The sequence below is a fragment of the Apodemus sylvaticus genome, chromosome 1 (genome assembly GCF_947179515.1).
Source record: "Apodemus sylvaticus chromosome 1, mApoSyl1.1, whole genome shotgun sequence".
Taxonomy (NCBI): Eukaryota; Metazoa; Chordata; class Mammalia; order Rodentia; family Muridae; genus Apodemus; species Apodemus sylvaticus.
Window position 1 is genome coordinate 65,141,403 of NC_067472.1, and position 72,089 is coordinate 65,213,491.

The window sequence follows — 72,089 nt, forward strand, 5'->3', positions numbered from 1 at the left end:
CACAGATCAAGGCCTTCACCTACAGGGTGAACTTGAGAGCAGGGTCTAAGCTTTTGATAATCCCCTCCCCTCCCACTGATGAATTAAGCCGACCATAGAACCATCAGGAGCCATACTTATCCCCACAAAAGCAAAGATTGATCTGTCACCATTACCTGCAGATAACCAAGGGCCTCATACAGAAGGCAGGGCTTCTCAACTTAATCTCTGAATCCTCTCTGTCTACATCTCAGCCTCAGTAACTGTCTGCTTCTATCTATTCAGGTCACAGGTGGCTCTGAGCCCTGAACTCTCTACCAGATACCCAGGAAACCACTATGCCTCTCTAGAGACCCAGATCTCACAAACCACAAGGCAAGATTTCTATTCATACTGATCAACAGCCCAGACAGGTCATAAAACAGACCTATAGAATGATGCATTTAAAGTTTCAAACTGTAACTATGAATAAAAATGATTCTGGTAACAAGATTTTTTTTTTTATTTTTACATACTAAAATAATCAGAGTAAAACCAAATCTCTTTTGAGAATCCTCACTCCCTTGCAGAAGACACAGGAAGAAAGAAAGAAAGAAAGAAAGAAAGAAAGAAAGAAAGAAAGAAAGAAAGAAAGAAAGAAAGAAAGAAAGAAAGAAAGAAAGAAAGAAAGAAAGAAAGAAAGAAAGAAAGAAAGAAAGAAAGAAAAAAGAAAGAAAGAAAAAAGAAAGAAAGAAAGAAAGAAAAAAGAAAGAGAGAGAGAGAAAGAAAGAAAGAGAGAGAGAGAGAAAGAAAGAAAGAAAGAGAGAAATAAAGAGAGAGAGAAAGAGAGAAAGAAAGAAAGAGAGAAAGAGTGAGAGAGAGGAAGAAAGGAAGGAAGGAAGGAAGGAAGGAAGGAAGGAAGGAAGGAAGGAAGAAAGGAAGGAAGGAAGGAAGGAAGGAAGGAAGGAAGGAAGGAAGGAAGGAGAGGGAGAAGATGGGTGCCCAAAAGTAAAAAGAGAATAGAGAAAGGAGCAACTCACATGGAAGGAGAAGCTGTCCATGGCTGCCCATCTAACCCCAAGATGTCTCATGTCATGAAGAATATACAGTGCGGACACAAAGTTAGGGCCCTGTGTCTCTTTTGTTTGTTGTTGACCTTAAAGTAGGATCTGCCCCATGGGGTGGACACTGAGATTGCTATGGAATGGCCCTCAGAGAGCAATTACCCACAGTGAAGTAAACAGTAGTCCCTATAGGCCACAGTCCCCAAGCTGAGACACCAGGACCCTAAGGCATGGAAAAAGCCGATGCCTGAAGTGCACAGCTCTAGGTCACTGACCCCTGTGGTGATTTCCTCCCTGGGGATGCCCTCAAGATAGCTTGGCTGAAAGCCATGTACCTTGATCCCTGTAGGAAGATGTATTTCATGTCAACAAACCATTCCTCAGCATAGTCTATGGGTTTCCTTCACCTCATTTTATCATTATATCATTATGATTATTACATCATCTTGGTGTGACATAGTCCTATCAATAAGCCAACATTGACAGTCTAGTTCATCACTGTGTGGAGATGGAAAGAGTGGGCCACTCTCACACATTGCCTGGGGAGAGCATAGTCACTGTGGTAGATCCCAGTTGAGCTTGACCCTGAATGGATGCAACTTTTCACTGAAGTTTTCAAATCTTCCCATGAGATTGTGTGAAGACTGTGGAGGTGAAGGTCAGGACCATTGTACAGGACTTGAACTCTACCATGGTCTGTAGCATGAGCCCTTAGCAGCAGATTGGCTTCGCTACATAGCCAGAAGATGACAGCAGGGGTAAACCATCTCTTGCAGTCACAGAACAGTTCAGAAAGTAACCCATTTAGAATCAGTCATTACAAAAACCAAAAGCAGATAAAATGATACAAATTCCACAAACCAAATGACCACCAGCTACGTTAATTTCCAAATCCTCCAAAGTCCTCAAACTCTGTCAATAGACACTTTCTCAGTCTCTCCCAAAACGTCACTCAAACATCAAAGAGATGAGCTGAGTTATAAAACTAATAAGTAATCAAAGGCTGTAAATCTGGTTTAAGGCTAATGCATGGTCCAAAATGAGTCACCATGTTTATAGCATATAAGACTCAAAACTGGGGCTAATTAGCTCATGGGAAACTGAAGGTCATCTGCCCTTCATTGACCTGGAGCATCAATCATCCACAGAGCAGGGTACCTAGAGAGCCCAGCAATGAGATGTGGTAGAGAGGCTATGGACCTAACAACTGCCCATGGTGCTGGTGAGGACTCTGTCTTCTGCCTCCGGTGGGGAAAAACATGTGGTGGTTTGACTGCTGTAATTGCCACATGCAGTGAAGGCCATTAACAGTTAAAAGCTAATCAGCAGGGAGGGCTGTAGGGTGAAGAACTTGAGTGAGGTGGATATCCTTGTACTGCTCCTTGAAGCAACCCCACCACCTTCACCTCAGGTATAACAGCACAGAATACAGTAGGCTTTGACACCTCAAGATCAGAAGGCACAGTGAGCTACATTTTTTTATTTTTACTTAGGAAGCAACTCTAGGACTATCTCCTACCCAACCCCAAATAGGAAAGAGGGCTCAGAAGAGGAAAGGTAGGGGGAGCTGGTCATGGAGGCTCTATGAAAGCAAGTCTGGTGACATTTGATGGGCTCCTGCAGAACACAAAGCAACATGTCCTTATCCATAACACACCTAGCACATTAAAAGGACTGACATTGCATGTACTAATGTAGAAGCCCCTGCTCATCATTCCTCTGGGTCATAGGAGTATAAACATCCACGCTGGAGTTAGGTAGGCCTGTCCGAGCCATGTCTAAGGAGAACAGAACTTAGAATATCTCAGTGGTTGCCTTCTCATGAGAATTAAATTAGAATTGACTTGAAGACGACCTTGGGCTCTCCTTGTTCAGTAGGATGGAATAGTCAGGCTTTGGTTTATCCATTTGCTTGTGGTTAGAGGAGCTCTACTTGTTGATGTCCTGGAGCTGCCTAGGGGCTGGTGCACATGGGGCTGTTCAATGCCAGGTTTCAGTCACTGGGGACCAATTTGTTCTCTTTGTAGTGGTGCTGTCTCTTCAAGCAGTTTGGACATAAAGAACTCCTGGGACCACATTTAGTTATGATCTCTAAAGACAAATATCAATAGTCAATAGTTTCACACACCTATACAGATCCAAAGTTACATGAGCTAGGCTCACTCCTTGAGCTCCTGAGGGGTAGGCATCAGGTCTGGACCAGAGTCACTAGTAGAAAGACAACCCCACACCCATGCATGGCTATCTCCAGAGTCCATCCTATTTTGCAATTTACTGGAGCATCCAAAGCTTGGCACCCTGTGCAGGGAAACCCACTGTGTGCTGTTCCAATAGCTTGCCAACCTGAATCACTTGCATTGATTTGGGTGGTTGTCCCACATGGAAAAAATCCCAGGCTCCCTCCCACAAGAACCCTCTCCAGGGAAGCCTTATTTCTCCCTCTGGATCTAGCCAGTTTCCACTCAGCCACAGATTTTCTCTGTGAATCTACTTGTGGACTTGCTTTTGGGTTTGTCTTCCTTTTATCGAGACAGAGCCTTACTGTGTAGTTCAGGTTGGCCTTTAACTCCAAATCCTCTCATCATAGCCTATGCAGTGACGGGATTATCAGTGTGTACCACTGTACCTGATTTATCCATAAGTTTGTATTTGTGGGAAGTTAAGGAAAACATTAACAAAGACATCACAAAAGTAAATGTGTATACCAGGGCAGGGAAGCAGGAGGGGGCTGATTGGGGAACAGGGGGAGGGAAGAGGGCTTATGGGACTTTCGGGGGAAAGGGGATCCAGGAAAGGGGAAATCATTTGAAATGTAAATAAAGAATATATCTAATAAAAAAAGTAAATGTGCTACAAAACCACTAGCTTCAGTGCAATGTGTATTTGGCTCTCATAATCATTTACTCTCAATACTTCATTCCTGTTATGGCTTTCCACCTGTGAACTGTGCTAGCTTTAGTATCTTCTCACTGGTCTGAGTGTCCAGCAAGAGCATTCAGCTTACATCACCAATGCCAAAGAGATCATCTGAATATTTCTTTGTGAGACCCTTGAGTCAGGACAGCTCAACTGTTTCTAGAAAGTAGCTGAGACCTCACCATTCCCTCATGGAGGCATGCATGCGAGTTTAGAGACTTTTTCTAATACTCAAGGAAAAGAGTGATCTTGAATCCTGCCTCCCACCTTAGAAGGATTCCCAATATAGGTTTATCATTGAATCAGAGCTGAGGTTGCAATACTCCATGCCTGAATCTCAGCTATTGTGATACTTGGTCTGTGGTACTTGAAAGAAAGGTGTGTTTGTGTGTGAGTGTGTGAGTGTGTACACATATATGTATGTGCATATATGTATATACTTATATACATATACACATATATTCATATATATACACATATACATATATGTGGAATGAAAAATAAAACAAGGGTTTTTCTAATTGCAAGGAGAGCTACTGTAGGCCTGCTAAATTTACATTATGGTAAAAAGGTATTAAGGACATGTGCATGCTTCATCTTCTGTTTTCTTTAGTACTAAGAGGACCCAGTGATAGGATGGGGTACTCTGTGAGCAAGACCTGGAACTTAGGATAGCCAATGCTGATGGCAAGACTTGCAACCAACTCAACAAGCCATGTATCTATAATTTTGCTCTAAAATATTTAGTGTTACAAAATAAAACAGTAACTTAGTCACCTGGAACTGGAAATCTAACCAGCTTCTTGGGACTAGTGAGATTATGGATCTTAGAAAAGACTATATTACTGCCACCTTGCTAGACCAGCTAATTCTCTACTACATTCAAATTCTTATCCTTATACCAAGAGGTAAGTGTAGTTATGACCCCTCATCAAAGAAACTTTTCTTTTTATAGCAAATGGAGATCATCACAGAAAGCCACAACTGGACACAATGCAGATGTCAGTGGATTGTGGGTAGTCCAGCCCCAACCGATATATGTGCATAACTGCTCCAGAATCCATAGCTCAGGGAACATGCAGGAAGAGGGAGCAGGAAGATTGTAAAAGCCAAATTAACAAAAGTCTTCTGTGAACAATCTCTCCTAGATGTGGCTTTATAAACAAGACCAAAACAATGACAATATCAATGGATATTTAAATATGACTGGGAAAAATTTTTAAAGTAGTCCATCTCTAGACAAAGAACTACAAGAAACTGTTGACTGCTGGGAGGAGAATTATGTTCATTCAGAATGTGTCCCCTTATTGGTTACCTGATGTAAAGTGATCGACCTTAAAACTATACAAACAACAAAAACAGATTAATTATTATATATATGTAAACATATACACACATGTATGTATATATAGTATTTATAAGTTATATACATACTATATATACATATGTACATATATTACCTATATACATGTGTATATATGTATAGATATTATATATATATGTATATAATATATACATGTATGTGTATATAATGTGTGTGCATATGTAGCAAATATATTTAAATTAAAAGTGGCTAACTTGAGAGTGGAGGACATGGGAGGGGTCAAGTGAGGGTAGCTGGGCGTGGCTGGATGGAGGCAGAAGCAAGGTACTTTTTTTAATTAAAAACATTTAAAAATAATAAATGAATCCATGAGTAAATCTATTGATATGTAAGTGAATGCAGCTGATAAGGCCAGCACATAGACGCTGAAGGTGAAGTGTGGGCAGTGCACACGAGGGTAGTTCTACAGAATGCTCTGACACTGTCATTTGCTTGAATTTCCACAATCAAAATTGAAGGGAAAAAGTCAACAAAAATTCTGATACATTTGAAAAGCTTTAAGTAAGGATCAACAACCCAAGAGCCAGGAAACTATCTTAGTGGGATTTTAAAAATATTTAGAACTGAATGATAACCTAGTGCTGCCTATCAGACCAGGCAGGATTCTGTGAAAATAGTTCAGTATGAGCTCATTGCTTAGACACTATTGTGAAAAGTAGCTGCTAAAAGTAAGAGAATAGGCTGAAAGTTTAATTAAAATTCAATTTAATTGAGACTTAATTTTAATTCAAAATGAATTGAAAGTTCATTTAATTGCATGATACAATAAACCCTGTAAAAGGTAAGTGATAAAAAAGAGAAGAATTTTTTTGTCTTTTTTTTTCTAAAATCTTTGTTTACATTCCAAATGCTTTCCCCTTTCCCAGTTCCCCCCACCCCATATGTCCCATAAGCCTTCTCTACACCCATTCTCCAATCACCTCCCTCCTTTTAAAAGAGAAGAATTTAATAAAGTAGAAAATACAGAAGTATAAACTTTTGGTTTGGAGGAGTCAAAACACAAACCCTTAGCAAGACTGTTCAGATAGCATTGTGTCCGATGAGGGAAAGTTCTGAAGTGACATGGAAGAGAGAGCTCTGAGTCACTTCAAGTTTGAATTGGATGACTGGACTTCTAGATAAATATAAGCCTGAATGGCCTGAATTCATCAAGGAAACTAAAGCTTTGTCTGGGTTTTGACTTCAGAAGGAGAAGCAGCCCCACACTGTTTTAAACTGGTCATTGCAAACTTTAAAAATCTCTTTAGTGACTTTTTATTGAAAAAATCTTTTTATATAATATAAATTTTTATGTACTATATCTTGATCACATTTTTTCCTTTCCCAATTGTCCCAACTTTGTGCCCCTTTTCTTTCTCATTCTTTAAAAACCAAATGTACAAAAGCAAAAACAAAAGCAAGAAACATGGCACCCACAAAAAGATCACAAAATACTACAGAATCAAATAACCAGGGCTCATAGGAGCTCACAGAGACCGAAACACCAACCAGAGTTCATGCCTGGGCTGGACCTAGGTCTTCTACACATATGTAGCATATCTGCAGTGTGGTCTTCATGTGGGACCCCTATAGCAGGAGCAGGGTCTGTCTCTGATTCTCTTGCCTGCTTGGATCCCTTTCCCTAATGGGGCTGTTTTGTCTAGCCTCTGTGTGAGATATGCCTAGTCCTACTGCAATTTGATCAGCCAAAGAGGGTTGATATCCATGGGAGACTCCACTTCTCTGAGGAGAAAGGAAAATGAGCTGGGACAAAGGGAAGAGAGAGGGAGGGACTGGAGAAGAGGAGGGAGATGAAGCTGTGGTTGGAATGTAAAGTTAATTAATTAATTAATTAATTAATTAAAAATAGCAACCAGAATATACAAGCAAAAGAGCACTAAGACAAAAAAATTTCCAAACAAAGCAACATGACAAAAAAAAAGGCTATAAAACTATCAGTAAGTTCCATTTGTGTTGGTTAACAATACTGGGTATGGGGCCTATCAGGAGAGTGGTTAATACACCCAGTGAGACTCCGTAGAAGAAAACGCCAGCAAGTAGTGATTGAAGGTAGCTTCTTGCTTAGGAGTGGGAGCCCTTGTCCACTTCCCTATCACAGCGTGGGACTTCATCTGGCTTCACCAGGAACTGTGTGTCCTGTCACAGTCTCTGAGTTCATCTGTGCTTCGAAAGTCCTGCTCTGTCTGGAAGCAATGTCTCCTCAGAGTTATCCACCACCTCTGACTCTTACAAACTGCGACAATAGTTGACTATGGTGCGGCCGCACCACATCTCCAGGTCCCTCAAGAGGCTAGCGGGGGCTTCCGGGCGGCCAGCTGGGAGAAGTCGGTGTGCTCCGGTAAATCCTGCGGGCCACAGCGGGAGCCTTCAGGTGCCTGCTTCGGGATCTGAACAGCCTGGACAGCAGCACCCTGTCTACAGGCAGTGCAGGGTGTAAGCTGTGCACCAGAGGCCAACAGGGAAGGGGCAGCTTGCACTGGTGAGTCCAGCACTGACAAGACCAAGTAACACCAGTGAGAACTAGATGGCAAAAGGCAAACGCAGGAACGTCACTAACAGAAATCAAGGCAATATGGCAACATCTGAACCCAATTCTCCTCTACCAGTATGTCCTGGATAACCCATCACACCAGTAAAACAAGAATTGGATTTAAAATCACTGGTCATGATGCTGGTACAGGAACACACGAAGGACATACTTAAAGAAATTCAGGAGAAAATGGATCAAAAGTTAGAAGCCTTTGCAAGGGAAACACAAAAATCATTGAAAGAAATACAAGAGAATATAAAAGCCAACAAGGAGGAAACGCAAAAATCACTTAAAGAAATACAGGAGAACTTTGGTAAACAGGCTGAGGTCATGAAAGAGGAAACACAAAAATCTCTTAAAGAATTACAGGAAAGCACAAACAAGCAAGTGAAGGAGCTAAGCAAAACCATCCAGGATCTAAAATCAGAAGTAGAAACAACTAAGAAAACTCAAAGGGAGACAACTTTGGAGATAGAAAGCCTTGGGAAGAAATCAGGGGACAGAGATGCAAATATCAAAAACAGAATACAAGAAATAGAAGAAAGAATCTCAGATGCTGAAGATTCCATAGAAACCATGGACTCAACAGTTAAAGAAAATGCAAAATGCAAAAAGCTTGTAACCCAAAATATCCAGGAAATCCAGGACACAATGAGAAGACCAAACCTAGGGATTATAGGCAAAGATGAGAGTGAAGATTTACAACTTAAAGGGCCAGCAAATATCTTCAATAAAATTATGGAAGAAAACTTCCCTAACCTAAAAAGAGAGATGCCCATGAATATACAAGAAGCCTACAGAACTCCAAACAGACTGGACCAGAACAGAAATACTTCCCGTCACATAATAATCAAAACACCAAATGTTCTAAACAAAGAAAGAATATTAAAGGCAGTAAGAGAAAAAGGCCAAGTAACATATAAAGGAAGACCTATCAGAATCACAGCAGACTTTTCACCTGAGACTATGAAGGCTAGAAGGTCCTGGGCAGATCTCATGCAGACTCTAAGAGAACACAAATGCCAACCAAAACTACTATATCCAGCAAAACTCTCAATCACCGTAGATGGAGAAACTAAGATATTTCACGACAAAACCAAGTTTACCCAATATCTATCCACAAACCCAGCCCTAAAAAGGATAATAGGAGGACAACACCAATACAAGGAGGGAAACTTCACCCTGGAAAAAGCAAGATAGTATCCTTTCATCAAACCCAAAAGAAGTTAAGCAATCAAATTTAAAAAATAACGTCAAAAATGATAGGAAGTAACAATCACTATTCCTTAATATCTCTTAACATCAATGGACTTAATGCCCCAATAAAAAGACACAGACTAACTGAATGGATACATAAACAGGACCCTACATTTTGCTGCTTACAGGAAACACACCTCAGGGTCAAAGACAAACACTACCTTAGAGTAAAAGGCTGGAAGACAATTTTACAAGCAAATGGTCTCAGGAAACAAGCTGGAGTAGCCATTTTAATATCAGATAAAATTGACTTTCAACCCAAAGTCATCAAAAGAGACTCTGAGGGACACTTCTTGCTGGTCAAAGGAAAAATACAACAAGAAGAACTCTCAATCCTGAACATCTATGCTCCAAATGCAAGGGCACCCTCTTTCATAAAAGAAACTTTATTAAAACTCAAAGCACACATTGCACCTAACACAATAATTGTGGGTGACTTCAACGGTGCACTTTCCTCAATGGACCGATCAGGAAAACAGAAACTACACAAGGACACAATGAAACTAATTGAAGCTTTGGACCAATTAGATTTAACAGATATATATAGAACATTCTATCCTAAAACAAAAGAATATACCTTTTTCTCAGCACCTCATGGTACCTTCTCCAAAATCGACCATATAATTGGTCACAAGACAGACCTCAACAAATATAAGAAGATAGAACTAATCCCATGCCTCCTATCTGATCACTATGGAGTAAAAGTGGTCTTCAATAGCAACAGAAACAACAGAAAACCCACATACACGTGGAAATTGAACAATACTCTACTCAATGATACCTTGGTCAAGGAAGAAATAAAGAAAGAAATTAAAGACTTTTTAGAACACAATGAAAATGAAAACACAACATACCCAAATCTATGGGACACAATGAAAGCAGTGCTAAGAGGAAAACTCATAGCCCTGAGTGCCTCCAAAAAGAAAACGGAGAGAGCATACATTACCAGCTTAATGACACACCTGAAAGCCCTAGAACAAAAAGAAGCTATTTCACCCAGGAGGAGTAGAAGGCAGGAAATCATCAAACTCAGGGCCGAAATCAATCAAGTAGAAACAAAGAGAACCATACAAAAAATCAACAAAACTAGGAGCTGGTTCTTTGAGAAAATCAACAAGATGGATAAACCCTTAGCCAGACTGACCAAAGGGCACAGAGAAAGTATCCAAATTAACAAACTTAGAAATGAAAAGGGAGATATAACAACGGAAACTGAGGAAATCCAAAAAATCATCAGATCCTACTACAAGAGCCTGTACTCAACACAACTGGAGAATCTGGAGGAAATGGACAATTTCCTTGACAGATACCAAATACCAAAATTGAATCAGGACCAACTAGACCATCTAAACAGTCCCATAAAGCCTAAAGAAATAGAAGGAGTCATAGAAAGTCTTCCAACCAAAAAAAGCACAGGACCAGATGGTTTCAGTGCAGAATTTTATCAGACCTTCAAAGAAGAGTTAACACCAATACTCTTCAAACTATTCCACAAAATAGAAACAGAAGGAACACTACCCAATTCCTTCTACGAAGCCACAATTACGCTGATACCAAAGCCACACAAAGATCCAACAAAGAAAGAGAACTTCAGACCAATTTCCCTTATGAACATCGATGCAAAAATACTCAATAAAATTCTTGCCAACCGAATCCAAGAACACATCAAAACGATCATCCACCATGATCAAGTAGGCTTTATCCCGGGAATGCAGGGTTGGTTCAATATACGGAAATCCATCAATACAATCCACTACATAAACAAACTCAAAGAACAAAACCACATGGTCATTTCATTGGATGCTGAAAAAGCATTTGACAAAATTCAGCATCCTTTCATGCTTAAAGTCTTGGAGAGAACAGGAATTCAAGGCCCATACCTAAACATAGTAAAAGCAATATACAGCAAACCGGTAGCCAGCATCAAACTAAATGGAGAGAAACTTGAAGCAATCCCACTGAAATCAGGGACCAGACAAGGCTGCCCCCTTTCTCCTTATCTTTTCAATATTGTACTTGAGGTACTAGCTCGGGCAATTCGACAACATAAGGAGGTCAAAGGGATACAAATTGGAAAGGAAGAAGTCAAACTATCATTATTTGCAGACGACATGATCGTCTAACTAAGTGACCCAAAGAACTCCACTAGAGAGCTCCTACAGCTGATAAACAACTTCAGCAAAGTGGCAGGTTATAAAATCAACTCAAGCAAATCAGTGGCCTTCCTATACTCAAAGGATAAGCAGGCTGAGAAAGAAATTAGGAAAATGACCCCCTTCACAATAGCCACAAACAGTATAAAGTATCTTGGGGTGACTCTTACCAAACATGTGAAAGATCTGTATGACAAGAACTTCAAGACTCTGAAGAAGGAAATGGAAGAAGACCTCAAAAAATGGGAAAACCTCCCATGCTCATGGATCCGTAGAATCAATATAGTTAAAATGGCCATTTTGCCAAAAGCAATATACAGATTCAATGCAATACCCATCAAAATCCCAACTCAATTCTTCACAGAGTTAGGAAGAGCAATTATCAAATTCATCTGGAACAACAAAAAACCCAGGATAGCTAAAACTAATCTCAGCAACAAAAGAAAATCTGGGGGAATCAGTATCCCTGACCTCAAGCAATACTACAGAGCAATAGTGTTAAAAACTGCATGGTATTGGTACAGTGACAGGCAGGAGGATCAATGGAACAGGATTGAAGATCCAGAAATGAACCCACACACCTATGGCCACTTGATCCTCGACAAAGAGGCTGAAAACATCCAATGGAAAAAAGATAGCCTTTTCAACAAATGGTGCTGGTTCAACTGGAGGTCAGCATGCAGAAGAATGCGAATTGATCCATCCTTGTCTCCTTGTACTAAGCTCAAATCCAAATGGATCAAGGACATCCACATAAAGCCAGACACTCTGAAGCTAATAGAAAAGAAACTGGGGAAGACCCTTGAGGACATTGGTACAGGGAGAAAGTTTCTGAACAGAACACCAATAGTGTATGCTCTAAGAGCAAGAATTGACAAATGGGACCTCATAAGGTTACAGAGTTTCTGTAAGGCAAAGGACACCATCAAGAGGACAGATCGGCAACCAACAAATTGGGAAAAGATCTTCACCAATCCTACATCAGATAGAGGGCTAATATCCAATATATATAAAGAACTCAAGAAGTTAGACTCCAGAAAACCGAACAACCCTATTAAAAAATGGGGTACAGAGTTAAACAAAGAATTCTCACCTGAAGAACTTCGGATGGCGGAGAAGCATCTTAAAAAATGCTCAACTTCAATAGTCATTAGGGAAATGCAAATCAAAACAACCCTAAGATTTCATCTTACACCAGTCAGAATGGCTAAGATTAAAAATTCTGGAGACAGCAGGTGTTGGAGAGGATGTGGAGAAAGAGGAACACTCCTCCACTGCTGGTGGGGTTGCAAATTGGTACAACCACTCTGGAAATCAGTCTGGCGGTTCCTCAGAAAACTGGGCACCTCACTTCCAGAAGATCCTGCTATACCACTCCTGGGCATATATCCAGAGGATTCCCCACCATGTAATAAGGATACATGCTCTACTATGTTCATAGCAGCCCTATTTATAATTGCCAGATGCTGGAAAGAACCCAGGTATCCCTCAACAGAAGAGTGGATGCAAAAATGTGGTATATCTACACAATGGAGTACTACTATTCAGCCATTAGAAACAATGAATTCATAAAATTCTTAGGCAAATGGATGGAGCTAGAGAACATCATACTAAGTGAGGTAACCCAGACTCAAAAGGTGAATCATGGTATGCACTCACTAATAAGTGGTTATTAACCTAGAAAACTGGAATACCCAAAACATAATCCACACATCAAATGAGATACAAGAAGAAAGGAGGAGTGGCCCCTGGTTCTGGAAAGACTCAGTGAAACAGTATTCGGCAAAACCAGAACGGGGAAGTGGGAAGGGGTGGGTGGGAGGACAGGGGAAGAGAAGGGGGCTTACGGGACTTTTGGGGGTGGGGGCTAGAAAAGGGGAAATCATTTGAAATGTAAATAAATTATATCGAATAAAAAAAAATAGTTGACTATGGTGACTCCACTTTGGTACCTTAGGTGAATTTTGTCTTGCTAAGTGCCAGTAAGTATGGACTGAAAAAGAGTTCCAGGAAGAAAAACAACTCAAGGATGTGGTCTTTTAGCAGAGTGGCCTGACCTATTTTTGCTAATTGCATATGGCTTTTGTAATTATCAGCTTAGTTTGCAGTAGTGGAAAAGGAACCCTGGGGCTCTCCAGCCAGGATGTGGTTTCCTTGATCAAATATGGACTCTGAGAAAGGCTCTGGACTAAGCTTGGGCCCCAAATACCCATGTGGAGCCACCAGCTAGCTGACTTTTGATTGGCTCTTAGGCTGTGTCCGAGTATTCTTCTCTATTGTGACCATCAACTCAAAACTTTCCATTTCCTCTTCAGTGTAGCTCCCCATTCCCCCAAGAGCTCAAAGTTCTCACACTCTGCACAATCCAGAGGTGGGTCTCTGTGTTAGTTCCCATCTGCTGCAAGAGGATACTTCTTTAATGCTGGCTGTGCAAGACAGACTTATGAATATAGCACAATGTCCTCAGGAGTCACTTATTGTAAGGTTCCTTAAGCAGAACAATAGTATTTGGTTTTCCCTAGTTTCCTGGCCTTTCTAGGCTCAGGTTCTTTCCATTTCTGTAAGAACTGCATTGTAATTTAATGGAGATTGCATTCAATCTACAAATCGTTTTTGGTAAGGTGGCCACTTTCACAACAGTAATCCTACTGATCCACAAGCATGAGCAATCTTCAATCTCTTCAGTCTCTTAAAGGTTTTTATTATATATGTCTCTCACTTGCTTGTCTGGAGAGCTACTTCCTTCCTTCCTTTCCTTCTTCCTTCCTTTCTTTCCTTCTTCCTTCCTTCCTTTCTTTTCTTCTTTTCTTCTTTCTTTCCCTCTTTCTTTCTTTCTGTCCTTCTTTCTTTCTTTCCTTCATTCCTTATTTATTTTCTCTTCTGAGGCAATTATGAAAGGTACTGTATCATAGTTACTGTTTTATTGCTAGGAAGAGACACCATAACAAAGGCAACTCTTATAAAAGACAGCATTCAATTGAGCACTTGCTTATAGTTTCAGAGGTTCCATCCATTTTTATCATATTGGGAGCATGGTAGCATGCAGGCAGTTGCTGAAGCAGTAGCTGAGAGCTACATCCTGATCCATAGGCAGAGAGAATGATTGTTGGCCTGCTAGGGACTTTTGAAGCCTCGAAGCCCATCTCCAGCAACACATTTCTTCTACCAAGGCCACACCTCCTAATCCTTCTAATCTCTTCACATAATGCATCCCTGATAAATAAGCATTCAAATATATAAGTCTACTGGGGCCATTCTTATTCAAAACACCACACACTGTTGCTCTAACTTCTTTCTTAGTATGTGTGTGATTTATATATAGGAAATTACTAATTTTAGTGTGTTAATTTTATATCCTGCTAGTTTGCTGGCTATAGAATTTTGCTGGTAGAGTTTTAAAGTCTTCATGTATAAAATTACATAATTGGCAAATAAAGATGCTTTGACTTCTGGCTTTTTTTATTTGTATCCCCCTTGATCTCCTACAGTTACCTTACTGCCCTAGCTAAGACTTCAAGTACTATATTGGAAAGAACAGACATTCTTGTCTTATTCCTGGTTTTAGTGAAATGGCTTTGTGTTTCTCTCCATTTATGTTAATGCTGGCTGTGTGCTTACTTTGAATCACCTTTATTATGGTGAGGTATGTCCATTGTATCCCTAGTCTGACCAGTACTTTTATTATGAAAGGGAATTGGATTGTGTCAAAAGCTTTTTATTCATCAAAAGAGATAATCTATTGGATCTTGTCTCTTAGTCTGTTTATGTGGAGGATTATGTTTACTAATTCATGTATGTTGAACCATCCATGAGTATTTTAGATCATTGGTACTCAACCTGTGTGTTGCTAAACACATAGGGTCATGTATCAGATATGCTGCATATCAGATATTTATATTATGACTCATAGTAGCAGGGTTACACTTAATAAACTACCAATGAAATAATTTTATGGCAGGGGACACCACAACCTGAAGAACTGTTGAAGAGTTGCAACACATTTTGGCTAATATCCAAAAAGTGGGTGCATGCCATTTATGTCCTTTTGGGTCTGGGTTACCTCCCTCAGAATGACATTTTCAGGTTCCATCCATTTGCTTGCAAAATTCATAAAGCCTTTGTTTTTAATAGCTCCATTGTGTAAATGTACCACATTTTCTGCACCCATTCTTTCATCGAGGGACATCTGGGTTGTTTCCAGCTTCTGGCTGTGATAAATAAGGCTGCTATGAACATAGAGGAGCACATGTTCTTGTGATATGGTGAAGCATCTTTTGGGTATATGCCCAGGAATATATAGCTGGGTCTTCAGGTAGAAATATTTCCAATTTTCTGAGGAACTGACAGACTGATTTCCAAAGTGATTGTATCCACTTGCAAGCCATCACTAATGGAGGAGTGTTGCTCTTTCTCCACATCCTCACCAGCATCTGCTATTTGCCTGAGTTATTGATCTGATTGGTGTTGAACATTCTGATTGGTGTAAGGTAAAATCTCGGATCATTTTGATTTGCGTTTCCCTGAAATGTTCAGCATCCTTAGTTATCAGGGAAATGCAAATCAAAACAACACTGAGATTCCACCTTACACCAGTCAGAATAGCTAAGATGAAAAACTCAGGGGACAGCAGATGCTGGAGAAGATTGGGGAAAGAGGAACACTTCTCCATTGTTGGTGGGATTGCAAGGTGGTAAAGCTACTCTGGAAATCAGTTTGGCAATTCCTTAGAAAATTAGACATAGTACTATCTGTGGACCCAGCTATATCACTCCTGGGCATATACCCAGAAGGTGCTCCTACATGTAGTAAGGACACATGCTCCACTATGTTCATAGCTGCCTTATGTATAATAGCCTGATGACTAAGGATATTGAACATTTCTTTAGGTTGCTTCTCGGCCATTCTCTCAGTTGAGAATTTGTTTAGCACTGTACCCCATTTTTAATTGGGTTATTTGGTTTTCTCAAGTCTAACTTGTTGAATTCTTGATATATTTTGGATATTGGCTCTCTATTAAATGTAGGATTAGTAAAGATCTTTTCCCAATAGTTTGACATTTTGTCCTATTGACAGTATCCTTTGAGTTATAGAAGCTTTTCAGTTTCATGAGGTCTCATTTGTGAACTGTTGATCCTAGAGCCTGAGCCATTCGTGTTCAGTTCAAGAAATTTTTCCCTGTGTCAATGTGTTCAAGGCTATTTACTTCTTTCTCTTGTATTACAGTCAGTGTATCTGGTTTTATGTGGAGGTCTTTGATCCACTTGGACCTGAGCTTTCTACAAGCAGATAAATATGTACTCACTGACAAATGAATATTATCCCAAAGGCTCAGAATGCCCACGATAAAGCTCACGGACCATATGAAGCTTAACAAGAAGGTAGGCCAAAGTGTGGTGTCTCCAATCCCACTTAGAAGGGGGAACAAAATAATCACAGAAGGCAGAGGGAGGGATCTGGGTGTGAAAGGGGAGGGAAAGGGGAAAAGGGAGCATGATCAAGTATTGGGGGAGACAGAATAGAATTCCAGAGAGCCAAGAGAATGAATAGAAATATTCAGCAGTGTGGGATGGGGAACAGGGGAAACTACTAGAAAGTCCCAGACACCAGGGATGCAAGAGGCTCCCAGGATCCAATCAGGATAACAGTAGCCAAAATGCCCAACAGCAGGGAGATAAAACCTGAAGAGACCACCTCCATTAGGTAGACATGACCCCCAGTTAAGAAATGGGTCACCCACCTATCTCAAATTTTTTAACCCAGAATTGTTCCTGTCTAAGGGAAATACAGGGACAAAAAATAGCACAGAGACTGAAGAAAAGGCTAGAGACTGCCCTATCTAGGGATCCATCCCATCTGCAAACACTAAACCCCTACACTATTGCTGATGCCAAGATACACTTGCAGACAGGAGGCTGGCATGGCTGTCCTCTGAAAGGCTCTGCCAGCACCTGACTAAGACAAATTCAAATACTCACAGCCAAACATTAGACTAAGACCAGGAACCCCAATGGAAGAGTTAGGGCATAGGCTGAAGGAGCTGAAGGGGATTGCAACCCCATAAAAAGAACCAACAGTATCAACTAACCAGACCTCTCAGAGCTCCCAGGGACTAAGCCACCAACCAAAGAGCATACATGGCCATGTCCATAGTCCCTGCTACATATGTAGCAGAGGATTGCCTCATCTGGCATCAGTGGGAGGAGATATGTTTGGTCCTGTGGAGGCTTGATGCCCAGAGAAGGCAGATGCTAGAGGGGTGCGGTAGGAATGGGTGAGTGGGTGGGCAAAGGAGCACCCTCTTAGAGGCAAAGAGGAGGAGAGATGGGTTTCAGGGTTTGTGGAGGGGAGATTGGGAAGGGGAAAAACATTTGAAACATAAATAAATAAAATAAAATTAAAAACAGTTCCAACACTAGGAAAGCTGACCATAACCGAACTGTCTTAGATGAAGCCAATTTTGTCATGATAATTTTTTTGATGTGTTCTTAAATTTAGTTTGCAAGTATTTAAAGGAGAATTTTTTCCATCTATGGTTAAAAAGGAAATTGACCCATGATATTCTATTTTGTCAGGTCTTTCTGTGATTTTGATATATAGTAAATATGGCTTTGTAGAAAGAATTAGGAAATATTATTTCTGTTTCTATTTTGAAAAATAATTTGAGGTGTATTGCCATTCATTTTTCTACAAAGGTTTGGTATCATTTTTCCCTGAATCCATCTGGCCCTGACCTCTTTAAATTGTGAGTCTTTAAATTAATACTTTTATTTCACTAGCGATCTAGGTCTGTTTAAATTGCTTTTTGAACTTAATTTAACTTTGGTAGGTTGTAAAGATCAAAAAGTTCATCCAGTTTCATGGGCTACTAGATTCTCTTGGTATCTATTGTTTTGTTCTCCCTTTCAACTCCAATCATTAATTTGGATCTTCTCTCTGTTTTTTTTTTTTTTATATATATAAGAGCTGTTATGGTCATGGCATCTCTTCATAGCAACAGGACTCTGACTAAGACATTGTCTGTAGAAATAGTATTATAAAATCTTATGTCACAGTGTCAGTCTTCCATGCAGCATATGCTGGGAATATGCAACCAAGGCCTGCAGCAACAAAAGATTGCCATCTGTGCTTTAACAGAAGGACACTTGTCACCCACAAAAACTGTAATAAAAGAGAGGTGGGAAACACTGAAAGCTTGCTCACATGAGTGAAATACAAGGTCAAACAGTGACTGAGGCTCCAAAGAGGGCAAGTCTTATGGTTAAATGTGATAATAGTTTTAGGGAGGACTGACAATTAATTTTAACTTTAAAGAAGTTTAATGGCATCAATTCGGTAAATGGGGACAGGGTATACTGTAGTATCTCAGAATTATACCATACTTTGGACAGATTTATGACCTCAAGGACAGGGCAAGATCATCTGGCACTGGGATAGGAGTCATCACAGTCTTCCATTTAGACTTCAGCATCAACATCAACACTCAGGCAGCCAACAGTCCCATCTATATTTAAAGAGAGAGATACCCATTTGTGGCCTTGGGAATTAATTCTAAGTATACCAGGCACCTTCAGCATCTGATTCTCTGCTGCAGAATATAAACACAGTAGGATGAGCTAGAAAATGGATTGTGCAGCAGTAAAATTGATTCATACACTAAATCTACATTCCCTGATCCATCCTCCCTCCTTTCTCTCTCTCTCTCTCTCTCTCTCTCTCTCTCTCTCTCTCTCTCTCTCTCTCTCTCTCTCTCTCTCTCTCTCTCTCTCTCTCTCTCTCTCCCTGGCAGAAGTCAGATCAAGTGCTAAAATGACACTGTGCACAAGTCAGAAAGGACCCAAAGGAAGAGCAAAGTCCAAATCAATTACATGTCTACTCAGAAGAAGGCTCTGAAGACCATCCTTAAAAGGACAGCAATCTAAAGCAAAGCAGAAGGGTCCAGGACTCAAAGAACTAGATCCCAAATCCTTTAAATGCTAGCACAATAAGACCTCTTTATGAGAGCAGAACAGCAGGAAGGGTGCCCCAGACCTTAGGGAACAAAGGTACACACCAGTCAGACTAAGCAGTGCCTAGTCTCCGTATCTTCCCCAGAGATGTCCTTGGGCTCTTCTGCATCATCATAGTCCTCATCTTGCACCAGACTCTGGGATGCTGCTGGCTCCTCCTGTTTGTCCATAGGGACTGCTTCAATGTATTCATAGACAGCCTCTGAGGGCAGTTCCTCCAATGCTCCAGAACCTGCGGAATTTACACCAGAACATTCCAATATAAGCACAATTGTTGACTCAGCCACCCACCCTCTCTGGGTCCTGTGACGCTCATGCATACTGAGGACCAGTATGCAGGAAAAAGCCCATAGCACAGAGACCCCACTGCTCAGGACGCATGCTCAAAGGTCTGGTGTAGGGCTTGTGGGTCTTAGGTCCACATTTCATCTCTGAAAGATCTCACTTCAGCATAGCACAGGTGATGCTGGATGATACAATGGAGATGCAGAATGTCCTCAGCACAATAGAAAAGTCCAGGCTCCTCCAGACAGGAATAACTCATGGATCTCCAGATACTAACTCAACATTGACTATCATGGAGGTCTGCCAGCATTCAAGACAGTAATTAGAGCAGAGAGGGCCTGAAGTGGCTGGAGTCTCTCAAAGCTTCCCCCAAACTTTTACTCAGAGCTCCACCACTTTTGTGAACCATCACCAGCATGTTTCTTACCCATGCCGATGATGGCTCTGCTGTGACACCACTGAGCAGCCAGGACCAGAAAGACTATGCCCAAGAGGCAGCCAAGGACCAGACAGGCAATCTCAGGCATGGTCCAGAACTCAGGAGCAGGTGGAGGAGCTGAGGAATTGCCTGTGAAGCACAAGCAGGTAGAGAATTATCTACTGTGTACCTGGGCTCCTGGAACAGGCTGATGCTGAGCCCGGAAGACATCAGACTCCCCATGAGCAAATGAGGACAGCTTGGCATCAGTGTTACATGGACAAGTAGCTGCTCTGAGACGATCTGTGTTTACTGGGTAAGATGCTCCAGGAGAAAGAGCCAAGGTGCACAGGCCTAGAAAGTCCATGTGGGTATCCTCAGTATTCTCTCTGCTCTGCTCTGCTCTGCTCTGCTCTGCTCTGCTCTGCTCTGCTCTGCTCTGCTCTGCTCTGCTCTGCTCTGCTCTGCCATGCACTAGGCATACTATCCAAAAGGATATAACATACTCAAGCAAAATTGCACAATCCCCAAGTTAAAGGCTCCTAGAAGCAGCTGCTCATGACCTCAGAGTTGGGTCCCCCATGTTTTCCCATCCAGCAGGCACAGTAGAGATAAGCAGTTTTCATCAGAGACTAGGAGTCCAATCCCACAGGCTTATACCTGATACAGAGGGTGTTCCCATGGCATGCGGTCTCAGAGGTTCTCAGGAAAGATCAGAAAAGAGTAGCCCTGGAGGCTGTCCAGGTAATGATGGATAAGAGGAAGGAAGGATTAACAACAAGCCACTTACCCGATGCCATGGTTCCAGGGATACCTGCAAAAGAAATGCAGGTTGGGGAAGTATCACCACCCTCAGCAGCACAGATGGGCTCATCCTTTGTGGGTGGTAGCCAATAGGTCAGCAGGAGGTATGCTGAACTGAGGGTGGCAGCCATCCCTGGAACACCAGTGGAACCTTGAACACTGGGGTCCTGTGCTCAAGAATTAGTCTGAGCAGAACAAAGGTGAAAATAGCCAAAACAAATATCAATCTGGAGTCCCTCTTCCCGCTACTGCTGGCTGCCTCACTCACCTAGGCAGCGCACACCAGCATCTTCCTTGTGGGAACAGTCTCCATAGCCCCATGGTGCTGCCTGGCAGGCTCCCAGAGACAGCTCACTGCCTCGGCATCCCACCTCATCCAGCCATACAGGCCCCGAACCAGGGCCAAAGGCAGCATTTCGCAAGGCAGTGATGGCTGGGCCGCAGCCCAGCTGCCGGCACACAACTTCTGCGTCAGCCAGGTCCCAGGAGTCGTCGCACACCGTTCCCCATGACCCTCTATGCCAGAGCTCCACTCGTCCAGAGCAGCCGTCCTCACCCCCAAGCACACGAAGTGCGCCTTCCTCTGGAAAGGGAGTCAACAATCAGTGCATGGTGCTTTCTGGCTAATGGGCTCTTGGGAAGCTAATGGAGGAAGAGTTACCTGGGCAGCTAAGAGTTGATGAGCAGTTGGTAATCTGCTCCACATCCTGAGAAGCTTCTGTCTTTCCTGTGTGAAAAATTAAGAATGTCGCAAGCTCGGGATCTAAGATCTAAGAAATTCTTTCTTGCTCTTCTGCTTTCTGTCTCCCCACGATTGAAGGAAGAGAATCAAGGTTTCGAAGGATATCCACAAAGCCTGAGCATTCCACCGGGTTCCCTGTGTCTTAAACGGAAGTAGGAAGCAACTGGCGCCTGAGGTAGTTCCACAGAAGCCACACCCAGCCCAGAGCACCAGTGGAACCCACAGCACAGCTCACCTGCACAGGCCAACCAAGCTTCTTCACCTCTGAGGCAAGAATGCCTGTTCCAGGGGGCTGAGGGACATTGCCACAAGGACCTGTCATGCTTGTCCCTGCACTGAATGGACTTCAGCCAGACAGTCTCCATCGTAGTTGAGCTCTTTGGCCTGGCCAATAGTTGCCCTTGGGACCCACAGCCCATGTGTTCACACAGTACCCTCAGGGAGGCAGCATCCAGAGACTGACAGACGCCACCCCAGGTCCCATTGTAGAAAACTTCCAGGCGTCCTGAGCATGGCTGACTATGTTCTTGCAACCTCACATCAATGAATTCTGCAGACAGAGGGGCCAGTCAGACAGGCACAGTTAGGGAGGGCTGGTCATATCAAACGAGACCTGTGGTACCTACCTGAACAGATGACACCTGCATCCTCCTTGTGCCCACAGTCGTGTTGGCCCCAGCCTCCTGATTGGCACTCCCATAGAGCAGCCTCCTCACCCAGGCAGCCCAGTTCATCCATCCAGATGTGCCCAGTTCCTGCTCCAAAATGAGCAGCCCTGGGGGCACTGAGGGCGTGGCCACAGCCCAGCTGCCTGCAGACAACATGTGCATCCTGCAGGTCCCAAGCATCATCGCATACGGTGCCCCAAGCTCCCTGATAGAATACTTCCACACGCCCGGCACAGCGGCTCTTCCCCGCTGCCAACCGAATGTGCAAGCTCCCTGTGGAGAGACCCAGTCAGAACACTGGACTACATGAACAGGGCATGGGTGGGAGCAAGTGAACACCTCACACTCACCCGAGCAGACCACGCCTGCATCCCGCAACATCCCTGCATGAACCAGCGGAGAATCAGACATGTTGCACTGGGTCAGGTGAGTCTCAGAGCCCAAGCACTGCACCAGGCTCAGCCCCACAGGAATTGTCTTATGGCCCGGTGCTTGGGCATCATAGGCTAGCTGTGCCTCTCCGCACCCGAGCTGCCTGCACACCACAGCAGCATCACGCAGGTCCCAGGCACTGTCCAGCACACGCCTCCACGTGCCATTCAAGAAGACCTCCACTCGGCCATCGCAGCGGCTCTGTCCATCCCTCAGCCGCAGGGCATCCTGGAGACCTGACAGGGAGAAACTCCCAAGGGCAGAGTTTTACTGAACATCCCCACCTACCCTCACCCTCCCACACCTCTCACACCTCTAGCCACCAGTCCTGTTTACCTTCTCCTTCCCAGTCTCCAGGCTGCCTACACTCACCTGAGCAGAGAACAGAGGCTGAATTCCCCAGGGTGCATGTCTGGGCCCCTAAAGTGCTTGTTGGGCAGCTCAGTAAGTGGGGCTCTGTTCCCACACAGTGAAACACGTCTGTCCTGATGGGAGCTCCCACATTTCCAAAGTGTCCTCCTTGGGGTGTGGCCACTGCATAGCCACAGTTGAGCTGGTGGCAGAGCACGGTGGCATCTGCTAAGTCCCAGTTGGCAGCACAGAGGGGTTGCCAGTCATCCTGTACCAAAAGTTCCACACGACCCTCACAGCGGCTGCTGCCATTGACCAGTCGGAACTCTAAGGGAGACTTGGAATCAGAACCCCCTCCACATCCCAGAGCTGCAGACACCCACACACAGTGACTTCCTTATTGGACATATCCAATCTGGGAACACACAAACTAGCAGGCCGGTGTCTTTGTACAATGTAAATAAAAAGCTAAGCTAGGCAGTTCCAGTGTCCTGGCCCAAATAACTCCATCCCTTCTCCCCAAACCCTTATAACCTCTCATTCCCACACCTCTACTCTCCCTAACTCAGGAATCTGGTGGGAAAACTGGAAATACAAAATTTTTTTTGAACTGTGCACAGGGCATCTATAGTGAAATGCACACACAAGCAGACATGAACTCTAGGCATTTAAGTGCCGTGGATTTCAGTCAGTGAAATACAATATAGAATTAATGTACATAAGAATTATTTTGTGGGTTTTTTCCAGTCATAGGAAATCTGTGTTACGTCAATAGCCATTTATCTATGAAAAGAAATTCCAAAAGCCATATACCACAAAAAAGGGTTTCTACAATCCTAAGCTTATCTTCAGGCTGTTCGGAGCTAATGGAGACCATAAAATAAAACAAACTAAGAAATGTCAGGACAATGGACAATGTCCCTGAAAACTGGCTCTCAACAAACTGACAGGAATGAGGAAATGAGCCCAAAAGAAAGTGTGAGGGCCAAGTATATATGTATCTTTGGTACATCTGAGCAGTCCCTTCCCCAAGGCTAGAAAAGAAAAGCAAACACACAAGAGGAGAGAAACATCAAAAAGAGGTCACAGAACTTCTGGGACATAGAACACAAGTCTTGAGCACACACCCAGAGCTGTCCATCCACATGGTCATGGCAGCCCATCACTCAAACTATTGGTTCTGCTTACACCATGACAACACACCCTTCTGGGCTGTGACCTGACTCACTTTCCCCTGAGCAGGTTAGTGCAGCGTCCTGATCATGGCCACACTGTTGTCCAGGCTCCCTCAGACAATGGAACAGCAGTGCTTCGTCGCCCACACAGCGAAAGGCCTCTGTCCACACAGGCCCTGATCCATAGCCAAAGTGGGAACTCCCGAGTATGGATACAGCAGTGCCACACCCCAGCTCCCTACAAACCACATGGGCCATGGGCAGGTCCATGTCATCACGGCAGACAGTGCCCCAGGTAAGTCCTCGAAGAACCTCCAGGCGTCCTTCACAGGGGTGTGTACCACCTAGCAGCCGGGCCTCCACGTGACCTGAGGACAGACACTGGGTGAAGCAACTGAGGTCATGCCACTGGAGAGAAATGACCTGATGGCTGTCACCCAGTCCCCTAATGAGGAATGATCTAGAAAAACATGAGCCCCCATATCATCATAGGCAAGGCAAATGAGCACTACCTCAACAGCTCCTCAACCCCAGAGTACATGAGCTTTGGACAGAACACCCACTACAATGACACTATTCAAAGACACATCAGAGCCACCCTGAATCACTTCCCAGTAGCAATGGTGTCAACTACACTGTAAGAGAGACCATTCCTTGGCTCTATGTCTGGAGGCAGACAGATAGATTTTCTTTCTTCATCTCAAAATATCTAACATCTAGACTAAAGTGCTCAGGGTAGGGCACTAGTGCCTCTGCACACCACCAGGGTATTGGTTGGAAAGTAACACTGCTTTTGGAAGCTCACACTGAATTTGCACTGCATAGTGTTAGATTTGTTCTCAAGCAGCTCATGAATTTCTGTTTCTGTCTTCTAGTTCCTGTGCCATGATGAGACCTAGAATGCTAGAGTGCTTGTACATTCCAGCTGTTTGCACAGAACATTTTCCCCCTCCTTATGCAAGTCATGCTTCAGAACTGAGCCAAGTGTAACTCTTGCATCTGCAGACCCAACACAGGGACTGAACCCTTTAACCAACCGGACAATTGCCATCTGGTGACACAGGATGAAAAACAAATCCTGACAGCTCTGACTCAGGCGCATGCCCAGGGTCAGCTATTAACTTCTCCAGCTGGACAAAATGTACATAGAGCTCCTACTAACATCATCACTCTTTCTGTAGTCTTGAGCACTACAAGTAATGCAGTCAAACTTCTCATAGTGGATATGTCGTGGTCTGAGCAGGGAGAGCAATGGCCAGGGCAGACTGGAACAGGATACTGGCTCAACCACCCATTTAGCTAATTCTCCCTGATCATTGATGAGCACTGTGAAGAGTGACATCATGGAAACCCCAAGTATCCCCTGATGTTATCTGATAACAACAGTAAGATGTATGCTTGGTAGCAAACATTAAAATCTATGAAGCCCTATGGAAAGTTAGCAAGAGTATGTCCAATGAGGACAACAGTGAGAGTGGAGCTACTTTTGGGCACAGAAGGAAAGCTCCCACCTAGTCTGTTGCAGGATATTTGGTCACAGTGTGAACCCCAAAATTGTGTTATTTACTGGCAAAAGAATGAAAGTTCTTTTGGTGTATATCAGCCCTTAGCACACCTCTTGAATCCCAAACAATAAAGGTCAAGTTAGTTTGTAGAAGGAAACACACATGTTTGAAAGTACTGTCTAATTGAGTGGCAGACAAAGTGATGAATCGCAGAAAGATTCGACAGAACCAGATCTGTCTGAGAAGAACGGGAAGCTAACTAAGAAACAGGGCAGAGAGAGAGAGAGAAGGAGGCAGTTTTACCAAGGGAATTTTACAGAGACAGGTTGCAGAGAGAGAATAAGCTAGACACAGTGTTTGCTGTCCCCAAATTTGAAGACATGTTTGTCCTGGGCACAGCCATCAAAGACACATGACTCATTCTAGAAATATGCCTGCCTACAGGGCAGCCACACAAGGAAGTCCATGTTATGAAGTTAATATAAAAACTAAGGGACAATTGAGTAAGTATGAAGCAACAATTTCACACATAGCAAATATGTGTACCTACTGATAAGCCATAATATGTAATTGAATGTCAGGGGCAAACACAATATACACTGTCAGACTCTGTCCTGTGAGCTCCTGAAAATGCTTTTCAATCATTTGTTTCTAAAAGGTGGAATATGCAGTGCTTTTCATTTTCTTCTTCTAAATTGTTTGTTTTGTGTACAAAGAATATATTATGAACTTCATTTGTGCTGATAAAAATTTCAGCTAATATAAAGATATACTAAGAACATTCTGCATAATTTGCAGAATCTAGAGAACCCTCTTAAAGGCAAAGTGGAGGGGAATGGATGGAATTGGTAGAGGGGAGACCAGGAAGGTGGATAACATTTGAAATATAAACAAATAAAATGATTTTTTTTTAAAAAGGCATTTCAGCATGTGCTTTCTGATGGAGCAAATCATCAGATCATCAGTTTGTCTGCTTGTCTTCCAGAGAACTTCTCCAGCTGATAAGCAACTTCAACAAAGTAACCAGATATAAAATTAACTCAAATAAATCAATAGCCTTCCTTTATACAAATGATAAATAGTCTGAGAAAGAAATTAGGGAAACAATTCCCTTCACAATAGCCACAAATAATATAAACTATCTTGGGATAACTCCAACAACTTCAAGTAGCTTAAGAAAGAAATCAAAGAAGACCCCAGAAAATGGAGAGATCTCCCATGCTCTTGGATTGGTAGGATTAACATAGAACAAATGACCATCTTACCAAAAGCAATCTACAGATTCAACACAATCCTCATCAAAATTCCAACACAGACATGGAAAGAACAATTCTCAATTTCATATGGAAAAACAAAAAACCCAGGAGAGCCAAACCAGTTCTTAGCAATAAAAGAACTTCTGGGGGAATCGCCATCCCTGACCTCAAGCTGTATTACAGAGCAATAATAATAAAAACTGCATGGTATTGCTACAGAGACAGATAGGTTGATCAATGGAATTGAAGTGAAGATCCAGAAATGAAACCACACATTTATGGACACTTGATCTTTGACAAAGTAGTCAAAAATATACAATGGTAAAAAGAAGGCATCTTCAATAAATGGTGTTCAATTAAGCTGGACCCCTGCGATCTCTCAGACATTAAGCTACCAATCAGGCGGTATACAGGAGCTTGTCTGAGTCCTCCAACACATATGCAGGACTGCCTGGGCTGGCCTCAGCAGGAGAAGATGCACCTAACCCTCCAGAGACTTGAGGCCCCAGAGAGTAGAGAGATCTGGGGGGGGGGGGGAGTGACAGGGGAAGGAGGAGCGTGATGAGGAACTGTGAGAGGGCAGACTAGGAGGGGGCAATAACTGTACTATAAAAAAATAAAAGTTAAAATACAAAGAGTAGATAGGAATAAATAACCAAACTCAGGGCTAAATTGAATGAGATAGAAACAAACAAACAACATTACAAAGAATCAATGAAATAAAAAGTTGGTGCTTTGAGAAAATGAATAAGATTGACAAATCATTAGCCAAATGAACTATAAGAAACAAAGAAGATCAAAATAAAACAAATCAGAGATGGAATGAGAAATATTACAGTAGATACTGAGAAATCCAGAGTCATGAGGAAATATTTCAAAAGCTCTGTGCTCAAACAAATTGAAACCTAAAAATGGTGGATTAATATCTTGAAATATATGAATCATCAAATTTAAGTCAAGATTAATAAACAGACCCATAACCCCTAGAGAAATAAAACAGTAATTGAAAATCTTCTCAACCAAAGGAAAAGTAAAAAGCTAACAGATCTTTGAAGAACTAATGCCAATACTCCTCAAATGATTCCACAAAATAGACATTAAAGGAACACCTCCTAATTCTTTTTTTGAAGTTATTATTACACTGATCAACATCATATCAAGACTCAACAACAAAAAAGAAAATTATAGATCAATATCCCTTATGAACATAGATGAAAAATTTCAATAAAGTACTTGCAAACCAAATTCAGGAACACAATAAGATTATCAAGTTGGTTTCATCTTCAAGATCCAGGGATGGTTCAATGTATATAAATCATAAACATAATCTATCACATAAAAAGACTGAATAACAAAAAAAATCACATGATCATCTCTTTGGGTCCAAAAAAGGTCTTTGACAAAATCTAACACACTTCATGATAAAAGTCCTGGAGAAACTAGGGATACAAGGCACATATTTAAACAAAATAAAAGCAATTTATAGTAAGCATACAACCAACATCATCTTAATGGAGAAAAACTCAAAATGTTTCTCCTAAAATCAAAAACAAAACAAAGATGTCTACTTTCCTTACATATTCTAATATTATACTTGAAGTGTAAGCTAGAGTAATATACAACTGAAGGTAATCAAGAACATAAAGACGAAGGGAAGAAGTCAAAATATACTATTTGCACATGATATAATTTTACACATGAAAGATACTTTAAAAATCCATCAGGAAACTTCTACAGCTCATAAACACTTTCAACAAAATAGTAAGATATAAAAATTAACACAAAATTCAGGCACCTTCCCATATACAAATGACATACAGACCAAGAAAAAAACAGGAAAACAGAACCTTTCACATGAACTAAAAAAAATTAAATATTTTTGGGATAACTCCAACCTAGTGAATGAAAGACTTGTAAAATAAAAACTTTTTTAGTACATTGAAAAAGAAACTAAAGAATCAGATTACGGATCAGTAGGTTTAATATGATAAAAAATAATGGCCACTTTACAAAAAAGCAATCTATAAATTAAAAGCAATCCCCATTAAAATTCCAACACAATTCTTCACAGAACTTGAAAAAACAATCTTCAAATTCATATCAAAACATACATAAATTTTTAAAAAGGAGCTTTAAAATCTTAAATAATAAAATAACTGATTAAAATATCACCTTCCTAATTTCATGTTGTGCTACAGAGCAATGCTAACAAAAACAGCATGATACTGGCATAAATCAGACACATTGTTCAATGCGATTGAATTGAAGACCTAGACATAATTCCACATACCTACAGACACCTTGTTTTTTTACAACAAAGCTGAAAATAAACACCAGAGAAAAACAGCATCTTCAAATGATGGTCCTGGTTAAACTGGTTGTCTTCATGTAGAAGATTTCAAACAGTTGCATATTTATCAAGCTGCACAAAATCAACTCCAAATAGATCAAAGACTTCTAAATAAGACAAGGTACCCTGAATCTGATAGAAAAAAATAAAAAATAAAAAAAAATCCCAGCAACCACATGGTGGCTCACAATCATCTGTAATGGTATCCAATGCCATCTTCTGGTGCTTCTGAAGACAACTACAGTTGTGTCTTTCAAAAAAAATAATCTAAATGGATTTGCCATGATAATGGGAAATGACCCAACTAAATACTGTATGCTACCAAGTAAAGCCTCCAGTGAGAGGAAAGGGTTATATCGTGTTGAGCGCTTGACCCAAGGGATCCCACTGATACCCCCAAACAACACAAGGAATTATCATGGCTATTGGTTTGCACAACCTAATAGTAAGGCTATATTACTGAAGACACTGCTTTCTTACACCTTCAAAAAATCGAGCTGATGCCCACATAGAAGCTTCATCCCTACTGACTAGCATTCATGGTCCTAGAAAGTACTCTGCTTGCTTCCAGAGAAGAAATGTAGTCATCAGTTCCACCTAGCTACCAACCTTACGATGTATAACAGCAGCCTATGTGTAAGATGTACTGATGTAATAATTGAATAGATGTTCTAGGATTAACCAACCACAGTTTGACTGGATTGAAGAAGCACTGCATGAGATAAAGCCATGCCTCACACTGCCAAAGAGGCTAAGAAACATCAATTAGATAAGACCTGTGCCTTATTACTATTATTCTATTATTCTACTAAAGAAATATGTCAATAGAACCTAAATGGCATTGCTATACCTGTAGATCAGTTCATTGTTCAACACTCATCAGAGAATCGTCTCCCCTCAATAATTAACTCAGAGACCTACAACTGGAAAGTATATAGAGAATAACAAACTTTTGAGCATTTTGATGGTACATCTTCATCAAATCCCTCCCCTAAGGCTCAGGGATCTCTATGGATAAGGAAGAAGAAAAATTGTAGAAGACAGATAGATGTGTTGACTCCAAGAAAAGTGTCTTCCAGACAGCACAACTGATGCCCACATGAACAAAGACTCTGAGAGCATGCATAGGACCTGCACAGTTCAAACCAAGCAAAATCCAGCACTGAGAAGGGGAAAGACACAAAGCATCCCACCTGGGGCTTCTTCATCATGCTTTAACCACATTCTAGGCATAGATAAAGGAACAATTTCCATCCCAGAAGGGGACCTTCATCCACAGGGCTGTTTCTTATACAAAAAATATATTTGTAATTTTGAGATCCAAGGATGCTAAGGGCAGGACCCAGTAGAACAAGAAGCTATTTGCAATTAATAGCTGCTGGGTAAAGGAAAATCAGTTTTCACTAATGGAGTGTCACTGGATATACCTAGCATATTCTAGGACAGGCCCCAGGCCCAAGAGTAGTTGACCAATATAAAATAGACTCCATGGGGGGTTTCATTGGTTCTTTGTTTCATTTTGTTTGGTTTTGGTAGTTTTGTCTTATTAGGTTTTTATTTGGATATTGTATAGTTGGGTTTGGTTTTGTCAAGACGGATGCAATGACAGAAAGAACATGAGGTAAAGTGGATAGGAAGGTCAGGGGATCTGGAAGGAAAAACTTTGGAAAAGAGAAAAAATATGATCAATATATTTATGAAAAGAAGTTTTTAAATAAATACAAAATAAAATACCCATCAAAAGCAACTTAAGAAAGGGTTGAGTGTGGCTTGCAGTTTAAGAAGGAATAGGTAGGCAAGGCATGATGTCAAGGGTATCAGACAACTAGTCGCATCACATCTGCAGTCAGGACGCAGAGAATTGTGAGTGCAGGTGCTCAGACTGTAACCTCCTTTTTATTTATTCCAGGAAGCTACTTCATTGATCGTTTTACTTCATAGAAAGGTCTAAAACTGTGATTCCATGGTAATCCTAAATCCAGTAATACCCATAACTGCAAAGTGCTGTCACATTTTGTGCTGTTATGCATGTCTGACTCCTTCCTATCCATTTTTTTTCTGATGACACATGGCATCAGGCAGATAGATCTTTTTCAACCAATCTCCTGTCCATCGTTGCCAAGAAGACCCAAGGAAGGAATTATGTCTGAGCTCTACTGGGTCCTGCCCTTAGCATCCTTGGATCTCAAAACTACAAATACATCCTTTGTACAAGAAACATCCCCGTGGATGAATGTCCCCTTCTGGGACAGAACTAGAAGGGAAGGGAAAAGGGAAGAGGAATGGGGGCTCAGGATCAGGTTGGGAAAAGGCAGGAAAGTTGGATAAAAAGCCATGAAAATGAATAGAAATATGCAACTGATGTGGTGATGAGGTAGGGGAAATCACCTGGATGAGACAGAGACCTGGGATAAGGGAGGCACCTAAGAATCAATGCGGGTTACCTTAGCTGTGACTTCACTACACTGGGGATGTGGAACCTGAAGAGGCCACTTCCTGTAGCTAGGCAAGAACCCCAGTGGAGTGATAGAGACACAAACCTACCCACAAAACTTTCAACCAAAAATTTATTCTGTCTACAAGAAATGCAGGGACTTGGGATGGAGCAGAGACTTAGTGAATGGCCAACCAGTAACCAATCTATTTTGAGACCCATCTCATGGGCAAGCACCAATCCCTGACACTATTAATGATGCTCTGTTATGCTTGCAAACAGGAGTCTAGCATGGCTGGCCTCTAAGAAGCTCCACCCAGAAGCTGACTCAATAGATAGAGATACCCACAGCCAAACAATGGATGGAGTTTGGAGACTCTTTTGGAAGAATAGGGGGAAGGATTGTGGGACCTGAGGGGGATAGGAACTCTACAAGAAGACCCACAGAGTCAGCTAGAGACTTGAAGCTCTCAGAGTCTTAACCACCAACCAAAGAACATACACAGGCTGAACATAGGCCTCACCACACATATGTAGCAGATGTGCAGTTTGGTCTTCATGTGGCTCCTGAACACCTGGAGCTATCCCAAAAGCTGTTGCTGGTATGTGATATATATTCTTCTAGCTGGAGTGCCTTGTCTGCCTCCAGTGGGAGAGGAAGTGCCTAGCCTTACAGAGATTTGAAGTGCCAGGGTAGGGAGATACCCGGGGCGGGGGGGAGGGGGGGCACCTGCTCAGAGGAGAAGGGGAGGAGATGGGGGAAAGATTGTGGGCAGGGGGGATGACTGGGAGGGTACAGAAAGCAGGATGCAAAGTGAATATGTTAAAATTAATTAATTGATTAGTTAAATTAAAAAAAAAACAATGCTACACATACATATACGGAAGCCTAGGACACCCAATTTCACACAAAGTGCACTAATGGAATTAAAGACACAGATTAATACAAACAGAGTAGTAGATGCTTTCTACATCACATCTTCCAATAGAGAGGCCATCTAAACAAAAAAAAAAATAGAGAAACCTCAGAATTAACTTAAATCCTATACCAAGTGAAAGCAACAGAAATCAACAAAATATTCCACCCAAACACCAAAGAAAAATAAATTTCACTCAACAATACACAGAAACTTCTCTAAAATAGACCACATTCTGGGGCACACATCTTATTATCAAATAAGAGAGCCTGAAATAATTTGAGATATCTGACCATTATGTAATAAAACATACATTGACAGCAAACAAAATGCCAGTAGGTGGATTAACACACCTAAATTAAACAACTCATCCCTTGATGATGAATGGTCCAAAAAGATAATGAAAACGTTCTTGGAACTAAGTAAAAATGAAAACAACCAAACCTCTGGAATTCAGCAGTCCTAAGAGGAAAATGTATAGATGTAAGTACCTACAGTAAAAATCAGACAGATTCAGGGTATGGTGGTGTACACGCTAATCCCAGCACTTGGGAGACAGAGGCAGGCAGATCTTTGACAACTCAAGGCCAGCCTGATATACAAAGTGAGTTTCAGAACAGCCAAGTCTATTTAGAAAGACCCTGCCTCAAAAAAACAAAGCCAGAAAAAGAAGTCAGAAAGAGTGCAAATAGCATAATGATGCAACTCCAGAATCTGTAAAATAAAAACAAACTAAACCCTAACCTAGTAAATGACAAGAAATACTAAAAAGATCAAAGCAGAAATTAAATAAAATAAAAGCAATGCAATAATACAAAAAAATCAATGACAATAAGAGATAGTTCTTTGAGAAGATAAACAAAATTGATAGACCCTTGATCCAAATAACTGGAAGAGAGGACCCAAATTAACAGAACCAGGAATGAGCAAGTAAACATCACAACAAACACCAAAGAAATTCAGAATATTATAATGTGCTTCTTTAAAAACCTATGATCCTATATCGAATAAAAAAAAAAACCTATGATCCAATAAGTCAGAAAATCTTAATGAAATGAATTTCTTGATTCATTCAAATTACCAAAATTAAATCAAGAAAAGATCATAGTCTAAAGAGACCCATAACCAGGGAGGAAATTGAAACAGAAATAAGATAAATTCTGACAAAAAATTAGTTAATTAGTTTTTTTTTAAAAGCTCAAAGCCAAGCAGTAGTGGTGCATGCCTTAATCCCAGCACTTAGGAAACAGAGGCAGGTGATCTCTGAGTTCTTCCAAGCCAGCCTGGACTACAGAATGAGTTCCAGAACATCCAGAGCTATACAAAGAAACTTTCCCTCAAAAACAAATACAAAATGCTGGAGCCCAGATTAATTCACAATAGAATTCTACCAGGTATTCCAAGAAGTACAATCAAATATGTCTTAAATTATTCAAAATTAGAATCAGTGGGGAGAGGGAACTTGTAGACCCATCTCCAGTAGAAAGACAGGGCATCAAGTGAGGGACGGGGTTGCCATCCCACAGTCAAAAACTCTGACCCAGAATTGTTCCTGTCTGAAAGAACTGTAGGGACAAAAAATGGAGAAGAGCCTAAGGAAAAGGAGGTCCAATGACAGGCCCAAATTGGGATCCAGCTCCAGGGGAGACCCCAAGGCCTGACACTATTACCGAGGCTATGGTGTGCTTACAAAAAAGAGGCCTATCATGACTGCCCTCCAAAAGACCCAACAAGCAGCTGAAAGAGTTAGATACAGATATATGCACCCAACCAATGGACAGAAGCTGCTAGCCCCTGTGGGTGAATTAGGGAAAAGCCGGAAGAAGCTGAGGAGGAGGGTGACCCTGTAGGAGGACCAGCAATCTCAACTAACCTGGACCCCTGAGATCTCTCAGAAACTGGGCCACCAACCAGGCAGCATACACCAGCTGATATGGGGGGGCCAATACTGGATACCCAATAATATACTGCAGAGGCCTGCTGGGTCTGAACTCAGTCAGAGAAGATGCACCTAACTCTCAAGAGACTGGAGGCCCAAGAGAGAAGGGGAGGTCTGGTAGGGTGGAGATGGGAGAGTGGGGACATCCTCATGGAGACAGGGAAAAGAGGTATGCGATGTGGACCAGTCAGAAGGTAGACTGGAAGAGGGATAAAACCTGGACTGTAAAAAAAAGATAATAATTTTTAAAAAGTAAAATAAAAAATAGAAATAGAAGGAACACTCCCAAACTCATCCTATGAAGTCAGCATTACTCTAATACCAAAACCAGACAAACATAACACACACACACAGAGAGACACACACAACCTACAGAAGGAGAAAATGTCAAAACAAAATAAGGAGGATAGGGGAGATCCTAATGGGGAGATGGGAGGTAGGTTAATACAGAAGAAATAGGGGAGATGAGAGAGAGAGAGAGAGAGAGAGAGAGAGAGAGAGAGAGAGAGAGAGAGAGAGAGGATACAGGTATCTTAAGGTTATACTCCTCACAGGAACTGTACCAGGCACACACACACATACGCACACACATACACACACACACACTTTTAAGTAGTTTGTCAGGATATTTCAAATTACTCCCCAAACATTATAGGCTACTGCTGTTGACCTTGACACCTCTCAGAAGTGGAAGGTAGCCTCTATTGTTAATGCTACCACGTATTTGGAACACAGGACTCAGACTAAGCTTGATCTAAATTGAAAGTCCCCTTCCTGTGGTCTAGGTTCCATTGTACCAGAAAGCACTGTGAAAGCTGCAAAAGGAAGGAAGCAATTAATAGTCCTACCTGTATGTAACACATGACCACAAAAATGACCAGCATGGCAAGATATCTCTAAGGTGCAAGAGGTGGCACCCTCACATCAGTAGTAAATAGTTGGTGTCTAATTGGACGTATGGCCTACTCAACGAGAGGAAAATAGTAGGAGAAACCTAGCTAACTATTCATGGCTAGTGATGTCATGGATCTTAGAAGGGAATCTACGACTGCCATTTGTTAGATTATAATTCCTCAAGTACATACTAAATCTTTTTCTTGTACCCAAAGATGAGAGAAGCCATCACTGAATGATTGAAAAAGCTTCACTACAGAAAATAAAAATCACTATAGAAAACCACAATTGCACACAATGCAAAGACTAATGGGTTGTGAGGAGTCTGGCTCCAGTAGTACATCTGCTGTTCAGCTCCTACATCTATGGCTTAGGGAACATTGAGGAAAAGCAGACAGAAAATTGTATGGGCCAGAATACCTGGAAGTCTGCTGTATCACTGCCCCTTTGGGGAAAGTCTGCATAAACGAGACCTGAACAATGGCGATAACAATCACTTTTCACACAGTTACATTCAGCCATATCATTATGACTGTGTCAGGCACTGCACAGGCCTTGCTGTTACTCAGGATCATGACATAGGCACCGTTCTTGCTCTTGCATAGCTTTCTGGTTAACATAAAAGAAAGGCATCTAATAAAGAAATACAAATAAATCTGAGTGACATGCTAACTCTGAAGAAGCAAATTTTCACACGGTCCCATCCCAAGACAAAGAATGACAGACTAATTTTACTAAACAAGTACTCACTTAAAATTCATTTAAAAGGGAATCTAAAGCCAGTTTTTGTCAATGCTTCTAACATAAACAAATGCAATGATGCAATGTCCTTCATGAGAAAAAAACTAAAAAAAAAAAAAAAGTATAGAAAACATGTACCACAGCATAATAAGGAATGCATATGACAGTCCCACAACCTACAGTGTCCTGAATGGGGAAAGAATGAAATCATTTCCACCAGCAAGAATAAGTTCCAGATGTCCACTTTCATCTCTTGCCAAGTGTATAACTGAGTCTTAAGGGAAAGCAAATAAAAAAAAACAAGCAAAAGTACAAAGGTAGAAAAAGAAGAAACCACAGAACCTTGTGCATAGACATCACTATGATAAAAGTCCTAAATACACAACCAAAGCACTTTTAAAGCTAAGAAAACAATTCAGCAAAGAAGCAGGACATAAAATCAATATTCAGAAATTAATATCTGTTTATACACCAATAACAAAGACACTGAGAAAAAACATGGACAAAGCAAGCTAATTACAACAATTAGAAAATGAAATACCTAGCAATAAACTAAATCAAGGATGTGAATGATCAATATGATGAAAATGTTTAAATACTCTTAGAAAAATGAAACAAAAAACAAAATAACCAACAAAACTAAAACTAAAGCAAGGATCGAGATAGGGGTGCATCCAGCTAGGAACTCTCTCTAGAACCAGGGAATAGGCAGCAGAAGGAAAAAGCAAGCTACAGAATGAAATAATATTTAGCAATGCACTCTTCTAGTAAATTAAATGATCTAACATTTAACATGGGTAAACACTTGCATGCAGTTCTGCATAGACATTTTATCACCTACCACAAAGAACAACAGATATGAACAAATAAATGGAAACCTTCTTAATATCATGAATCATCATGGAAATACAAGTCAAAACAATTTTATATTGTCAAACCCAAAGTGACTGTTATCAAAAACATTAAAAATTCAGGAACACCCAAGAAAGTAATCATCTCACAACAAACCCAAAAAAAGAGAATCACACAAGCATAATACCACCACTAACAACAAAAATAACAGGAAGCAGCACTCATTGGTCTTTAATAACTCTTAACATCAATGGGCTCGATTCCCCAATAAAAAGACATAGGCTAAAAGACTTGATGCATAAACAGGACCCAGAATTTTGTTGCATACAGAAAACACACATCAGTGAAAAAGATAGACACTACCTCAAAATAATAGGCTGGAGATGAAACCTGAAGAGACCAACTCCATTAGATAGACATGGCCCCCAGTGGAGGGATGGAACCATGCACCCATCTCAAAATTTTTGACCTAGATTGTCCCTATCTAAAAGAAATACAGACAAAAATGGAGCAGAGACTGGAGGAAAGGCCATCCAGAGACTGCCCAAGCGTGCAATCCATTGCATCTGCAGACACCAAATCCCGACACTATTGCTGATGCCAAGATATGCTTGCAAACAGGATCCTGGTATGGCTATTCTCTAAGAGGCTCTGTCCGCACCTGACTAAGACAGATGCAAATACAGCTAACCATTGAACTGAACCCAGGGACCCCAATGGAAAAGTTAGGGGAAGGGCTAAAGGAACTGAAGGGGATAGCAACCCCATAGGAAGAACAACAGCATCAACTAAGAGGACCCCCCCAGAGCTTCCAGGGACTAAACCTCCAACAAAAAGGATGCATGAGCTGGCCCATGGCTCCTGCAACATATGTAGCAGAGGACTGTTTCATCTGACATCAGTGGGAGGGGAGGCACTTGGTCCTGTGGAAGCTTGATGCCCCAGAGAATCAGGGTGAGGCAGGAGTGGGTAGGTGGGGGACAGCATCTTCTTAGAGGCAAAGTGGATGGGGATGGAGTGGGGATTCATGGAGGCAGGGATAACATTTGAAATGTAATCAAATAAAATGGTTAATTAAAAAATAATAAAATGAACAATGAAAAATGTTGGGTACTAATTAGAATGTGGAAGTTGAGAACTCTCAGATGATGGCAAGAATTAAAATTAGTAGAGCCACATAAAAGACAGGGAGGAACTTCCTAAGAAGATGAGAAATAAAATTATGCTGGACTCAGTGAAACCTCTGTGGTTGTCAATGAGTAGGGACTAAAATTGGCATGTTGAAGAGATAACACATTTTCTCAATAAAATTTATAGTAGCCAGCATATGATCAACTTAGGTGTCTCTTGAAGGATAGCTAATAAATATATGCTTCTTACTGAAAAGATTAAATTCTGCTATTTGATGCATAAAGCTAAGGAATTAAAATATGTCAGTCATTGAGATACAAACAATATAAATGTATCTACATGAGAAAACTTAAGTGTTGATCAAACATCAAGTGGAATCACACAGTAGCTAACAAAGCCAAGAAGAGAGGATCGGGGAAATGAATGAACAGTTAAAGATATCAGAAACAGGACAGAGAATGACTTATAAAATTCACTAAAATAGTAGGACAACCATAGTTGACCACAACTAGTGAAAGCCTTCAAAATACCTAGTGGATATGGTGTTAAATGTTTTGAACAAAAATCTTGTGAGTGAAGTGACAGATATGCCAGTTACCCTGACCTGACCAGTGCACATTGCAACATGGATTGCCGTGTCAGACTGTACCTCTTAAATACAGATGCTCAATATATGTTAATTATTTTACAGAATACACTTCTTAGAAGAAAACCATCAAGAGCTGAGAACATGGACATCTCTCTCAAATCCAGAGCAGGTGCTTGAAAAGTTAGAAAATAAATCCTACCATTCCCATAGAGATGAGGATTCCTAAAGACCCACAACCATATGAGCAGCTATTGCTTCCTTGTTTCAAAACTCACAGTAGAGCTACATAAATCAAAGAACTGTGGTGTGGCGTGAGGCTAGATATTGAGATCAATGGAATAGAATCAAAGGTGCAGAAACCACTTCACATGCTCATGGTCTGTAAGTTTCTGAAAAGAGGCAATGTCTACTCATGGAGGAAGAATGATGTCTCAAAGTGTTGGGGAAACAGGACGTCCATACAGGTTTCATGTAATCCGTATGCCACACATCAGAAACAAATGTGAACATGAGACCTATAACAGCCCTGGACATGGTGCTGAAGGACAACGGTCTTAACAGTAGGTGGTGATGCCACAGGACTTTGGACTTGCAAAGCAAAGCTTTAGATTTTACAGCAAAGCACAAGCACAAGGCAGAACACTGTTTGGAATGAAGTGAAGTTGAGTTGTGTATACAAAAGGGGAAACAGTGTGCATAGGGAGGCTGTGAGGCATGTGCTAACAAGATCTGCTATACAGAATATTCCACGTCATTAATAATAAAAAAAAAAACCCTAACCCCTATTCTGCAATCTGTGACAGAGCTAAGCAGATAGTTTTCCAAATATGTCCAAGAGTGAACAAATATTAAAGGCTAGAGAAGAAGAGGGTGGGAGGTCAAAAACCCCTCCAGAACAGAGAATGTTTTCACTGGCTGACTCTTCAGTTGTCAGTGATGATCAAAGCCCATCAAGCAGACCCTGAATTTAACTAATACCTTCCCCAGTCCACCAGACTGTAAGCGGATTCAGGCCTGGGAGAAGGTGAGTACAGCCTTCTCCCTCTATTCTGGTCATGGCCACAATAGTTCCACACCCCATCAGACAGTGGGGCCTCAGCAAGTCAGTAACAAAACAGAGGAAGGCCTGACCATACAAACCAAAGTAGAGACTTCTGAATGTGAGTGTGGCCACCCCAAAACCCAGCTCCCAGAAGAGCAGGAAAGCCATGAGTAGATTCAGTTCAACATGACAGATAGGGTGCTCACATCCTGTTAATTGGACTCCGTGTATTCTTGGGACAGACACTGAACAACAGGAACTGAAGCCAAGAAGGTCACTAAGGTGAAGTTCCCAGAGGGGAATGATAGAGGGCTAAGGACAATCTGGCCAGGCCTGGCACAGAGACAAAAACAGAAAAAGTACTCAGGTCTACAGACCAAAGATTTCTCCTCTTGCAGTCCTTCAAATCATAAGTGACCTCCATGCAGATTCTGACCACAAATGTTCTCTCTTTACTTCGAGGAAAAAAAGGGCACCTATGTTTCTGTAGGAAGGGTAGATGGACTCTGATCTAACAGCCCCTCAACTCCAAGGTCCAAACTGGAAAGAAACCCCAGGCAGAGCAAAACCATCTATAGACTTGACTGCCAGGGATATCTCAATGCCTTCCAGTAGCAATGTGGAACCATATGGCATCAACCATGATGAAGAGAGAGGATTCTATTGACCTTGTACTGTGGAGCAGAGGCCTGATCTCCTTTCTTCATAATTAGATACCCAATATCCACATTAACAAGCTCATCATAGGACAGTCCTACCTGTGCACACCACCTGGGTATAAGATGGAAGGTCACACTGCTCTGCAAAGTTCACATTGATCTTGCAGTACATAATGTCAGCCTCTGTTCCTTGGCAAGAGACGAATTTCTGTTCTTGACTTCCGTGGTACGTTTTGGACCACTGCAGAGCAGTGCCACACTCCAGCTGTCCGCACAGGATACTTGCCTCTTCCTTCTGTAGATCACACCTCAGGAGTAGGGAAGACCCACTCACCAACTCAGGAGTCCCAGCACATGGACTGGCACCTCTGGCCATCCAGACATGTTGAAAGTTACCACCTGGAGCCACAGGGAAACAATCAACTCCAAGACGCTTCTGCCAAAAGTACATGATCAGGGTCTGCAGAGTGACATTTTTAGTCTGAAGCAATTACACAGGGTCCTTGGCAGTGTTGCCAGCCTTTAGGAGTACCTTAAATAACAGGCAAATGGAGCCCATCCTTCCAGAATGCTGCAAAGGCAGCAACCCGCAGGATCACATGGGATGGGGGCTCTTTCAAAAACTAATGTGTCAAGTCTCCCTGACTTGAGCTATGCCTAGTGCACAGCGACAGAGTGTGGGGGCCTCAATGTATTCCCTGAGTTGATCTAAGTAAAACAGTGATACACATACCTGATGGCTGACTTTAAAAAAAAAAAATACAAGAAAAGTTATTGAGGAGAAAAACAACAAGCGTGAGAACTGATTCTCTTTAGAACAGAGAAAGTAAGCACCCCCTATGGTCTCTCTCCATGGAACTCTTTGGGGGGCAAAGTGCTCACACCTGACAATACCCCCTCCTCCCCTAGACACTTGTCTCAATGCCTCTACTTGCAAGGCAAAAAAGAAGAATGGGGAGGGTGGAATTAGGGATTTGAGCAGCCTTCATCTCACTCACCTGAGCAGATAATCGACACCACACACTGGCACTTGCAGTCACTGAGGGGCCCCCAGACCCCCAGAGAACACTCCCAGAGGGTGGCCTCCTCACCACTGCACTTGGTACCATATAGCCAGGGTGAACTCATTTCTTCAGGCCTCAAAATATACTGGAAGGTTGAACGTGCATGGCTACAGCCAAGATGTCTGCAGGTCACTGAAGCTTCCTGCATGCCCCAGTGGTCACCACACACAAGGCCTTGCTGCTCACTGTGCTCTACTTGCAGACGGCCCTCACATTGGTCTGCACCATCTATGAGATTCAGGGAATCCTCCCCAACCAGTCCTTCTGAGATGAGACATAAGGTACATGGAGAAGATACTGAGAATTTCATTCAAAATGCTTCTTAATGAGAAAGCCCATCTCTGCTGTCCATCACTGTTACTCCTTTTTCTCCGATTCCCTCACTATGAATATTCTGAATTGTAGCAGAATAGAAATGGTTGTTTCAGTGAAATCTTAGTTAACAGAAACAAGCACAAAGAAACGAGGCATCAGATAATCAGCAATGCTATTCTATCGCTGACCTTGGTTGGCAATATTTTGCACACCTGAGTCCCTCACATTCAGACGCTCTAAACAGCAGCGTACACTTACCAGAAGGAAGGACCCAGCAGGCCAGCAGTGGAAGCCACAGGGCCAGAGAGGATAGTGTCATTCTGGATCTCCCTGCAGCATTAGTTCTCCAAACTGATAGTCTCAGTTCAAGAACGTGTTCTGTCTCCAGGCAAAATGCAAGCTTTATTTAGAGTGATGCTATTCTAGGGGCAGTGCCTGTAAGCACTCTGGGAGCCTCCCCTACATCAGAGCTGTCATCTGTAACTCAAAAAAGGCTTTTGCTCACTGTACCCGAGCCCAGAAAGCATCAGTGGTGTGCAGCTTCCTGCAGCTGGTACCCAGTGCAAACCCAGGTGTAAGGAGGACAAGAAACCATGCAGCAAGGCTTCGATGTCTGTGCCTCATGAAACCAGGGTAAATGAAACACGGCAGCACATATAGTTCTCCCCCCTCAAATAGAAGATCTTACTAAGGACCAGGACCTTTCCACATTTGTTGATTATTAGTAAATAGACTTAAAATATTTACTAATATTTCATTTCACATTTTTCTTCTTTTCTGGGAGCTTCTCATAGGGCGGTCCACCCAATCACAGGTCCTCAGAAATTCCCACAAATATAGCTAACAAATGAGAGATATTTGTAAGCTTTCCATAAAGAAGCTGGATCCATTCCCAATAAGGTGCTCAGGGAGGTTATGGGGCTTCTAGGTGGAAATGAATGAGAAGCATGGCCAGGGAGATAAGTTTGAGAAGAGAAGTCTATATCCACTCCCAGAAAGGAGGTGGAACTCTGCCAGTGAAGGCAGATAATGAAAGCAGACCATCTTCTAACTGGAAATCCTCAGTGAAACCTCGGGATTTTGACAGAGCTACCATACCTTGGTCATCAACTCCCATGGTATACTTCCATTGTCCTAACATCACATTTAATAGTGCCCAAGAGTCTATGAAAATTAGGACCAAGATACTTGGAAGAACCAGGCAAACAAACCAAACACTAAGAGGTTCTGTTCTTTACTGCGACACTATGAGGGTCAATGTTACAGCTGAGCACTGGTAGAATACAAAGTTTGCAGAACTTCATGTGGACCCATGCATCTAAGACAACAGATATTGACACAAATGTGTAGCCTGGCCCACAAGGCACAGGGAGAGGACACCAGGAAACATACTTCCCAGAGAGGGTCTGATTGTATTGGGAAGAGAGGCAGATGTGCTTTTCATAAAGCTCTCATTCAATAAGAAGATCACACACAGTCGTCATCAGCAGGAAGACTATGGAGACATGAAGACAAGGTGTGACCATGGGTTGATCTCATGAGAATTTGGTCTAAAAATACTCTCAACATAAAGGGTGTAATCTTGAGTATATATAGTCACAATTGATCTGAAGAAGTTTGATCCCATTGGTCACCATTAATCGTCCAGTGTGTGCTGTGCAAAAGACAAGGTAGGCATAAATGCTAAAGCCTCAAGTGCATCAACAGGCCACTGAGCTAAGAAAATCGATGCCTGAAAGAGTCAAGAAGATCAATGTTATTCCTCATCAAAAGTCAGCTCTTACTCACAAAAGGATTGTGAAGACAATGAATGTGTGGCAAACCCAAAACCCTTACTCACAAGTGAGAGCAAAAGTTCCAGGTCAGGAAGAGAAGAGAGGCCAAGAACAAGGGCCATGGTGAAATCAAGAGTTTCTGAAAAGGACTAACAATGATGGCCATCAAGGAATCAGGAACTAAAAGGATTGTGTACACTCGTCAGAAGGACCTGAGGAAGAGCAAGGAGCACTCACTGGGATGCTTTGCCTGCTTAGATGACTCCAGTTTAAGAACCAGACTCAAAAGCAATGATATACAATCCAGTGTCCAAGTCCAGAGATGTAAGTATCAGTCAGGGACACAGGAACCTGGCAATTGGGTCTGTAAGGTGTAGGTGCTGGTCATCATGAAGGCCCTATTGGGATCAATACAGCAAGAATAGTGGACTGGATCCTAGGAAACAGAGCCACATCTTCCAGAATCAGGAATGCCCAGCCTCTTTCACACCCTTTCCAGGCTTTCCTCAGGCTCATCCACATTGTCATGCCCCCTCCATGTACTGGGCTCTTGGGATTCTGGAGGTCCTTCCACACTCTACCATGAAGATAACGTCACTATGCTCATCTCTCTGGGGGATGCTATAGTGGGCTTGGCAAAATGCTGCTAATATTATGTTAATTTGGGTCCCCAAAATTGTTTTGTGCATGAATCCACACATTTGCACATAAGACACAGGGAGACCATACCCCCAATTGGTTCTGATTGGTAAATAAAGTTGATGGCACCCAATGGCTGGGCAGGACAGACAGAAGTGGGACTTCAAGGATCCCTGGACAAGGAACCGAGGAAGGATAAGAAGCAGGAGATCCACCATACTGAGAGTAGGAGAGGAAAGATGCCACACCTGAGAAGGTGCGGGACAGAGCATAGCCGCCATGTAAGAGGCAGGGATCGAGGCCCAAGAGAAAGTCTCATCTAGGTCCAGGACAGCATAGATGGAATATAGGATTTAGTGAGTAGTAATAACTCTTGAATCTCGGAGGGAGGTGGATTAGCCACGTGGAGGTTATGAAGTGGCCCAGCCATTAAGCTGTTTTAGGCATATCAAAATATAAAGACTGTGTGTGTGTGTTTGTGTGTGTGTGTGTGTGTGTGTGTGTGTTCTATTCAGGAACCCAGAACACTGGGGTGGGTAGTGAGGAATGCGCGGCTGCCACTGTCAGGATCAATTTAATTAGATACTGCTACAAATGTTACCCCAACATTCTACAACCTACATAGATCATATCAGGACTTTCCAGGACAAACACTGCTGTAAATTCAGCCACTCTCCCTAGGGTCTGCAAGCTTCCCATAGGTGCTGAGACCCAACACATAGGGATCAGACACTGAGAGCATAATGGCCATGTGAGCGTACTTATATGCAATGTCTACAGCATCCGGCTCATGAAGGCTGAGCAGATCATGGGAACCAGGAGGTTTGTTCCTTCAAGTGGGACTACAAGTGCCTAGAGAGGTGTTGGTTATCCCGGGAATGCAGGGTTGGTTCAATATACGGAAATCCATCAATACAATCCACTACATAAACAAACTCAAAGAACAAAACCACATGGTCATTTCATTGGATGCTGAAAAAGCATTTGACAAAATTCATCATCCCTTCATGCTTAAAGTCTTGGAGAGAACAGGAATTCAAGGCCCATACCTAAACATAGTAAAAGCAATATACAGCAAACCGGTAGCCAGCATCAAACTAAATGGAGAGAAACTTGAAGCAATCCCACTGAAATCAGGGACCAGACAAGGCTGCCCCCTTTCTCCTTATCTTTTCAATATTGTACTTGAGGTACTAGCTCGGGCAATTCGACAACATAAGGAGGTCAAAGGGATACAAATTGGAAAGGAAGAAGTCAAACTATCATTATTTGCAGACGACATGATCGTCTACCTAAGTGACCCAAAGAACTCCACTAGAGAGCTCCTACAGCTGATAAACAACTTCAGCAAAGTGGCAGGTTATAAAGTCAACTCAAGCAAATCAGTGGCCTTCCTATACTCAAAGGATAAGCAGGCTGAGAAAGAAATTAGGGAAATGACCCCCTTCACAATAGCCACAAACAGTATAAAGTATCTTGGGGTGACTCTTACCAAACATGTGAAAGATCTGTATGACAAGAACTTCAAGACTCTGAAGAAGGAAATGGAAGAAGACCTCAAAAAATGGGAAAACCTCCCATGCTCATGGATCGGCAGAATCAATATAGTTAAAATGGCCATTTTGCCTAAAGCACTATACAGATTCAATGCAATACCCATCAAAATCCCAACTCAATTCTTCACAGAGCTAGAAAGAGCAATTATCAAATTCATCTGGAACAACAAAAAACCCAGGATAGCTAAAACTATTCTCAGCAACAAAAGGAAATCTGGGGGAATCAGTATCCCTGACCTCAAGCAATACTACAGAGCAATAGTGTTAAAAACTGCATGGTATTGGTACAGTGACAGACAGGAGGATCAATGGAACAGGATTGAAGATCCAGAAATGAACCCACACACCTATGGCCACTTGATCCTCGACAAAGAGGCTGAAAACATCCAATGGAAAAAAGATAGCCTTTTCAACAAATGGTGCTGGTTCAACTGGAGGTCAGCATGCAGAAGAATGCGAATTGATCCATCCTTGTCTCCTTGTACTAAGCTCAAATCCAAATGGATCAAGGACCTCCACATAAAGCCAGACACTCTGAAGCTAATAGAAAAAAAACTGGGGAAGACCCTTGAGGACATCGGTACAGGGAGAAAGTTTCTGAACAGAACACCAATAGCGTATGCTCTAAGAGCAAGAATTGACAAATGGGACCTCATAAAATTACAAAGTTTCTGTAAGGCAAAGGACACCATCAAGAGGACAAATCGGCAACCAACAAATTGGGAAAAGATCTTCACCAATCCTACATCAGATAGAGGGCTAATATCCAATATATATAAAGAACTCAAGAAGTTAGACTCCAGAAAACCAAACAACCCTATTAAAAAATGGGGTACAGAGTTAAACAAAGAATTCTCACCTGAAGAACTTCGGATGGCGGAGAAGCATCTTAAAAAATGCTCAACTTCATTAGTCATTAGGGAAATGCAAATCAAAACAACCCTAAGATTTCATCTTACACCAGTCAGAATGGCTAAGATTAAAAATTCAGGAGACAGCAGGTGTTGGAGAGGGTGTGGAGAAAGAGGAACACTCCTCCACTGCTGGTGGGGTTGCAAATTGGTACAACCACTCTGGAAATCAGTCTGGCGGTTCCTCCGAAAACTGGGCACCTTACTTCCAGAAGATCCTGCTATACCACTCCTGGGCATATACCCAGAAGACTCCCCACCATGTAATAAGGATACATGTTCTACTATGTTCATAGCAGCCCTATTTGTAATTGCCAGATGCTGGAAAGAACCCAGGTATCCCTCAACAGAAGAGTGGATGCAAAAAATGTGGTATATCTACACAATGGAGTACTATTCAGCCATTAGAAACAATGAATTCATGAAATTCTTAGGCAAATGGATGGAGCTAGAGAATATCATACTAAGTGAGGTAACCCAGACTCAAAAGGTGAATCATGGTATGCACTCACTAATAAGTGGATATTAACCTAGAAAACTGGAATACCCAAAACATAATCCACACATCAAATGAGGTACAAGAAGAAAGGAGGAGTGGCCCCTGGTTCTGGAAAGACTCAGTGAAACAGTATTCAGCAAAACCAGAACGGGGAAGTGGGAAGGGGTGGGTGGGAGGACAGGGGATGAGAAGGGGGCTTGCGGGACTTTCGGGGAGTGGGGGGGCTAGAAAAGGGGAAATCATTTGAAATGTAAATAAATTATATCGAATAATAAAAAAATAAATAAAAAAAAAAAGATGGGGTGAGGGGTAAAAATTTAAAAGCTCTGCTTTGCACATGGCAACTGTGGTTTATATCAATATACTCTATTCTTGCACATAGAGAGGAGAGAAGATTTAAGCTGTTCTCACCACAAAGAAGTGATTGACTTATGAGATAACGCATATATTATGTCTACTTGATCTATTCACAATGTATACACGTATTAAAATGTTGTGGTTTTGACAGGAGTGGTGGCACATGACTGTAGCAACACTTGGAGGGTGGAGGAGGCAAGAGATTCAGTAGAATAAGTTAACCCCAGCTACCAAGTTTTAGGCCAACCTAAGCCCTGTCTCAAAAGAACAAGAAAAAATACATTATACACCTTAACTGCATATAATTTCCTTGAGCAATTCAAGATATAAGAAATAAAATTTAGCATTGCTAAATTGAATAGATTAACATGTCAAGAAATTTTAAAAACACAAAAGCAATATATTTTAATTAAACTATTGAAAAACAGAAAGTCCTGGCACAGCAACAAAGAAGTTGCTGCTCATGTATTCCAGATTCACAGAAAGACTAACAGCCAATGTCTCATCAAAACAGGAAGGTAAAAACCAGAGGTAGGAAAAGAAGTCCAAAGAACTAGAAAAGTCAAACAACGAATTTCTTTTTTATCTCGAGCAATACGCCTCTTCGAAGTAAAGAGTGTTGAAGTTAGGTGAAGAAAAGAACACTGGCATGTATGTGTATAAAAAAGCATGTGTGCTATTATTTCTGTGATTTGGAAATGCAACTTCTTTTTCTCTTACATGATACAAAAGATTACTGCATAAATCCTAATTTAAAGATACAAAATATAAAGTTATAATTTATGAAAATGGCTTAAAAGCAAAAACAAATAATATAGGAGCAGAATATATATGACATATATGTATATACACACATATATATCACATATATATTGTAAAATTTTGCAAGTCAAGTTGATGTTAACTCAGAGTGTATCATTATAAATTAAAGGCATAAACTGTAGTAGCAAAGTAACTCTAGGAAAACAATTGTGAAATATATTGAATCTACACTCAATTGTTTATTACAATGTTATTAGTAAAATCCAAGCTAGTTAACCAACCTAACCATCTATCATCTGATAAGTAGATAAAGAAAATGCATTTACACACTACTCTGCTATGAGATCATGAAATCCTGTTATTTCCAAAAACATGTCAGGAACTGGTGATCATTATGTTAAGTGAAAAAAAAAACATGCAGAGAAAGACAAACACTGGTGGTATAATTCATACACAGAGTATGATAAATTATCTCATAGAACTTGATGTTAGCATTGTGTGTGCCAAAGGCTAGGAGAGTAGGATTGAAGAATAGATGTAGAAAAGTTGATGGATAGGCACTAAGTTGCATTTAATGAGAAAAATAAGTTCTGCTATTCTACAGAACGATAAGGAGAGCATATATAACATATCATATGTTTCCAAAAATGTCATAGGACAAATTTTTTTTTGGTATAGAATAGAGTTTATTCAGAATAGGGGATGGGAGTTAGTGGTAGAGAGAGGTAGAGAGAGAGAGGTAGAGAGAGAGAGAGAGAGAGAGAGAGAGAGAGAGAGAGTGGAGGCCGGCCATGACCACATGGAGGGGGGGAGAAGAGCCCCAGGGGCAGAGAGGTGAGAGTATGTGGGAGAGCAGAGAGCAAAGGAGGACAAATTTTTTAATACATTCACCAAAAGAAAATATGTTTCTGATTAGATACATATGATTACCAAATTTGAACACAACACCACACACACACACACACACACACACACACACATATATATATATAACTACATAATATACCAAAAAAATACATATAATGTCTATGGTCAATGAAATAATTTTTAAATAATAAAAAAATAAAAGTGGAATATGGTGAAAAGTACATTTCTAAAACTGCATAGCATAAAAAATCAATAAACAGAAAATGCAATTATAAAAAAGAAGATGTTTTCTGGTCCTTTGAGCTGGGAGTTGGAGCGCTGGGACATGTTATTAGAGACTGGAGATGGGATGGGGAATTCTGGGCAGGTGAACCAGGAAAAGGGTAATAAGTGGTCTGTAAAAAAAATAAAAATCATTTGAAATGTAAATAAAGAATATATCTAATAAAAATCATTTTAAATGTAAATAAAGAATATATCTAATAAAAAACCAACAAATTAAAAAGAAAATGAAAACACAAATAAAAATACAACATACCAAATGCAAATAAGAAATATGCAGTACAAGGGACTGGAGAGATGGCTCAATGGTTAAGAGCACTGACTGCTCCTCCAGAGGTCCTGAGTTCAAATCCCAGCAACCACATGGTGGCTCAAAACCATCTGTAATAGGGTCTGATGCCCTCTTCTGGTGCGTCTGAAGACAGTTACAATGTATTTATATATAATGAAGAAATCTTTTAAAAACCAAAAAAGAAAGAAAGAAATGTACATTACGTAGAGGAAATTTTTTACTATAAACAACTATATTCAGAATCTAGTCCAGGGAAAGACAGGAGAAAAGGCAGAGAGAGTCAGGATAAAGAATGAAAATCAGAGGTTGGCTGGGGTGAGGGGTCATAGGTTTCTCTAAAATGTGCCAGAGACCTGGGATGGGGGAGACTCCCAGGAGTCTATGGGGGTGACTTTAGCTGAGAATCCTAGCAGTGTGGATATGGCACCTGAGTGGCCATCTTCTGTAGCAAGGCAAGACCCCCAAGAGAAGGACAAAGACAACCCAGCCACAAAATTTCTGACCTGAAAGTTGTCCTGTCTACAAAAAAGGCAGGGACAGTGGATAGAGCATAGACTGAGGGAATGGCCAACCAATAATTGGCCCAACTTGAGACCCATCCCATGGGAAAACACCAATTCCTGACACTATTATTGATACTCTGTTATGCTTGCATGCAGAAGCGAAGAAAACTGTTCTCTAAGAGACTCCACCCAGCAGCTGAATGAAACAGATGCAGAGGCAAACATTAGACAGAGCTGGGGGAGTTTTATGGAAGAGGGATGGATAGAGGACCTCGGAAAGGATAGAAACTCTGCAGGAAGAACAACAAAGTCAACTAAGCTGGACCTTTGGGGGCTCTCGGAGACTGAACCACCAATAAAAGAATATACATAGGCTGGACCTATGGCACCCACACATACAAAGCAGATGTATAGCTCAGTCTTCATATGGGCCTTGAAACAAATGGAGTGGGGGCTATTCCGAAAGCTGTTGCCTGTCTGGATCCTGTTTACCTAACTGGACTGCCTTGTCTGACCTCAGTGGGAGAGAATAAACCTAGCCCTAAAGAGACTTAATTACTAAGGTGGGGGGATACCCAGGGTGGGTCTCCACCCTCTCAGAAGAAAAGGGAGGGTATGAGGGGGGACTGTATGAGTGGTAATTGGGAGGAGGAGGGCAATAATCAGGATGTAAAATAAATAAATAAATAGATAAATAATTAAATAAATAAGAAAAACAAGAATATTTTCAATATTAACAGCTAATTCAAAGTTAATAGCTAAACTTTACACCAGTGAGGCAGAGGAAGGGAGAACCTGGATAGGAAAGGGGAGGAGAGGAAAAGGAGGCAGAATCAGGCATGGGGGAAGATAGGAGGGAAGGCTAGATGGTCAGAAGAATAAGCAGAAATATGCAACTGGGGGGAAGAGAGGTGGGGGCCAGGGTGGGTGGACCCTTTAGAAAGTCCCAGAGGATGTAAGATTGTGCAACCACTTTGGAAATCAGTCTGGTGGTTCCTCAGAAAACTGGGCATGGGAGAAGCATCTTAAAAAATGCTCAACTTCATTAGTCATTAGGGAAATGCAAATCAAAACAACCCTGAGATTTCCCCTTACACCAGTCAGAATGGCTAAGATTAAAAATTCAGGAAACAGCAGGTGTTGGAGAGGATGTGGAGAAAGAGGAACACTCCTCCACTGCTGGTGGGGTTGCAAATTGGTACAACCACTCTGGAAATCACTCTGGAGGCTCCTCCGAAAACTTGGCACCTCACTTCCAGAAGATCCTGCTATACCACTCCTGGGCATATACCCAGAGGATTCCCCACCATGTAATAAGGATACATGCTCTACTATGTTCATAGCAGCCCTATTTATAATTGCCAGATGCTGGAAAGAACCCAGGTATCCCTCAACAGAAGAGTGGATGCAAAAAATGTGGTATATCTACACAATGGAGTACTATTCAGCCATTAGAAACAATGAATTCATGAAATTCTTAGGCAAATGGATGGAGCTAGAAAACATCATACTAAGTGAGGTAACCCTGACTCAAAAGGTGAATCATGGTATGCACTCACTAATAAGTGGTTATTAACCTAGAAAACTGGAATACCCAAAACATAACCAACACATCAAATGAGGTACAAGAAGAAAGGAAGAGTGGCCCCCTGTTCTGGAAAGACTCAGTGAAGCAGTATTCGGCAAAACCAGAACGGGGAAGTGGGAAGGGGTGAGTGGGAGGACAGGGGAGAGAAGGGGGCTTGCGGGACTTTCAGGGAGTGGGGGGCTAGAAAAGGGGAAATCATTTGAAATGTAAATAAAAAATATATCGAATAAAAAATGTAAAAAAAAAAAAAGAAAGAAAGAAAAAGAAAGAAAGAAAACTGGGCATGGCACTTCCGGAGGACCCTGCTATACCACTCCTGGGTATATACCCAGAGGATTCCCCAGCATCTAATAAGGACACATGCTCCACTATGTTCATAGCAGCCCTATTTGTAGTAGTCAGAAGCTGGAAAGAACCCAGGTGTCCCTCAGCAGAGGAATGGATACAAAAAATGTGGTATATTTACACAATGAAGTACTATTCAGCCATTAGAAACAATGAATTCATGAAATTTGTAGACAAATGGATGGAGCTGGAGAACATCATACAACTGAGGTAACTCAGTTTTAAAAGATCAGTCATGGTATGCACTCACTGATAAGTGGATAATAACCTAGAAACTTGGAATACCCAAGAAATAATCCACATATTAAATGATGTCCAAGAGGAACAGAGGAGTGGCTCCTGGTTCTGGAAAGACTCAATGCAACAGTATAGGGGAATACCAGAACAGGGAAGTGGGAAGGAGTTGATGGAGGAACAGGGGCAGGGAAGAGGGCTTATGGGACTTGCAGGGAGTCGGGACCCAGAAAAGGGAAAATCGTTTGATATGTAAATAAAGAATACATGGGGGGGGGAGAAAAAAAAAGTCCCAGAGACCTGGGATGTGAGAAGCACCCAGGAATCAATGGAGATGACCTTAGCTGAAATTCCCAACAGTGGGGAGATGGAATCTGAACAGACCATCTCCAGTAAATAGATATGGCCCCCCAATGAAGAGATGGGGCCACCCACCCACCCATCTTCAAATTTTTTGACCCAGATTTGTTCCTGTCTAAAGGAAATGCAAGGACAAAAATGGAGCAGAGATTGAAGGAAAGGCAGTCCAGTGACCAGCCCAACTTGGGATCCATCCCATGTGAAGGCACCAAACCCTGACACTATTACTGATACCATGTTGTGCTTGCAGACAGGAGCCTAGCATGGCTGTCCTCTGAGATGCTCTGCCAGCACCTGACTGAGACAGATGCAGATAATCACAACCAACCATTAGACTGAGGTCGGGACCCCTATGAAAGGGTTAGGGGGAGGACTGAAAGAGCCGAAGGGGATGACAACAACACAGGAGGAACAGTATAAACTAAGCCAGATCTCTCAGAGCTCCCAGAGACTAAGCCACCAACCAAGGAGCATATGTGGAGCCCATGGCTCCTGACATATATGGAGAGGAGGACTACGTTGTCTGCCCTCAGTCAGAGAAGATGTGCCTAGTCCTATAGAGACTTGATGCCCCAGGGAAGGGAGATGCTGGGGGGGGGCAGTGGTGGTGTGTGAGGGGGTGGGGAGTACCCTTTCAGAGGCAAAGGGGAGGGGTGTTGGGATGAAGAATTCTGGTAGAGGGGACCAGGAAGGGAGACAACATTTGGAATATAAATGAATAAAATCATTTAATAAATTAAATAAACACAATTACTAAAAAAAAAACTAGAATAGAGAAAAGTGCATGAGAAATAGCTCTAGCTCTGAATATGCAGCAGGTTCATCCTGCTAGAAAGGCCAAGCAAAGGCATCACAATAATAAAATGCTACAGACTAGCATCCTAAAAATACTGATGCAAAAGTCTCAACAACATTGAAGAAATCAGCTGCAAATGGGATGACATACCAGGACCAATTATGATTTACCTCAGACGAATGGAAGTCTGCAACTGATGGGGATAGGGAGATAAGGGGATGCGATAGACCTGTGATAAGGAAGGTGCCTAAGACTCAATGGGGGTGACCTTAGCTGTGACTCATAGCATTGGGGATATGGAACCTGAAGAGGCCACTTCCTATAACCAGGCAGGAACCCCAGTGAAGTGATAGGAACACCAACCCACCCACAAAGCTTTCAATTCAAAATTTATCCTTTTTTCAGTTTTTTTGTTATTATATATTTTTATTTTCTATATTCTTTGTTTACATTCCAAATGATTTCCCCTTTCCCAGTTCCCCCCTCCCCATATGTCCCATAAACCTTCTTCTCTCCACCAATTCTCCAATCACCTCTCTCCTTTTTCTCTGTCCTGGTACTCCCCTCCAATGCTAGATCAAGCCTTTCCAGGATCAGGACCCTCTCCTTACTTCTTCATGGGAGTCATTTCTTATGCTAATTGTGCCTTGGGTATTCAGAGCTTCTGGACTAATTAATATCCACTTATCAGAGATTGCATTCCATGTGTATTCTTTTGTGATTGGGTTACCTCACTTAGGATGATATTTTCCAGATCCAACCATTTGCCTAAAAATTTCATGAATTCATTGTTTTTAATTGCTGAGTAGTATTCCATTGTGTAAATATACCACATTTTCTGTATCCATTCCTCCATTGAGGGACATCTGGGTTCTTTCCAGCTTCTGGCTATTATAAATAAAGCTGCTGTGAACATAATGTAGCATGTGTCTTTATTGCATGCCAGGGAATCCTTTGGGTATATGCCCAGGAGAGGTATAGCAGAGTCCTCCAGAAGTGTCATGTCCAGTTTTCTGAGGAACCGCCAGACTGATTTCCAAAGTTGATATCCTTAAATTATTCAAAAAATTGGAACAAAACAGAACTTTGTAATGTATCACCAAAGAGTTTAGAAAACACTGCAGCTAGCCCGTACTCAAGCATACAAGACTGAGACTGAAAGCCTTGGTCCTAAGATCAGTCCATGTTCACAGCACCCACTGAACACTGGAAGCAATACATAATAAACCAAACAAAACCAGAAAAAAAGAAGACTGGTTTCCAGGCCAGACAGAGCAAAGATCTAGTCAGAGATGCGCAGAACTCATCTGATGAAAATCTAGAGGATTTCACAAAGAAAGTAAAAGAGGTAACACACTACCTTATGAAGTTGGAGGATATGTATAAGCACAGACAGGTAAATTATTTAGAAAACAATTATCTTGTATACTAGAACTGAACAGTCAAAAATGAGATTAAAAACTCCATAACATATTAAAATTCTAGCGGCCGTCGGAGGTGGGAGACCTGCACCATATCTGGCATGGAGAGGACACCACTTCCTGATGCTCTCTAGAGAACCTACAGGAGCAGGGTATTAGTTTGCCTATCCCCTTCTGCCCCTTCTACCCCTCCCTCCTCCCCCATCGCCACTCCTTGCCATCGGAGGTAGGAGACATACACCACATCTGGCATGGAGGGGACACCACTTCCTGATGCTCTCTAGAGAACCAACAGGAGCAGGGTATTAGAGAACCTACAGGAGCAAGGCATTCGACCCTTGCCAAGTCTGCCACAGGGGAGATCCCATTGCCTGATACTTCCTGGAGAATCGGCCGTTTGCAGGGCACTGGACAGAAAGAGAATCCCAGGAATACAGAAGCACAGGCTGGCAGGATAGAGAAGATAGTGTCAGCGAGACCAGCTAACACCAGAAATAATGAGTTGGCCAAAGGCAAACACAAGATCATTACCACTAGAAACCAAGGCAACATGACACCATCAGAACCCAGCTCTCCCACAACAGCAAATCCTGCATACTCCAGCACATCAGAAAAGCAAGAACCAGATTTGAAATCACATCTCTTATCACTGATGGAGGACTTCAAGAAGGGCATAAATAACTCCCTTAAAGAAATACAAGAGAACATGGGTCAACAGGTAGAAGCACAAAAATCCCTTAAAGAAAGACAAGAGAATATGGATCAAAAGGTAGAAGCCCTTAAAGAGAAAACACAAAAATCTCTTAAAGAAATACGAGAGAATATGGGTCAACAGGTTGAAGCCCTTAAAGAGGCAATACAAAAATCTCATAGGGAATTATGGGAGAACATGGGTCAACATGCAGAAACCCATATAGAGGAATCACAAAAATCCCTAAAAGAAACACAGGAGAACATGGATCAACAGGTAGAAGCCCTTAAAGAGGTAACACAAAACTTCCTTAAAGAATTTCAGGAAAAAACAAGAAACAAGTGAAGGAACTGAACAAAATGATCCAGGATCTAAACCTGGAAATAGAATCAACAAAGAAATCACAAAGTGAGACATCTCTGAAAATAGAAAACCTTGGAAAGAAATCAGGAGTCATAGATGCAAGCATCAAAAACAGAATACAAGAGATAGAAGAAAGATTCTCCGGTACTGAAGATTCCATAGAAATTATTGGCTCGACAGTCGAAGAAAATGCAAAATGCAAAAATCTTGTAACCCAAAACATCCAAGAACTCCAGGACACAATGAGAAGACCAAACCAAAGGATTATAGATATAGAAGAAAGCAAGGATTTACATCTTAAATGTCAAGTAAGTACCTTCAACAGAATTATAAAAGAAAACTTCCCTTATCTAAAGAAAGAGATGCCCATGAGCATACAAGAAGCCTACAGGCCGGGTGGTGGTGCATGCCTTTAATCCCAGCACTTGGGAGGCAGAGGCAGTCGGATTTCTGAATTCGAGGCCAGCCTGGTCTACAGAGTGAGTTCCAGGACAGCCGGAGCTATACAGAGAAACCCTGTCTCAAAAAAAAAAAAAAAAAAAAAAAGCCTACAGAACTCCAAACAGACTGGACCAGAGCAGAAATTCCTCCCATCACATAATAATCAAAACATCAAATGCACTAAACAAAGAATAATAAAAGCATTATAGGGAAAATGTCAAGTAGCATATAAAGGCAGACCTGTCAGAATTACACCAGACATCTCACCAGAGACCATGAAAGCCAGAAGAGCCTGGGCAGATATCATACAGACCCTAAAAGAACATAAATGTCTGCCCAAACTACTATACACAGCAAAACTTTCAATTACCATAGATGGTGAAAACAAGACATTCCATGACAAAAGCAAATTTACACAATATCTTTCCACAAATACAGCTCTGCAAAGGATAATGGGTGGAAAATACCAACACAAGACAGCGAACCACACTGTAAAAAAATCAATAAGGTAATATTTCCTCAAACCCAATAGAAGATAGCTACACAACCAGAATGTCCACATTAACTAAGAAGATAAGAGTAAGCAGCAATCACTTTTCTTTAATATCTCTTAATATCAATGGTCTCAATTCCCCTATAAAAAGACATAGACTAATGGACTGGATACATAAACAGGACCCAAAATTTTGCTGCATACAAGAAACCCACCTCAGTGACAAAGACAGGCACTATTTAAGAGTCAAAGGATGGAAAACAATTTTCCAAGCAAATGGTCCCAAGAAACAAGCTGGAGTGGCCATTCTTATATCGGATAAAATTGATTTTCAACCAAAATTTTCAAAAAAGATAAGGAGGGACACTTCATACTGATCAAAGGAAAAGTCTACCAAGATGAACTCTCAATTCTGAACATCTATGCTCCAAACACAAGGGCACCCACATTCATAAAAGAAACTTTACTAAAGCTCAAAGCACACATTGTACCCCACACAATAATAGTGGGAGACGTCAACACCCCACTGTCAAAAATGAACAAGACATGGAACCAGAAACTAAACAGAGATACAGTGAAACTAACTGAGGTTATGGACCAACTGGATCTAAGAGATATTTATAGAACATTCCACCCTAAAGCAAGAGAATATACCTTCTTCTCAGCACTTCATGGTACCTTCTCCAAAATTGGCCATATAATTAGTCACAAAACAGGCCTCATCAGATATAGAAATATTGAAATTATTCCATGTATCTTATCAGACCACCACGGCCTAAGACTGGTCTTAACGCTCAAACAAAAGCAATGGAAAACACACACACACATAGACTTTGAACAAGGCTCTTCTCAATAATACCTTGGTCAAGGAAGAAATAAAGAAAGAAATTACAGACTTTTTAGAATTAAATGAAAATGAAGACACATCATACCAAAATTTATGGGACACAATGAAAGCAGTGCTAAGAGGAAAACTCATAGCTCTGTGTGCCTCCAAAAAGAGAATGGAGAGAGCTTACACTAACAGCTTGACAGTGCACTTGAAGGCTCTAGAACAAAAGGAAGCAAATACCCCCAAGAGGAGTAGACGGCAGGAAATAATCAAACTTAGAGCCGAAATCAACCATGCAGAAACAAAAAGAGCTATACAAGGAATCAACAAAACAAGGAGCTGGATCTTTGAAAAAAATCAACAAGATAGATAAACCCTTATCCAGACTAACCAGGGGGCACAAAGACAGTATCCAAATTAATAAAATCAGAAATGAAAAGGGAGACATAACAACGGAAACTGTGGAAATTCAAAAAATCATCAGATCCTACTACAAGAGTTTATACTCAACAAAGTTTGAAAACCTGGATGAAATGGACAACTTTCTAGATACATACCAGGTGCCAATGTTAAAACAGGATCAGATAAACCATTTAATAGTCCCATAAGCCATGAGGAAATAGAAGCAGTCATTAATAGTCTCCCTTCAAGAGTCCTGTCCCACAGGTTCCTGGGAAGGGACCATACTATAAGAAGCAGTTGAGGCCCCATTTTCAGAATCATTTCTCACAGAGCCTGAGAATCAAATATTTGTGTACACCCACCCAACCTTCAGCACTGGGGGTCAGTTAGGCACTCTGTGAGTATTCATCATTTCCCTTCTTGCTTTGACCAAGTCTCTGAGGAAGGTAAATGACAAAATGATTTACTAGGGTATTAAGTTCAAAGAGATGCAGTCTACCACAGAGAGAAAGGCAGGCAGCAGAAATGTGAGGCTGGCAATCTCACTGCATCCTAATGTAGAAGGAAGCAGAGACAAGACAGGATGTGGCTCTTGGCTCTAAAATCTCAAGTTCAAGATCCACTTTCCTCAATTAATCCATCTTATCCAGCCAGGCTCCATCTCCTAAATAATCTGCAGCAGTGTTGCTAGTTGAATACTAAGTATTCAAACACATGATCTTCGGGAGTGCTTCACACTCAGCCTGCAGCAGTGAGCAGGTGCAGAACCAGAATCTTACAAGTGCCCATTTAGAAACAATCAACCAGTGAAGCCTAAAACCTGAACCATCCACATTGACAGCACTCTCCATTCATGACTGGATGTGTTATGCCACAACTAACTACCTCATAGAAATGTCCATGTCCTCAAAGAGCTTCAGAAAGCCTGAAGATTCAATAGCCTCAGGCAGATGCACCACATCCAGAACCAGCCCCACCTAAGGGAGTCACTCGGTGACTATAATTCCCAAACACTGCCATTTTACACCAATCAACACTGAACATGAACACTGAGTTAAAGTACTCACCTGTAGTCAGTACACCTTAAACAAATGAAAGAAGGAACTGCCAGGACATCACACTGACCGTGAAAACACCCAATAAAGACGGTAAAGATAAATAACCCACCAAATGTAGAAATATCATCACAGGGGCACAAAAGGCTAACTAATATGACATCACCAAGGAAACAGAACTACCCTAATGTGAAAAGCTGCAAACTCCCTGACAAAAGAATTCAGGGGAATTATTTTAAAGAAACTTATCAAAGTATTCAGTCATCACTGAATTTATACTGGATAAAGTAGGCTTTAGGCCAAAAGCATGATAATGAAACAAAGATTATGCATAAAATGTCCAACAATAAATTCTAACCATTGCAAATGTGCACACATCCAACACGAGATGGCCTGACTCTAAAAAGGGGTCATTACAAAATCTAATGACAGAAACTGAGTTCTATACAATTGTAACATGAATATCAGTATTCTACTTTTATGACAAACAGATGATTCAGATATCACAGGAAGCCTATAGCTAAATATAAAAGATAAATCAATGGTACCATTGTGCATTTACAGACAAATTTATTGAACAGCTTCACAAACATTTCTTATTATACACAGGATATAATCCAGGATAGACCACAGGAAAAATAACCATAGTTGAGACAACAAATCTTAATGGTAAAAATCCTTACAAATCTCTTCAGTGGATTCAGTGAAATAAAACTAGAAATCAACAGCATAATATACTGTACAGGTTCTGAAAATATAAGAAATACTTTATAAGCTGCCTGTGGTAGACTGGGATATGGCTTAGGGTTAGGGTATGTTTTTAGTTTAAAGCCTTGGGTTTTAATCCTTCTTCAAAACAGAAACAAATAAAAAGTAGGTACTGGGTTGGAAAAAAAGTGTTATCAGTAAAGACCAGTTGTTGCTTTTGCAGAGAACACAGGTTCTGTTCCCAGGACCCACATGATGGTTCACACACATCTGCTCCAGGGAATGCAGCACCCTCTTCTGAACTCATGGGAATCAGGCAAGCATATAGTACATATACACTCATACAGACAAAACACTCATGCACATACAGTAAAATAAATAACTCCTTAAAACAAAAAAGGGAATACCAACACCAGTGGATACCATGAAAGTAGTCTAACAAGAAATCCTTGCAGCAAGAAATCCCAAACAACCTAAGAATGTAACTCAAGGATCTAGAAAAGCAAGAATAAGCCATATCCACAGTTAGTCAAGAAAAATAGCAATAAAGAGTATCTAAATACTATACTCTGATCACTGTAGGGAAAGTGACATTGTTAGAAGTTAAAAAATACTTAAGGTCTATGAAAGCTAGCCAGAAGAAATGGAGCTTTCTTGTTGATACTAGCCTGACTTTTCCATGTTCTATGACCCATATGTGGTGCCTTATACAATAGTGTAAGAAATAGTGTCTTATCCTCAAGTTCTGGAAGGTAAGCAAGAACAATATCAATAGGCTATAATGTATGTATGGGCCTATGGGACCTCAGGAATCAATAACTAGAAAGGGGGCATCCTATATTCTGGGATAAGGCTTTTTCTTTGATAGGCAATGATGTCCAGATGAGGCATTATCTCCCTGTAGTAGAGTAACTCCATTATAACCCTATATATATAAATAATATGTATAAATATTTTATGAAGGGTTATATATAAAAACATATATTTTTCTCATATAAAGATATATAACTTATCATATATGTGTGTTCATATATACATATATGTACATAGAATATATGTAGATATGATACACACACACACATATATATATATGTATATATATATCGTCTATCATATCCTCCCATCTATCACTTCCTGTTCCATTATTTCCCCTTCCCCTGATTACCATCTGCATTCTATATCTTTTTATTAAAAACCTCATTCCTTCGGCTCTTACTAGTGTCCTGTTTTCTATGAGCATTCCCATTTAAACATGTCTAAAGACTCAAAACTAGTATCTATACATGAGAAAGAACATGTGCCGCTTGTTGTCTTTGATCCCAAGTTAACTCTTTATAACTGCTTCTTGTGAATCAATTATATTAAAGATGATATAATAAGGTCTACAGGATAACTAACTCATATTCTTTGAACATGGGCTCCACAGGAATTTTAGGTTGATTATCTTGACATGACAGATTAGGAAAAAGGCCTGAGAATAGGTTTTTACAATAAGCAAAAAGGTTTTAAGGATATCAGAGAGATTGTATGAAAACAATTGTTTTAGGGCAAATTTGAAGTCCTGAAGAATAACTCATATTCTTTGACCATGGACTCCACGGGAATTTTGGGTTAATTTCCTAGCATGGCAAAGTAGAAAAAGCCTAAGAATAGGCACATAAAGTATTTTAGTTTAATTCATTTGTTTTAGATTGTTTTAATTTTCAAAAGGGATGTGATTTTGAGTTTTGTGGTTATATTATTCCTCTGAGAGAGGAATATAAAGTCAATATAAAGTTTTTCTGGTTACTGGCCCAAGGATATGCTGATTTTGGAGAAACATTTTGTCTTTGTGTTTTTAGATAATGTGACTAGTGTCTATACAGATGGAAACAATAACGGAGATGAGGCTGTGAGGTATGTGCAAACAAAGGATGACCATACAGAGTATGCAAAAAAAAACAATACCCCAAATGACAGACAGCTTATCTCTGAAGTTGATGCCAGCGCTGAGCAGACATTTATCCAAAAGTCTAAGGTGAAAAAATATATAAGAGGCTAGAGAGGAAAATGAGAGAAGAGACACAGACCCTGTATCACACATCTAGCTGTCCATGGTCATCACAACACAGACCCCAGACCCCATCCTAATCACATCACATCACACCATAATCTGACTCACTTTCCCCCTGGAAAAATTAATTGTTTTGGTCATGGCCACACTGGTACCCTTCCATGCACAATGGAATATCAGTGACTCATCTGTATAAAGTCATCTTCTACACAGGCACTGAGCCCAGCCAAACTGGAAATTCTAGATGTGGATACGGACACACCATACCAGCTCCTGGAAGACCATGTGAGCTGTGAGCAAGTCCAAGTCAGCCTGCAGATGAAGTCAGGCCTCACAAAACCTCCAGGGAACTCTCACACGGGTGCTTACCACCCTCCAGCAAGACCATCATGTGTCCTTGGGATAAACTAAAGCAACTGAGGTTAGGGCAGTTTCTGTGCAGGTACTGGATGACATGACCTGATAGCTGTCATCCTGTCCCATAAAAGGAATGGTGTGGATAGATACAGGACCACTCTCATTAACCCTGACATAGGGGACCACAGGGCAAGTGCAAGGGTCTACAGACCAAAGACCCTGATCCCCTGCCCTGTCCTCCCTTGAGCCTTTGACTCCACACATATTCTGAGCATAAATACTCCTTCTGGTCACTTGGTTTCTGGGATTATTAGGAATCTTGTTCCCCATATACAGCTAATAATAGACACTGAATGCAATGCCCTGAACTCAGGTCATGGACTGGACAGGAACCATGAGCTCAGAAGAGCAAGCTACAGCAATGCCCACTGGGGTAACCCCAGGCTTCCCGGAACCTGTTCTCAGTGATAACACGGACTAATGTTATCCATTGACTCTTCCTGAGGGGTAGATGGTGAGTCTGTATACAGACATCCAACACCTATATATAAACAGTTATCAGTGAATGATGTTCCTACCTGTGCATACGACTTGGGTGTAGGCTAGATGGTCACACTGCTCTAGGAAATTCGTATTGAACTTGCAATGAAAAATGTCAGCCTCGACTCCATGGCATGACACAAATTTCTTTTCCTGATTCCCAGTGTCTACTCCATGGTGGGCTCTGGACCACTGCAGAGCAGTACCACACTCCAGCTGCCTACACAGGACATTGGCTTCCTCCTTCATCAAATCACACTTCCAGAGCAGGATGTTTTTACTCAGCACCTCTGGAGTCCCAGTACAGGGACTGCCACCAGTATCCAGTCTAGCTTCTGGTACAAAACCCTCTAGTAAGACAAAAGAAAAAGAAACTAGTCCTAGAAGCCTGTTCTCATGGTAAGTGACCAAGTTAGACAAACTTACTTCCTCATCTTGAAGTAGCATACAAAGGACTCCTGGTGCTGGCACTATCCTTTGCTGTTCTCTGGCATGACAGAGGCAACACTATCATCATCCTAGGATTAGTGCCATGATTTGAGTTCACACCGTAGATAGAGTGGATGCCAATGGAGCCTGGTCAAGATACCTGTCTCAAGCATCGAGTAATTCTCCATAGTTAGAGTGGTAACCCGAATACCAAGAGTGTACATACATGCCCCAAGGTATCCTCCAAGGCAGACGAAAAGGAATAGAGCTTCGGGGCTGACCTTGGAAAGCAATAGACTTCAGAAAAAGTGACTAAGAGGGTCCAGAGAGAGTGAGAGCTAGGCTCCTTAGGACATGGAATGAGAGCTCTCACCTAGCCTTTCACCTGAGGCATCTGTAGGGAAAGGTACTCACATCCAACCATGCCTCCCCTCCTCCCTTGGATACTTGTCTCAGTCCCTTTAGTTATAAACCACAGAAGGAGATCCTGGGGACCAAGATCTTAGCAGCCCCTAGCTGACTCACCTGAACAAGAAATTGACACTATGCACTGGTATTCACAGCCATCTGAGGGTCCCCAGGACCCTGGGGAGCATTCCCAAGTTGTGGCTTCCTCACCATGGCACTGGACACCATAAAGCCAAGGTGCCTCTGTCTCTTCAGGTCTCAAAACATGCTGGTAGGTATACTGTGCACAGCCACAGCCAAGCTGTTTGCAGATCACTAAAGCTTCCTTCAGACCCCAACTTGGGTCCCCACACACCAGGCCATGATGTGCAGCAAACTGCACATGCAAGTTACCACTACAAGAATTTAAACTCCCAATGAGACTCGTGGAGTCCTCTGCAGACGGACCTTCAGGGGCAAGAAGATAGCACAGGGAGAAAAGTCTGAAATTTTCACTGAGAGCCCTCCATATTTGGAAAGCTCATCTTCACCATTCATCAAAATTCTTGTCTTTCCTCAAATTCCCCTATCATTAACATTGCATTGTGATAGGTCAAAACAGTCACTTTGATAAAATGAAAGTTAGTATAAAGAAATAAAGCCACACACAAATGAACTTTAGGCATCACCAGCCATTTCTGAACACAGTCATCTATGTTCCACATTCCTGTGTCCCTGACACCCAAGGCCAGCACACACTCACCAGAAGGGAGGCTAGCATCAGAAGACACAGCCCAAGAGAAGACAGTTCCATGCCAGATCTCCTTAGGAGTACAGTTTCCCAGGCTGACGGTATCAAAGCAGGTACCTGTCTCTGCCTCCAGGCTTCATGAGGATTCTAACTCAGGGTGACACTGTTCTGACGCCAGAGCCCTTAAGCAACCTGAGATCCTTCCCCCAACATCAGAGCTGCCATCTGTCACAAAGCAAACACTTACCCACTGTGTTGAAGCCCAGACAGCACCAATTCTGTGGGGCTTCTTGTAGCTGGTATCCGAAGCAATCCAAGGTATGAAGAGGACAGGGAGTGTCCTCCCAGCAAGGTCCAAATGGCTATAGCTGCCAAGGCCAGCATCAAAAAGGACATCAAGGGCCTTTCTCTGCTTCAAACAGAAGATCTGGATAAAGAGCTGAGTCCTCCCTAGATTGCTGTATTGTCAGTAGATAGGCTTGGCAATTTGATCACAGTACTGAAAAATATGTTTTCCCTGATCCCAGATGCCAGAAGGATATGCCTCCCTGTGGTAACATGCCTACCCAGGATATAAACATGCAAGCAAATTCACATCATGAGATTGGAAGATACACTAACAAATGTGTAGACAAGAGGACACATCACCATTAAGATCACAGTTCATCCATTTCCTTGCTGATGAGCCATTACAAGCTATTGTTTGTCAAGGTAGACATATGGAATTTATACTGAGTTACATTATGCCCATTGGTCTGGTATCTTTATGTTTGCAAAAATGAAATGAAGGAAGAAAGGAAGCTCCATGCCAGATCTCCTTGGGAAAGAAGAAGAAAAAAAGAAAGAAAGAAAGAAAGAAAGAAACAAACAAACAAACAAACAAACAAAGGAAGAAAGGAAGAAAGGAAGAAAGGAAGAAAGGAAGAAAGGAAGGAAGAAGAAATAAGAAAAGAAGAAAGAATGAAAGAAAAGAAAGAATGAATGAATGAAGAAAGAATGAATGAATGAAGAAAGAATGAATGAAAGAAAGAAAGGAAGAAAGAAAGAACAAATGAAAGAAAGAAGAAAGAATAAAAGAAAGAAAAGAAAAAAGAATGAATGAATGAATGAATGAAGAAAAAAGAATGAAAAAATGAAAGAAAGCATGAAAGAAGGAAGGAAAGAACGTTATTGATGAACCTACAGTACACCGCAGCAACCTTTTTTGAGAGAATTTCCTTCTTTTGAATTTCCCGTGCTTTAAAAGTTCATAACAAATACCAGTTATGCTGATAGAATTGCTTCAATCAAAAGACATGAGAACCCATGACATAATTTCCAATATACAGAGTCAAATTTAAAATCCAATGTTCTTTAATAAAATCCGGGAAAGGGGAAATCATTTGGAATGTAAACAAAGAATATAGAAAATAAAAATATTTTTAAAAAAAAGAATGACAAAAGGATGGCACAAAATGTGCAGCCATAGGAAGGCTCCTGAGTAGACTCTGATACCAGTAACAAAGTATCTCAGTGTCAGCCATTGTGAGAATGTGGTTCAGAAGTGTGCTTGATGAGAGGGGGATCCAATTTCCCTGAACAAAAAAGGAGGCCTGGTTACAAAGGGGAGCTCTCCCCACACCTCTTTCTTCAGCCGTTCGACCTCAGTTATGGCCATGCCCTAATTTGTTAAGGCAAGTGTCTATGATACACAAACCCCCTCTCCTAAGGCTAACACAAAGTGTCCACAGGATTTCCCATAAGTAAAACAAATGAAAAACGTTTGCATGTTTTCCAACTTTCTTGGGAGAGGTTAGATCCTTACCTAATTTACCTATAAAACGTGGTTGGAGAGATTATGGTGCTTCCAGAGAGGAAAAGAACTAATCAGAATGTGTACAGAGAAGGATGGTGGAAGGTGAGCACCAGAGCCCATAACCAAGAGGTCAATTACAGCACACTCTACTGCTGAATCCCCACTGGAGGCTGAGGCTTTTGGCTAAGTTGCCCTCTACTGGTAACCAGCTCTTTTGCAAGGTTACTAAACACTAATAGTACTGGGAATTTTCGGAGGAACCACCAGACTGATTTCCAGAGTGGTTGGGAAGGGGTGGGTGGGAGGACAGGGGAAGAGAAAGGGGCTTATGGGACTTTCGGGGAGTGGGGGGGGGGGCTAGAAAAGGGGAAATCATTTGAAATGTAAATAAAAAATTATATCGAATGAAAAAAAATAGTACTGGGAATTATGTCCTCACTCTCCTGCTGGTTAAGCTGCCTGTTAGTTGTGCAGGGAGGTGCAGGGATATAGTTTTCATGGTTGACACCATGTTTGAATGAGCTTTTTGCTGATGCATCACACATGCTCCTGAAAGTAACTTTTCACCCCTACTCTATGGGTGACCTCCATTAATCTGCTGGTTCACGTAGCTAGACTGTGGTAGAATGCTTTCTTTGATCAGTTGTTTTTGTTCCGTTTGTGATAAATTTTTTCCTCACATCTGCCCAGGAAGTCAAACAATATGTGTTACATGGATGGATGGCTGAATTAACCTAAGGGCAATCTGGTATCTAGTAATAAAAAGAGGTTTCATCATTCATCAAGAATCCAGTCATGTCCTTCCAGTCTGACCCAGCACCCTGAGCAGACCTTGGATGCAAACTACATAGCCAGTCCCACATCACCCAGAGAAAGCTCTACTCCCAGGTGCTTTAACATGCCCAGGATCACAGAAACAGAGGATCACAGGATCTCAGGGGCTTGGTCACACCAAGATCTCAGGATCACAGAGGCAGCTTGACTCCCAGGAGCTCAAATGCACTCACATGTGATCTCAGGATCACAGAATCCCAGAATCACAGGATCACAGAGACAGCTTGACTCTGAGGAGCTATGACACAACCTGGATTACAGGAAGGACAGGCTCTGGTCATATATAGTGAGAGCAAGCAGCACTAGAGATAGCCAGATAGTAAGAGGCAAACGTAAGAACATAAGCAACAGAAACCAAGGTTATATGGCATCATCAGAGCCCAATTCTTCCAACATAGCAAGTCCTGGATACACTGGAAAAGCAAGGTTTGTATCTAAAATCATTTCTCATGATGATGATAGAGGACTTTAAGAAGGACATAAATAACTCCCTTAAAGAAATACAAGAGAACACAGGGAAACAGGTAGAAGCCCTTAAAGAGGAAACACAAAAATCCTTTACAGAATTACAGGAAAACATGATCAAACATGCGAAAAATTGAGCAAAACCATCCAAGCTTTAAAAATGGAAATAGAAACAATAAAGAAATCACAAAGGGAGACAGCCCTGGAGTTAGAAAACCTAGGAAAGAGATCAGGAGTCATAGATGCAAACATCACCAACAGAATTCAAGCGATAGAAGAGAGAATCTCAGGTGCCGAAAATACCATAGAAAATATTGACACAACAGTTAAAGAAAACACAAAAAGAAAACAGCTGCTAAACTAAAGCATCCAAGAAATCCAGGACACAATAAGAAGATGAAACCTAAGGATAATAGGTATAGAAGACAGTGAAGAGTCCCAAATTAAAGGACCAATAAATATCTTCAGCAAAATTATATAAGAAAACTTCCCCAACCTAAAGTATGAAATGCCCATGAACAGCATAAGAAGCCAACAGAACACCAAATAGACTAGATCAGAAAAGAAATTCCACACATCACATAAAAATCAAAACACCAAATGAACAAAACAAAGAATGAACAAGCAAAGAAATATTTAAAGCAGTAAGGGGAAAAGGTCAAGTAACATATAAAGGCAGACCTATCAGAAATGCACTGGACTTCTCACCAGAGACCATGAAAGCTAGAAGATCCTGGGCAGATGTCATACAGACCCTAAGAAAACACAAATGCCAGTCCAGGCTACGATATCCAGCAAAACTCTCAATTACCATAGATAGAAAAACCAAGATATTCCAGGCCAACAACAAATTTACAGAAAATCTTTCCACAAATCCAGCCCTTCAAGGGATAATAAATGGAAAACTCCATCACAAGGATGGAAACTACACACTACAAAAAGTAAGAAAATAATCTTCTTTTAACAAATCAAAAAGAAGATAGCCCTATCAAAATAATTCCACCTCTAAAACAAAAACAACAGGAAGCAACAATCACTTTTCCTTAATATCTCTTAATATTGATGAATTCAATCATCCAATGAAAAGACAGACTAAAAGGCTGGATAAGTAAACATTTTACTACATATAGGAAACCCACCTCAGTGAAATGACAGACACTGCCTCAGAATAAAAGTCCAGAAAACAATTTTCCTAGCAAATAGTCCCAAGAAACAGGCTGGGGTAGACATTCTAATATTAAATAAAATCGAATTTCAACCTAAAGTCATCAAAAAAAAGATAAGAAAGAACACATCATACTCATCAAAGGAAAAAATCTAGCAAGAAGAACTCTCAATTCTGAACATCTATGCTCCAAATGCAAGGGCACCCACATTCATAAAAGAAACTTTACTAAATCTCGAAGCACATACTGCACCTCACACAATAAGAGTTGGGGACTTCAATATCCCACTATCATCAATGAACCGATCATGGAAACAGAAACTAAACAGAGGCACAGTGAAACTAAAGGAAGTTAAGAACCAAATGGGTTTAACAATGGGTTTTATCTGTAGAACATTTCATCCTCAAACCAAAGAATATACCTTCTTATCAGCACCTCATAGTACCTTCTCCAAAACTGACCATATGATTGGTCACAAAACAGGCCTCAACAGATATAAGAAGACTGAAATAATCCAATGCACCCTATCAGGTCAACACGAACTAAAGTTGATCTTCAATAACAACAAAAAAAGATAGAAAATCCACATACAAATGGAAGCTGAACAATACTCTACTCAATGATAACTTGATCAAGAAAAAATGAAGAAAGAAATTTAAGACTTTTTAGAATTTAATGAAAATGAAGCCACAACATACCCAAACTGGGACACAATGAAAGCAGTGCTAAGAGGAAAACTCGTAGCTGAGTGCCTCCAAAAAGCATACACTAGTAGTTTAACAGCACACCTTAAAGCTCTAGAACAAAAAGAAGCAAATACCCCAAAGTGGAGTATACAGCAGGAAATATTCAAACTCAGTGCTAAAATCAACCAGGTAAAAACAAAAAGAACTATACAAAGAATCAACAAAACCAGGAGTTGGTTCTTTGAGAAAATCACCAAGATAGATAAACCCTTAGTACGACTAACCAGAGGGTACAGAAACAGTATCCAAATTAACAAAATCAGAAATAAAAAGGGAGATATAACATTAACTGAGGAAATTCAAAAAATTATCAGATCCTACTACAAAAACCTATACTCAACAAAACTGGAAAATCTGGATGAAATTTACAATTCTCTAGACAGAAACCAAATACAAAAGTTAAATAGGGATCATCTAAATAGTCCCATAACTCCTAAAGAAATAGAAGCAGTCATTAATATTCTCCCAACCAAAAAAAGCCCAGGACTAGATGGCATAAGTGCAGAATTCTATCAGACCTTCAAAGAAAACCTATACCAATGCTCTTCAAATTATTCCACAAAATAGAAACAGAAGGAACACTACCCAATTCATTCTACGAAGCCACAACTACTCTGATACCTAAACGACGCAAAGACCCATCAAAGAAAGAGAACTTCAGACCAATTTCCTTTATGAATATATATATACAAAAATATTCAATAAAATTCTTGCAAACCGAATCCAAGAACATATCAAAATGATCATCCAACATGATCAAGTAGGCTTCATCTGAGGGATGCAGGGATGGTTCAATACACAGAAATCCATCAATGTGATCCACTATATAAGCACACTCAAAGAAAAGAAACTACATGATCATTTCATTAGAAGCTGAGAAAGCATTTGACAAAATCCAACACTCCTTCATGATAAAAGTCTTGGAAAGATCAGGAATTCAAGGTATATACCTAAGTATAGTGAAAGCAATATGCAACAAACCAGTAGCCAACATCAAACTAAATGGAGAGAAACTTGAAGCAATCCCACTAAAATCAGGGACTAGACAAGGCTACCAACTCTCTCCCTACCTGTTCAATATAATACTCAAAGTCCTAGCCAGAGCAATTAAACAACAAAGGGAGGTCAAAGGGATACAAATTGGAAATGAAGAAGTCAAAATATTACTATTTACAGATGATATGGTATTATAAATAAGTGACCCCCCAATTCCACCAAAGAACTCCTAAACCTGATAAACAACTTTATCAAACTGGCTGGATTTAAAATTAACTTAAACAAATCAGTGACCTTTCTCTTCTCAAAGGATTAACAGACTGAGAAAGAAATTAGGAACACAACACCCTTCACAATACTCACAAATAATATAAAATACCTTGGAGTGACTCTAACTAAGCAAGTAAAAGATCTGTATGACAAAAACTTCTAGTCTCTGAAGAAAGAAATCAAAGAAGATCTCAGAAGATGGAAAGATCTCCCAAGCTCATGGATTGGCAGGATTAATATAATAAAACTGGTCATCTTGCTGAAAACAATCTACAGACTCAATACAATCCTCAACAAAATTCCAACTCAGTTCTTCATAGACTTAGAAAGAGAAAATTGCAAACTCATCTGAAATAACAAAAAAAATTACAGGATAGCAAAAACTATTCTCAACAATAAAAGAACTTGTGGGGGAATCACCATCACTGACCTCAAGGTGTACTACAGAGAAATCATGATAAAAACTGCATAGCATTGATACAGTAACAGGCAGGTAGATCAATGGAATAGAAGTGAAGACCCAGAAATGAACCCACATACCTATGGCCACTTGATCTTTGACACAGAAGCTAAAACCATCCAGTGGAAAAAAGCATTTTTAACAAATGGTGCTAGTTCAACTGGCAGTTAGCATGCAGAATGCAAATCGATCCATTCTTGTTCCCTGGTACAAAGCTCAAGTCCAAGTGGATCAAGGACCTCCACATAAAGGCAAATAAACTGAAATTAATAGAAGAGAAAGTGGGGGACAGGCTGTAGCACATGGGCACAAGGGAAAATTTCCTGAAAAGAACACCAATGGCTTATGCTCTAAGATCAAGAATTGACAAATGAAACTTCATAAAATTACAAAGCTTCTGTAAGGCAAAGGACAGTGTCAATAGGACAAAATGGCAACCAACAGATTGAGAAAATATCTTTACCAACCCTACATCTGATATAATATCCAATATATAAAAAGAACTCAAGAATTTAGCTTCCAGAGAAACAAATAATCCTATTAAAAATGAGGTACAGAGCTAAACAAATAATTCTCAACTGAGGAATACCAAATGGCTAAGAAACACCTAAAGAAGTGTTCAACAGTCTTAGTTATCAGGGAAATGCAAATCAAAAAACCCTGAGATTCCACCTCACATCAGTCAGAATGGCTAAGAGTGACACTCATGTGACAGCAGATGCTGGGAGAGGCTGTGGAGAAAGAGGATTACTCCTCCATTGTTGGTAGGATTGCTAGCTGGTACAACCACTCTGGAAAACAGTCTGCAGGTTCGTTGGAAAATTGGACATTACCTGA

At 41.2% G+C, this 72,089-nt stretch overlaps 1 protein-coding gene across 1 annotated transcript; it reads right to left on the minus strand.

The window, feature by feature from the left end:
- Positions 1-18,559: 18,559 nt before the first annotated feature.
- LOC127694556 (scavenger receptor cysteine-rich domain-containing protein SCART1-like) lies at positions 18,560-42,276 on the minus strand. Its single transcript, XM_052196053.1, has 14 exons — positions 42,090-42,276; positions 41,451-41,780; positions 40,552-40,851; positions 24,197-24,511; positions 22,990-23,295; positions 22,536-22,853; positions 22,144-22,458; positions 21,753-22,067; positions 21,437-21,502; positions 21,044-21,358; positions 20,762-20,785; positions 19,981-20,121; positions 19,313-19,500; positions 18,560-18,763 (listed from the first exon to the last, which is right to left on the minus strand). The coding sequence occupies exons 1-13, from the start codon at positions 42,148-42,150 to the stop codon at positions 19,316-19,318; spliced, it is 2,991 nt and encodes a 996-aa protein (XP_052052013.1). The 5' UTR covers positions 42,151-42,276; the 3' UTR covers positions 18,560-18,763; positions 19,313-19,315.
- Between the last annotated feature and the right edge of the window lie 29,813 nt (positions 42,277-72,089).

Excerpts from the sequence above, each read along its gene's own strand:
- LOC127694556 (XM_052196053.1), bottom strand. The coding sequence starts at position 42,150 with ATGACACTATCCTCTCTGGCCCTGTGGCTTCCACTGCTGGCCTGCTGG. Across the intron at positions 22,459-22,535 it reads TGCAGGCGTGGTCTGCTCGG|GGAGCTTGCACATTCGGTTG; the intron begins GTGAGTGTGAGG and ends GTCTCTCCACAG. Across the intron at positions 19,501-19,980 it reads CAGAGCCATCATCGGCATGG|GTTCTGGAGCATTGGAGGAA; the intron begins GTAAGAAACATG and ends TAAATTCCGCAG.